Below are 72,089 nucleotides of genomic sequence, written 5' to 3'. Positions count from 1 at the left end.
TTTGGGTGAAAACTACACAGTATTGGTTAAAAACTACCCAGAGTTGGATATTTTTTAACCAATAATGTGTGGACAGTATGTTGGCCAACATTTTAAGAGTGTATGGGGATTTTTTATCATAACCAGCAGAAGCTGTTTAAAATGACACCCTACCCTAAAAAATCCCCTTATCTTCAGGTCATATGCTGTGACAAACACACGGTCCCCAATTTTCTTAATCCATTCGCTCGATCAGGCAGCAATTGCTCAGAGAAAATCAAATCTAAGATGATTGATCCAAGCGGCAATTTTTGATGCAATACATGCTTTGACCAAAAACATACACATGTATAATCCTCCGATTAAACTATTACTGCAAAATATCCTGTTATTTTTTTTATAACAACACCATTTTTGTTTTGAAATAAATTAATTTCATTTTCGGAAAACTAACCTTATTTCATTTTCGGATTAACAAACCTTATTTCGTTTTCGGACTAACGAACCTTTGGATTAACAAACCTTATCTCGTTTTCGGACTAACGAACCTTCGGATGAACGAACCTTTTTTTTTTGGACTAGCAAACCTTCGGAATTACGAGTCTTATTGCGTTTTCGGAAAAACGAACCTTCGGAATAATTAACCTTATTTTTTTTACGGATTAACGAACCTTCGGATTTACGAACCTTCGGAATGACGAACCTTCGGAATATTCGAACCTTCGGAATAACGAACCTTCGGAATTACGAATGTCCCCCAATGAAGATGCATATATGTGTGTATATACTATGTACAATGTATGCCTTACTTTCCTATTTATTACCACTCTCATGCTGCTAAAGCGTGATGCATTGAGCATGGGGTGTGAGTGTATGGTGAGAGCGAGAGGGTGTGTGTGTGTGTGTGTAGTGGCAGGGATGATTTTTTTTAAACTATATATACGTCTGAGGTCGACTTTAAACATACCACGTGCCCCTGTCTCATGGGTTGAAGGGTTCGAACCTGGGTTTGTAACCTGGCACATGTAACTGGGTTGCAGGTGCCCGCCACACCCATGCATGGATGATATGACATGGGGTCCACTGGCGCAATGAGGGGATAGAGTTGAAATACGGTGCACTATATTTAGAAACTTTACGGGCTGGCCAAATCGATAATCCTTACATTTTATCCATTCATTTTGCATTAACTTACAAGAGGGTGAAATAGTGAGATCGGTCAAATATGAAAGAAAATTCGATTTAAGTTATGATGTTGAAAAAATCTCCCATAACAATACAATGTTAAATATAAGAATCCATACTGGAAAATGGGTGACGCAGTGTGAGAACGAATAGTCACTACAAGACTCCATATAGAACGCGGGATGACTATGCCATGCTCTTTCAAAAAAGGAAACAGCAGTACCTAAATTCACACATGACCGCCAACCACTAAAAACCGTATAAGGACGTTAACACTGGCGTATTCGGTTTGGTGTAAAATGACATAGGAAATAATTAGCGGTGGTAACAAATGAAAGACAGATGCAAAAATGACAGTAGTAAAAAGTGTTGGTCTCAAACCCTCATGGGATAAAATGTCAGAGTTGATACACCACATATAGATGGCTACACTGTAAAAAAAAAAGTATCCGGTATTTACTTAATCATGTAATCATCCGACTTCAACTTTGACATTTTTATCCAATTATTAGACCTTATTCATTGTCACATACCTTGATCATTTGTATTCATACGCAATCGGTGCATCCTAACATAACAGTGGGAACATTTATCGACCCCCCCCCCAAAAAAAAAAAATGAATTTTCAGATGAGTGACTATTCAATGTTGCTCTTTCTTTGATTCAACAAAAAATTCAACAAAATATTTGCTCACCCTAATCTAAAACAAAGATGTATGACAAGTATTTAAAGAACTGTAACATTTACTTTCTCTTAATGAATATTCCTGTGTCGTGTTAATAAGGCGTTTATTGACAAACATAAGCTTTTTAAGTAATAAGTATCTTAAATAGTTATATTTTCCTAATTGGAGCTGGCTTTACTATAATATCGAAGGAAGTTAGCATTACTTGAATTTTCTTACATATACATTTTCAACCTTTAAAAAAAAGAGTAAATATATACCACCGCCTTTACCTGACACCGCACATTAAAAGACTTCGTATTTTTGTTATCAGGATTTTCAGCGTTTGGCTAAGTAAATTTTACTCTTTGAATTTAAACATATATGTTACTATTTTCATCCCGGAGTCCCCCTATAATACAAATTACATTCTCATTCATTTTTCTATATATTTTGTAATTTTTTTAGCAAAGTTCGATATCATAAATTTTTATATTTCTTAATATATAAAACAAAATCTCCGCTATGAAGTTAACGAATTATCAGGTTTTCATAATTCCATTGCCATTGCGAATTATAAACAATATGAAAATATACTGGAAAAGGTAAAAATATAAGTTTATCAAGAAGTGAAATGAAATAGGACATCGTTATATATCCAAACGAAATGTCTTGCACATAATGAGAATAGACCTACTTTTGTTTATTGCGTAATGACATACCACATAGCTATAACCTACATAGATATGATATTAGATTCCAGTAGATACTCGTGCAATATATGGTCATTATTCTTTTTCAAACAATACATTTTGATGCTTACAATGGCCCCATTATTTGGAAAAATTTGTCACAATATATCAAACAGTGCAAAACTATACTTTAAAAGACATTGATATAGCATCATTCATACTCATATTTGTGCTAGATTCCCAAGTTGTATCTGTGTTTGTTTGTTTTGTTTTAATTTAGATTAGTGTGTAATTTCAGGACCATCAATTCACAAGTTCTTAGTTACTTATTATTATTCCCCTATTCTTGTAAATGTTTTCACTTCACATATGTAATATTTTACTTTATATGAAATATTCCATATTTCTTGATTTGTATATTTTAATTAATGTGCGTTTTTTACGGTGAATAAAGTTTATCCTGTTTCATCTTTATCTAAATTTACGACACATAATATGACAAGTATGCGATATCATTCGGTTGTCATATACATACTCTCTAGAATATTAGATATTAAATTTTTGTTGGAGTAAATCTTTTGATGAACAGAATAATAATGATAATAATATAGAATGCTTTTGAAAAAAGATTATAATACATCACAAATTTCTTTGTTGCAGTCACTGAAGTGGCAATCAGTAGATCAGCGTATACAATATCAGTATTGTGTTCTTGTATATAAAATAATGAATGATTTAGTTCCAAATTATTTAAAACCTTTAGTATGTAAACGGCCCGTGAAATACAGGACACGGTATTCTTTACGATGCCCCCTTCAGCTTCCCAAAGCTAGAATTGAACATAAAAGAAAATATTTCGCATATGTCGGACCCAAATTATTTAATGCACTTCCTTCAAATTTACAAGTTTGTACCTCCTTGTTAGTTTTTAAAAAAATATGCAAAGCCTTTCATACGAATTGATAAAGAGCGAAATGATGTTCCATTGATTTACAATGCTATGTATGTTTAAATTGTCACTTCCCACTCTATATTTTGGTGTTAATTGTTTCTGATGTTAGATATTTTGTATTTTGTATTTTTGATGTTGTTTGTTGTTGTTGTTCATAGTTATCTTGACATGTATTTTAAACTGCAGGGCGCCTTTGTAAAGCAGTTTTAAGAACTGAACAGGCCTACCCTGCAGTATAAAATAAATAAAACAAAATAAATAAATAAATAAATAAATAAATATATTTACTCAGGGAATCCACTTCAGTTCTCAAAACTGTTCTCCCAGCGGGCCCTGTTATTATACCATCCAAGTTTTTCCCCAAACGTGTTTTCGTTGACGTGCCAATGAAAGACTTTAAATTTTCAAAATATGATAAATTTATCAATGTCGCTTATAGTAAGGTTCGCAATGCTCGCGGTCGAGTATCTTTTTTTTCTATCCCTTGTCCTTAAGACAGTTTTTGTGCAAACGATCACTCTAATTAAAGTCATTGCTGAAGTTTGCTAAAAATGAAGGATTAGTCGCCTCAAGCGGATATCTGTACAGCCTTATTTGAATATACTATATGACTTCACAATAAAGTTTGTTCTTATGATAATGGGTATTCAACGGTTTAAATAGACGGATATTCGTTGGAGGACCGAGGGAACACAGCCAAAGACACTCGCACAAGTCGGTTCAAGAATTATCTGAAGATAATGGTAGCACGGATTTTCAGTTGCTTTCAGATTTTGGCTCGAAAATATTTTCATAAATTCTAACCATAAATAGGCCGAAATGTTTAAGTGTATATACTCCATATTCATAATCTTAATAATGAATTACATCTACACAATCATTATTTTATAACGTATATGATACTGATATTTTTGACGATGAATTATTGGAGCAATGATAATCCAGGCGTGCAACCCCCATTCTTTTTAATTGTCAGGTCTAACCGTGAATCAATTATTTGGAGACGTTGGAGGGGAATAAATGTATATATTGAAATATACAGTGCATGCCAAGTCGAGTAATCAGCAGAGTATGATTTACTTACAGAATGAGAAGGGTTAACTTTCAACACTGTATCAGTCCCAATGGACGTCTCAATGTGTGCGCGTATAAGAAGAGATGAAATCTTAAACCGAAATTAATTCACATCATATTAGCTCATCGGCAATTGCTTTCTCTGCTAGGCCGTACATTTTCGTCATTTGACCGTGGACCCTCTCATCACTGTCGAGTTTGGGTCATTAAAAATGGCTGTCATCTGGAATAGGGGTGCATGCGATTTTAGGGGTAGTTTTCAAGAGATTAACAGAGATAATGATTTAATGCATCAGACGTTTCTTAGTGTAACTCGTCAGCAATTTAATGACAATGTTATCGCGTCACTGACTCCGTAAGCTAACACACAGGTGACAGATGATTGGCCTACACTCAAAGGTACGCTCGGGATTTGGTAGTCATGGTAGGTATTACGCTCCAACCAGGCGCCTGGACGATCCATAACCTCACACACACACGCACACAAAAGGGTCTGCCGGTGTCTTTAAACTCTGCACTGCTCAATCCATCAATTTAAGTAAATAATATGCTTTCCATAATATTTACAGATGACCGAGTTTTCCTAATATGGAAGCAGTCCTATGAGTTGTTATTCTGCTGGAAAATCATAAAGGATCTTTCGTGAATATATCCTGTACAAAATCAGTGTTCGTAAAAAAGAACATGAAGCGCTCACGGACATGACGGAGAAAAATTTTAAAAGAAATAATTTACGTACGTTTTTCTTTTATTTTCTCCAAAAATATTTATTTTTTAAAGATTTATCGCTAATTCTTAATAGGAATTTGATTTTCTCTGAAGGTAAGGAAAATCGAACACCCACAGAATATGCTCGTTAAATAAATATAAAGACATATACAGGAAAAGACATTAATTTACTCCCCCTATGAAATATTCCCTTGCACGACTGCCTGTGATCTCATAAAGCAGCGGCAAGCCAAAAATGAAGCACGAGTGACGATCGCCATCGACAGGTCACTGTTGATAGCCGTCTTTGCTCTTAAAATCATTTACCCATCATACATGACAGATACTTGTTTCTAAAGACAAAGAAGGAGGAGTATAAGAATGGGCTTCATCATGATGCGCATGTATCCGATAAACTAAAAAGTTTGGAAATGATGATCAACGATGTTTCGGAGAAAGTGTGACTAATTGCAGGTTGAAATTTTTAACAATAATTGTTGATAAAAAAAAAACCTTATAAATGGCAAATATTTAAATCTCTTCAAGTCGACCTGATGAAGACAAAAAATGGGAAGGCTTAATAGGACTATTTGTAATCTAAAATCCAATGTATATGGCCTGTTTCGGAGACAAAATATGAAATGACTGTAAAGTAGCTTTTTATGTTTCTTTATTTCAGCTTTCTTTCACCAGCGAAGATTCTACGTGGAAACAAAAAATATCAGAATTGAATGAGCAAATCAAGTTGATTTTCTAAAACAGTCTTACATATATGTAAGAAATGAGCAAGAAAAATGAATCAATAGTTCTGGAAAAGAATATATAAATACCTGTGAAGACACACGTTTTTCATCAATGTATAGATAAGAAATGCGTCCGACCAAAAAAAAAATATATAATCATCCAAAGTTCTGGTACGCTTAAAGCAAATACTTAGCAAACTGTGCTTAAACGTTATTAATGTTTGGTTGTTGTTTTTACACCTATTCACCAGTATATAGGTCATTCTCACCCATTCTCACTAAGACTGCACAAGGACCGCACATCCTGCACACACACACCCACATCCCACTCATTCACCCACACACCCCACTTTCACATGCACAACATTATATAAGCACCATCCCACATACAAATTCATTAACAATTGTTTCAATTTAACATTATAAATCAATCAAGAAAGATGTTGAGAGATTTTTTTTCTCTAATGTTTCAGCTTTCATCACTGATATTAATTAATAATTATTGGTTATTGCACGGATACACACCTTGACAAACCCACATTTACAACTCCGCTCGCTGTATTCACAAGAAAACACACTCCGCACACTCTCACAACTTTTAAAATTCAATCTGGCCATCAATGTCAGATATACGCATAGTTATAATGTTACTTTTATGTGTAAATTAACTGCCAGGCAATCGTTATATATATATATATATGTGTATATATATATATATATATATATATATATATATATATATATATATATATATATATATATATATCCAAGAGGGATTTCATTTCATACACACATATATATATATATTGTAAAGAAATGGATGAAGAGAACAATATTACAATATTCAAATAAAAGAGTTGCCAAAGCTGTTGTACATGTATAAATTCTCACATTTATATATATATATATATATATATATGTATATATAGGCCTGTATGTGGTCATGAGTCACTAGGTCAGTAGTATCTAGTTAAATAACCCATTTCAATTTGACCTTCGAACGATTCAGACGAAGATTGTAAACATATCTTAAATGGACCAAGTGGATTTATTCATCGGGGAAAAAGTAGAATGGTGCTGTCTTCCAAGAGGGATTCATTTATGTTTTAAAGTAAAAGAAATCGTTGAATCTGATAGAGCAGAAAATAGGAGTTTCCATTTTGAAATAAATCTTAATTCGTAAATCCCTTCGCATCGACAAAGCTGAACCTGATTCTAAGTGACCTTCGCTGAGGAAGGTGATACGAAACCAAACCAAACTAGTGACAATACAAAATGATGTACGTCAAGTGAGCTCAAACCACGTGATGGGATTGACATGTGAGTTTACACTTCCTTACTTATCAATCTTACAAATTCAAATCTTCACAATTTCTTCTTTATTATTACAAACAATTGTACAGAGATTATTTGAACTATCCTGCATAATATATTTTAGAAGGGGTGAAAATAATCGTGTTCGAGACATATAAGTTTGACTGTCTAAAATACGATATCGAAGACGTTTTTATTTTGTTATTTCAAACTTGAACAATCCAGTAGCTATAGATGCGTACTACACATACACACACAACCTTCTTTCTCTCTCAACACACACGCACACACACACACACATACCCTCACAACCACCCTCACACACGTACATAAAAACTAAATTTTCTACGTTATTTTAATGAAAATATTGCTTGTTGGTCAATACAAAAACATTTAATATATTTATGAAAATGTGACCTACCAAATATCTATATAGTTCAAGATTGGCCACTGAAATGGTTATCACTCCAATGTAAAAAAAAAAAAGTATCAGAGGGGGGGGGGGTATATTGATTTTTATTTTACCATTTACGAGTTGGAAACAACAAAGCAATGCTTATTTTGACAATCTTTTTGTTTTCTAAAAGTATAGCTGTATGATTGTTGATAAATAAGTATCATTGTATCAAGTGTTTGTGTAACGACAATAAGAAATGGCCAAAAATATAATGCAAATCATTACGAGAATTATAGCTACCAATGGTTCAAGGAGTAATGCATGTAGAATAACATGCATGAATAGTATCTGAAAAATGAAAACAAAGTTAATTATCGGGTGAATACTTTTACATATCATACATGCCACTGTGACTTGCACGTGCAGCTGGTTATCCTGAAATAATATAAATGAAGAAAAATCCCGAATATATAAATATTTTAATATCCGATTTATCCTAAATTCATTTGTTTTCAACCATCTAAGCAAGTAAGCATCAGGTTTGGATGTCCCATTAAGTAAAGTGTATAATAATGGCATCACATTAGAGGGATTTTACCCTCTGTTTTTTTTTCAAGGATGTGATGTTCACATCCAGATTATATCATTTGAATAAATGCAATGAATTCGTTATGAGCATTACAATAATTTTCTAGGTCCTTACTAACTAGAAAAATAAGAATCAAGTAAGTTCAAATTAAAATGTTGAAATGCCGAAGCTTGTATTCCAGGCCCACTATTATTTTGAATTGCGTCAGGGGTGACTGGGGGTTGTAGCCTGGTACAACATACTCCTAAACGTCTGTGTGTATTAGGTTTTTGATCTCTCGAATTTGGTTGTTACCTGCAGTATTGTTGATTATGTTATTTTGTAATGACCTAGAAAGTTGTGACTTATCAAGGCTAATGGTCATAACGAATCCATTACAATATTCAAATGATAATAATCCGAATGTATACATCACATCCTAGAAAAAAACGATTGAGGACAAACTAAACGGTAATTATAATACATACAACCAAAGCAATAACTCTTCAATCGATACAGCTGAGATTGCCAAAACACCCTCCAACCCCACTGTAAATACGTCAATATTACCCCGATATTTTGACTATACTTTCTATCAGAGCTTGTCTGCATTGTCGTGATAGCATCTTAATAGCTTTCGATAAAATGTCATGGGGCAAGGGATTGCTTTAAATTCAAATGGGCTACAAAAAGACGATAGCCGAATGCCAAACAAATCCAGGAATATATCTTGTCTTGGGGTTCATAGTCAATAAGTGTGAGCCTCATCGTAATCCTAACCTGGTTCAGTTTCGTCGCACCTTATCTTACCTCTTACGAAACTAGAAATTGATGGAAAAGAACGGAATCGAAGAATTATTTTGATGTTCAAGTTAAATTTCAGTTGTTGTTGTTATTATTCTAACTTTGCAAAAGTCATTAACATATGTTAAATAGCACACAGATCATCTCTGATTTTTGCTGGAATTTACTATTGCTATAATAATTTTCATTTGAAATAATTCTTTCTTCATTTATTATTTTCATTATCATTATCATCACCATTGTTATAATTATTATCGTTATTGTTATTCTTACTAATATTGTTGATGTTGGTATTATTTTTCTAATCATCATTACCATTATTAACATCATCGTTATTACAGTCATTACTATTTACCATAATCATTATCATAGGTGCAATTCTTATCAGAAATATTGCTATCATTATACAATTTTTCTACACATTTTTTCCTGTTTTCAGCATTTCTTTCACTATTGTTTTGCCTCTGAGAAACATGATTTTTCAGTTTTAGACTTGAAATGTTTTCTTCACTCCCTCCACTTGCTCTCTAAAAAGCATATAAAACATTTACAGAAATAAAAATGGGTAGGCCTACGTAAAACGAAATAACAAATACAAAATACTTGCAATTCCAGATATTTACCATAATTATAAAAAGCAATCACTTTCGAATACCAGCCAATTAAAGGATTAGTACATGATGGCGATCTAGCAGTATAGTAGTAGTAGTAGTAGTAGTAGTAGTAGTAGTAGTAGTAGTAGTAGTAGTAGTAGTAGTAGTAGTAGTAGTAGTAGAAGTAGTAGTATATTAGTAGTAGTAGTAGTAGTAGTAGTAGTAGTAGTAGTAGTAGTAGTAGTGTAGTATTAGTGTAGTAGTGTAATAGTAGTAGTAGTAGTAGTAGCAGTAGTAGTAGTAGTAGTAGTAGTAGTAGTAGTAGTCGTGGTAGTAGTGGTAGTAGTGGTAGTAGTGGTAGTAGTAGTAGTAGTAGTAGTAGTAGTAGTAGTAGTAGTAGTAGTAGTAGTAGTATAGTAGTAGTAGTAGTAGTAGTAGTAGTAGTAGTAGTAGTAGTAGTAGTAGTATAGTAGTAGTAGTTGTAGTAGTGGTAGTAGTGGGAGTAGTGGTAGTAGTAGTAGTAGTAGTAGTAGTAGTAGTAGTAGTAGTATAGTAGTAGTAGTAGTAGTTGTAGTAGTAGTAGTAGTAGTAGTAGTAGTAGTAGTAGTAGTAGTAGCAGTAGTAGCAGTAGTAGTAGAAATAGCAGTAGTAGCAGTAGTAGCAGTAGTGGTAGTAGTAGTAGTAGTAGTAGTAGTAGTAGTAGTAGTAGTAGTAGTTGTAGTAGTAGTAGTAGTAGTAGTAGTAGTAGTAGTAGAAGTAGTGGGATGAATAGAAGAACAAAGGGAACCAGAACAAGAAGATGAGGATGAAGAAGAAAAGGAAGAGGAGGAGAAAGAAGATGATGACGGAGAAATTTGATTTCATTTATTGATTTCCGTTTCACATAATATGGTAGACATAGCATAACAAAGTCAAATATCATACAACAGGGGCGGCGGAAAGAAATTGGAAGTGGGGGCAAAGGGAAAAGGGGCAACTTTTTTCGAAAAGGGCACTATCTTAATCATGGCCGTATGCATAAATTTTTCGCTGGGGGGGCAGGACACGTAAACTGGAGTAAAGCGACCGAATTTATCTTTGAGGCACCTTTGGCATTTTGTTAAGTAAAATTTATGGATTTTGTGCATAGTTTGGGTGAAATTGTTCATTATGCACAGGCAGAACGGCGCTTAAAAAAAACGGGCGCAAGCGAAAAGAGTGGGTTTTTTTTTTCAGGACAACTTATCTGATATGAAGAACAGGCACCTATGAGAAGGCAAAGGGGCACTCGTTAACACATAAAACGCATCCTTCTAAGGTGAAAGGGGCACAGAACACGTTCGTTGGGGGCACTTTTCTTAGGTAAGAGGGGCACTAATACGAGAAAGGGCACCTATAAGAAGTCAAAGGGGCACTTGCTAACGGCATAAAACGAATCCTTCTCAGGTGAAAGGGGCACGGGACATGTTTGTAACGTGCACTTTTCTTGGGTAAAAAGGGGCACTGATTCGAAAAGGGGCACTGAAAAAAGGCAAGGGAGCACTTGCTCAGACATAAAACGGGTCCTTCTCAAGTGAAAGTGGCACTCAACACGTCCGTGAAGAGGCATTTTTGGAGAAAAAATGACACTTATACGAGAAAGGGCACTTGGTAACACCTAAAACGGGCACTTTTTAAGTGCTACAAAAAGTGTGGGGCACTGTGCCAACAGCCCCCCCCCCCCCCGGATCGCCGCCACTGTTTTACAAAATATAATGTCATATATAACACAATTTCAAGCATAAAAATTACCTCAGTTTGTTTTGTATCTAAAAGTAAAACGGAGGGCTTGCTGAAGAAAGGCAAGCTTGTACGAGAGGCAAGCCCCTCATAGAAAAATGGGATGATGAAGATGATGATGATGATGGTGGTGGTGGTGGTGGTGGTTTTGACGACGACGATGATGATGATCATGAAGTGGAACGGGCCTTTCTATATGATAGCAATATATCTCATTTATCAACAATAACGACACCTCCGCACCCCACGATCTTGTCAGGGGTAAAGTAATTGGGGCATCATTTCACCAACACATCTTTAGACAGCCTACAGATAATGCGTTTTCAATTAACACATACTTCACATACGATGTTCTACGTTAAAGGTCAAGTCCACCCGAGGAAAATGCTGACTTGAATAATTAGAGAAAAATCAAACTAGCATAGTGCTGAAAATTTCATCAAAATCGGATGTAAAATAAGAAAGTTATGACATTTTTAAGTTTCGCTTATTTTTCGCAAAACAGTGATATGCACAACTAGATGAGTCAGTCGATGATGTCCATCACTCACTATTTCTTTTGTTTTTTATTGTTTGAATTATACAATATTTCATTTTTTATAGATTTGACAATTAGGACCAACTCGACTGAACCATATAGTATTAAACAATGATAATTCCACATGTTCACGGATGAATTAATCGTTGTATTACTTGACAATGAGGAAAAAATTAGAATATTTCATATTTCATATAATAAAATACAAAATAAATAGTGAGTGAGTGATGTCATCAGTTCCCTGATTGCATACCAGCCAGGATGTGCATATAACTGTTTTGTGAAATTAAGCGAAATTTTAAAATGTCATAACTTTCTTATTTTACGTCCGATTTTGATGAAATTTTCAGTGTTATGCTTGTTGGATTTTTTTCTTTTTATTCAAATCAACTTTTTGTTGGGGTGGACTTGTCCTTTAATGTGGATATGCCAAAGTTAAGTTTTCCCGTTTTTATTCAATAATATAACTATGCCAGACTATTATATAACCTTTGATGTAAAATCTATGCTGCAATACTTATTTTCCATCTTTGCGAACCTTTTTAGGTAGTATTTCCTTAAACTGGTAGAGGCCTGTGGGTCATGTCTGTTTCATGCCTAATTCATACCTAATACTGCATTTTTGTTTTTCATTGATTTTTTAGTTAATAAGCTACTGTGGTCAAGTTAATTCAATGTAAGTTTTTAAAAGAAAAAAAGTCATTTTTTTCTCTGGTAAAGTTCCTTTTCGCAAAGGGTGATAAACATGTGGATTTCCCTTTATTTTTTAGCTTATTTTACTCATCCATCACTCACATTTTCTTTCAAGTTAGTGCAGTGATTCCCCTTATCAATCATCAAAAAACTTGATTTTTGATAGCTTCTTGCCCTTCTGAACATGCCCAAGTTTATAAATTGATGAGCCTGGATATGATTAGGGAAATGTCACTGCTCAGATCCTGGATGTAAAACTTGGGGTTAACATGCCATAGACAATGCAGATAGGCATCAATGCTGCAAACTTGGAATGGGCTAAAAATAATGCACCACTGTTACGTAACAGAGTGTGTATTCAAAACCGCTGAAGCGCGACCAATGACATTTTCATAGAAGTTAGATCATGAAATGAGCTTTCTACTCATGAACATATTTTATTTGAGAATACTACCACATTTTAGAATTAATTCAGTCCTATGTCAGAGGGACATTTTTGGGGGGACGCGCTGTACCTTTCGCATACGCACTGATAAAAATAGGTTCAACTTTGCTGACCAGATATCACACTGGGAGCAGGTGCAACTTTGTACCTTTTTGGAAAGGTGCAACTTTGCTGCTTTCTGAAAGATGCAAAGTTACACATATAAGGTGCAGCATTACACCCCAAAGGATCTTATTTGCACCATCAAGAGAGGCACAAAGTTGTACCTTTCCAAAAAGATACAAAGTTTCCCAGTGTAATATCTATAGTCTGCAACTTTAAAGGTTGAACGTATCAAGACGGCCACGGATCCAACTTGCCTCGGTTTTTCCTATCAGGATGCATCCGTGCCTGACCGTCCACTTCATCTGTTTGGCTTAATTTTCAGATGGTTGCGGAATTCTTTTGCGATGCACAAAATCAGAGTCAGTGATTTCTAACTCTACCTTTAATTCCGCAATAATTAATTGGCACAAACAGGAAAGAAATGGTGGATCGTGGGTATGGGGTATTCCATTCAAGATTACGTTTGACACGTACGATCTCTACGTGGATTGTTCCCAAACCCTAACTCTATACGACATTATTTAGGAGCAATTTCTCAAGTCAAAATATGCGTGTAGTTTTATTATTATAAGTATACAAGACGCACACTCTTACATACACCCAAACAAAAAAAAGTATTTTTTCATTGCCGAGCAGGTTCAACTTTGCGAGCATTTTGATGAGGATGAGGTATGACAGGAACCTAGACTATACACGAGGTTCAAACTTGCACCCCAACCAGCCGCTGCGGGCATGCGCAGGAGCGGTGGCGAGTGAAAGGTGCAACTATGCTCGAATACTGTACTCGCTCTGCATTTTTTGCCGCAGTTGTACCTTTCTTGCACCCCTATTGGTCATCGGTCCTGGTCCTTAGTGTGTAAGTGCGCGCGTACATAGTTTACAAACTTTCACTCAGTGTACATTTCTCTTACATTTTTATGAACGCGCGCTCACGCACAAGCTTAAAGATATAATTGCATTTTACATTATCGTATATTGATACTATATTACGTACCGAGCTAGTACTCATACAGGAAATAAATGAAAAGGCATTTATTTTTTCACAAGCGCAGATGAAGTCAATTTGAAAATTTTTAACTGTAAATGTTAAATAGGTTAGAGCCAGTTTGTAAAGTAATTTAGAAAAAAAAAGTATTTTTTTCTCTCTCCAGGCCCCTAGAATTACATTGTCTTGTTGACCTGAAGTTTCACGAGGGGAAGCTTTTTATTTATTGATATATTCATATTCCACAAATCATCAAAGTACATTTCGTAATAAATCATTTTTACAATGAAAAGATGCATCAACTGCATAAAACATACAGGGTTAAAACGTACCAATGAAATGAAGAAAGGGGAGGAGCCTACTAAAAAGCAAAGCTTGTAAGATGTAGACCCCCTATCAACATTTTATACAAGGGTAATAAGATATAAGAAGAGTAAAAAATAATCAGCGAAAAATTGATGAGTTCTTTAAATCGGTTCAGATTAGCTGCCTCTTTTATTACTCTGTCCATAGAATTCCACAGTTTTGGTCCTGTGAAAAATACAGTTTTGCTGGAAAATACTGTTCTACTTTTAGGAAGTGATAGTCATTTGACTGTCTCGTATTACATGAATGCAAAGTATTGTTTCTCATAAATTTATTTTGTAGGACATTAGGCACTCTATTTCTATCTAGCTGATACATGAATTGGAATAGTTGTAAGCGGTACGGGTCATAGTACATTCTTTTCATTACTTAAAGGACAAGTCCACCCCAACAAAAGATTGATTTAAATAAAAATTAAAAAAAGATCCAACAAGAATAACACTGAAAATTTCATCAAAATCGGATGTAAAATAAGAAAGTTATGACATTTTAAAGTTTTGCTTAATTTCACACAACAGTTATATGCACATCCTGGTCGGTATGCAAATGAGGAGACTGATGACGTCATCCACTCACTTTTCGTTTGTATTTTATTATATGAAATATGATATATTCTAATTTTCTCCTCATTGACAAGTGAAACAAAGATTAATTCCTTCCTGAACATATGGAATCGGCATTTTTTAATACTATATGGTTCAGTCAAGTTGGTTCTCATTGTCAAATCTTTAAAAAGTTAAATATTGCATAATTCAAACAATAAAAAACAAAATAAATAGTGAGTGATGAACATCATCAACTGACTCATTTGCATGTCACTGAGTTGTGCATATAACTGTTTTGTGAAAAATAAGCGAAACTTTAAAATGCCATAACTTTATTATTTTACATCCGATTTTGATGAAATTTTCAGCGTTATGCTAGTTTGATTTTTCTCTATTTATTCAAACCAACATTTTTCTGGGGTGAACTTGACATTTAAGGATACGTTTCTGACGAAACAATTCATCCGTATGAGCTCTAAAGGACATATTGCATATAATTCTCAGTAGTTTTTTTCTGAAGTAGCAAGACTTTGCTGAGTCTCGTTTGAGAGGCATTTCCCCATGCCAGAATCCCATAATTAAGATGTGGTAGAATTATTGCACAATACAACATGGATAGCGTCTGTGCTGGAAGAACGTTTTTAAGCTTATTGATGACTCCAATATTTCTTGCCAAAGTTTTGCAAAGATTGTCGATATGAGCATTCCACGCAAGTTTGTTATCAATAGTAAGACCTAAACATATTGTTGTTTACACTTCCTTGATTTCAGTATTATCTTAAAGTATTTTATGCGGCAATGACTAAAAGGCATATATAATTAATTTTTTGCAGATTCAATGACAGTTTGTTGGCTTTAATCCAGTTTGTTACTTTTTTTAATTCGGAATTCATAGTGCTCACAAGTACATGCGGATCATGATGTTTGTAGAAAATATTGGAATCATCAGCAAAGAGAATAATTGAGAGAACATGAGATGAATTTTTCATATCATTAACATAAAGTACAAATAGCAAAGGGCCTAGAATACTACCTTGTGGAATTCCACAGGCAACTGGCCTTGTTGGAGATTCTGATTCATTTACGGTAACAAACTGAATTCTATCAGTAAGATAAGTCCTAAACTATTGTAAAGCTGTCCCTCTGATACCGTAATTTGATAGCTTACATATTCAGTTTCATGATCTATTGTATCAAACACTTTTGAGAAGTCGAGGAACAACCCTACGGTATGATCAGAATTCTCAAAAGAAGTAGGTATTTTATTCATTAATGTCAATATAGCATGAGTTGTATTATGTTTTCTCTAAAACCGAAATGATTATCACATATAATACTATATTTCTTAAGAAAAGCAACTGTCCTTTTATAAATTATCCTTTTTAAGAATTTTGAAAACGACGTTAACAAAGATATTGGGCGGTAATTACTAGTAATTAATTGATCTCCCTTTTTGAAATAGGTATAACTTTATTTTCATCTACGGTTTGACCCGGTTTGACTGTTTATCACGTCAAATGCCACGATTTTGTCCGCAGCCTATAAGGTCACTGAGGTCAATGGAGTAATTTTTTCTCATCTTCTTACTGTTCTTAAATTCATATATATAGGTTTTTACATGGGTTTCTTATGGTTCATCTCTAAAGGTAGGCTTCTATTAGAGCGAGTACAAAATTGGGAAGGGTCTGGAAGCAAAGTCCAGTATTCTTTCAACGCCAGAGATAGAAAATCTTGGTCTATAAGAATGAATGAATGTAGGTCTACACATTGGTCTGGGAGTGACCAGTCCAGAAAGTTTACGGGCCTCATGATTGCAGCCGCACAATGCAAACAAATGTTAGAATCAATGCAACTTGCCATATCTATGTACCATTGCTAACAATTACAAGTCTTCCTACAATACCACCTCTGAAGCAGTAACTAAATGACAGTTTGAATGGTTGCTATGTAGGCCCTAGTGTTTGAAGACTTGTGATTATTAGCAATGGCACATAGATACAAGTTGCATATACCATTGCGCATTGTTATGCGTATTTCTGCCTCCTGTGACATCACAAGAGGCAAAAATTATATAGTGGATTTTCATGGGTTGGGGCTTAGTATGATACAAATTAAATAAAAAAAAATATATATTGAAATTATATGATGCACATCTAAACTGAAGAGGTAATGATTTAGCGAAGTCGAGACTCGTACACATTAACTGAAGATAACATGAACTGTATATCAGGGGACCTTTTAAAGACGTTAAATGTTTCCTATAAAATCGATTATAGACCAGCTTGGCTTTAAACCAACGAAAAAATTCTACCATAAACAGAAACAGAAGCTATGATACAAAAATCTTACGAAAAACACATTATTTAATTCACATAAAAACGGCAAGAAATTAAATGGTTCATAATTATGGTTCTTATATGCTTACAATTCAAGCACAATTACATTGGTTCCCTTATTTGAACAAGTTATGGACATCTGTCTATTCAATCAAAGTAGGTTAGGTAATGCTACCAAAATGAACAAAAATAACAGCTTGTTATTAGTAACTATTAGTAACTAACAATAAAGAATATAAACAAAGATGATCCCCATGTCAACTGGAGACGATTAACTATATAAAGTATTGTTATTTTTAGCCATTGGATGCTCATCCGTTGTTATATCAGGAAAAAAGCATACTATATTTTCCCCTCTCCTTCGATTCATCTCTCTCTCTCTATCATTTTAATTCTTCTCTTACTTAATCACATTTTGCATTGATGTTGTTAAAAACAATTCTACGCGCCGTCTATTGTGCGTGCGTCAGGGATGGATGGATGATGTTGCTTTCATTGATAAAACGGTACTCCTAAATCCCTGATCGGTGTCTCTTATAATGTGGAGGCGTGATCTTAGCAAGACCACTCAGAAAGGTTTCTACCTCGTGCGGAAGATTCACGCTACGCGGCTAACAGACAAGGATGGGCGACACGTACGGCACACGTGGCTAAAACACAACGTGATTGCTCACGTCATCTTTTTTATCCATATTCCAAGTTTTTAAACATCATCAATTGGATTAAATCGGTAGCAAGGGTTCTAGAGGAAACAGAAAGAGGCGAGAGTTACAAAGTGAAAGGGTAAAAAGAAAAAGCGGTGAAAACCAGGAGAGAAGGTTGAACAGAGCGATTAAAAAACTTGAGTGGAAAACGCACTCTTTATGTTTTTGTTCTAAATATAGGAATCGGTGAGAATAAATGTTGCTTTCAAGCCTAGATATGGATATTTGTAAGATGACGGATCGGGACGATGGAGCTCATGTAGAGATCGTGAGTGAAGGGGCTGCTGGTCGAGAAAAGAATGAGAACATGGACGATGATGAAGATCGCGAGATGGATGCGGAAAGACCCAGTGCTCCAAGAGTAGAAAGACCACTCGCGTTCAGTATCGATCGGATACTTGGTCTCCCTGGTTATACATTCCAAAACAATAACCCACTTCATCGTAACTATTCATCTCTTCGTATCGGTACCACCACCGAGAATGTAGCCCGACGGTCGCCCGAGACCGTCCCGAGTGCTAACAGCGGTAGAGGCGGGAGCAGGGGCTCGGGATCATTGACCCTTTCGACGACGTCTGCTATACCTTCTTCTATGGTTCTAGAATCTGAGGGAATAAATAGCGTTAGTGGATCTCATTCTTCCGGGACCCTAATACGAGTCCCTGCTCATCGTCCAATCCCACTGACTCCCAGGTCATATTTTCCATGGATGGAGACCAGAAGATTCCCTCGAGACAGGTTATCAGGTAAGCAAGCTATTTATTGAATATCAATTATATGAGTTCATTCAAGATGGCGGATTTCATGTCGTAATAGCATTTATTAGAGAAAAAAATAACAATGCAATAGTTAGTAGTAAGTAGTTAAAATTGTATTTATTCGAACAAACAACACATGACAGCCCAAAGGCTGAAATTCATGAAGTTTTCATTGATAATAATTCAAAATTAATTACACAATGACATTTACATTATTTTTTAGAGTCGAACAATTGTTAAATAGACTCAATTCAGTGAAGTAAACATTAAGTCTCATTACAACTTATAACTAAAGGTTGGAAAGAGTAGCCTCAAGAAAGAGAGTAGGAAAGAAAGAAAGAGAGGAAGGAGGTAGAGAGGATAAGATAAAAAAAAAATTGTTTTTTGTTAAATGATGAACCATGGGATGGAGAGGTGGGAACGAGTTGGAATGAGTTAGAATGAGGGAATTAACAGATTGATTAAACAAGAAGAAATAGGCGAAGTGTGACCAAATAAGACAAAGAAAAGAATATTAGTTTTGCCAAAGAAAGCATATACAGTAAACTTAGTGGATCGGAGAAGAGATACACAAATATTCATTTGAAAATAATGCAAACATGGGAATATAAATTATTTAATTATTTTCTTCTGCTCTCTGCCCTTTTCTAGCCCTTCATATTTTCTTTAAATTGTTTACTGTCTTGCATATTATGTATACAGGCGTATCCCACCACAAGCCTTTGCTCCTAGAGTCTTACCCCTTCTTCTATAAACATAGCATGTATGTAGGAGGCCCCCATCTAACTACTTTAAGTTTTTTTTATATATAATGTTCTGTATATTCTTATGAGTGATTGTGTCAGATATCTCATAAAAATTTGAAAGGAATATATGATTTTCTTGGGAAAACCTCAGGCGGTCAAAAAAATGGTGCCCCATGTCTGCGCACCCATTCACTTTACACACGATTCTTACACATTCATTTTCTTCACGATAAATTGATTTTGTATGAATTTATGTTTACAAAAGCGTAGAAATTTGTGAAATGGAGGAAAATAAATGTTTAATTGAATTTAATTGGAAGTGAATAAATTGAGCATGAGAAGTTTAATCAACTGAATCAGTAAAGGAGGAAATCATTCAAAGACATGGAAAAGAATTGAATACAGCAGCATACAAAACAAAACAAAAACCGTAATATTGAAATTATATTTTGGTATATGAGTATTGGTAAACTAAAACCAAAGTACATTTTAACCTTATCGATTAGATAGACCAGGTTTTTTTTCTACCTGTCTTTCAATTGTGTATTTTACGTCCTGATTTTTCTTATATGAGTGATTTTACAATACTGGGGAGGGAAGGTGTGACGTCAGACTGAAAATATAAATTCCTTTATGAAAATTTCTTAACACACTGAGTAATCAATAAACATTCATACGATATCCATATTATCAGAGGAGACAGTTCAAGCAGTCCCCGATGATTATGAACATAATTAAAAAACTCTTACGTAATGAGTTTATATTGGCATTTTTATGAAATATGCTTGGTGTCCGCCATAATGTTATATGAGTTAAAGAATTAGCTTATTTTCTTCATGCAAAACTTCAACATCTCCAAGTTTTTAGTTTGTAGTTGCATATAATTATATCCTGTCAGTTAAACATGGCTGTGTTCATTTCTTCTCAGATTTCTCCTACCTCTGAAAATGCATGGAACATTTTGTTAAACAGTGTCTAAACGTAAACACCAAAATGAAACTGGCTGCCACATAGACATAGACATTTGTGCTATAGATTCTTGCATATGAGTATTTGATTGCAGATTCTAAAATTAACAGAACTATGACCCCTGCAAAATGCATGCGGAACATGTGTTGCGATGGACACCAAATATTTCCCCTAATTTCAAGTACCCAGAATTCATTTAGTAGATTTTGAAAGCAATGTCCCATTGTTTATCCATTATTCAGGGAGTTCTTCAAATTGAAGAAATTTTTACTCTTGGGTATTTCAATTGCTAGACCATATTCTAGCTGTGCTGCGGAACATTTGTTACCAAAAAACAAGGTGGACACCAAAAGTAACGCGTGTTCCACTTATGGAAAATCAGTCATTTTGAAACCTTTAGTTACAATGTATGTGCATTATTGTTTTGCAATTCCCTGCATTCCTGACATAATAGCAACATAATTACAACAAATGCGAACAAACTATGTATGAAACATGTGGATAATTTTCATCACATGTATATCCTGTTTGAGCATGTCACATTTTGGTGTCCTCATATTGACTATTTTCCCCATAAAAAGCCTTGTAAATTGAAAATTACTTTGTCTTTGGGCCTAATTTTATCTGTACGACCTCTTGAAAATTTTAACACATTTGACCTTAAAATGTTTGAAATATGACATGTTCAAAACTCTATGGCAATATCTCTTCACTATCATAAAAATACTCGTATGGAATAAGAAACCCCTCTCAATTTTGTTTTCTCTAGGCCGAGGATTGTGGGGCATCACTATCGTTCTTTCGGTTTTTTATTTGTACAATCGAATTATCCACAGAAGCTCACTTTCTCTCCAAAAGTAGAAGAGAGAAGGCCTAGTAGTAGAAGTAGTTTTAGATGTAGTATATGCCTAGTAGTAGTAGTAGTAGTAGTAGTAATAGTAGTAGTAATAGTTGTTGTTATTGTTTTTGTTTTTGTTGTTCTTGCAGTTGTACGAACTGGCAATGTTTGTGGTTGTGGTGATGATGGAGAAATACCACTCGCAGAAGTAATAGTTTTAGAAATAGAAATGAGAGGTATGATTTAATAATCATTTGTAAGAAATGAAATGAAATAATAACTTGTATCTGTAATTTATTTAATATGAATCATTTATCTTGATAGTAGTTTACCATCTGAAATGAAAGTGGAGCATTTTTGTGCTTCCTAGTTAGTTCCGTCAAAAATTGTGAAAATATATAAAACGAAAACCAAATAAAATGTTAATGTCTTGACAAGTCGGCCAAAATAAATGACTGAAATCGATCCTTTTCAGCTAAAAAGATATAAAGAAAATTACATGTTGAATAATGGCCGGTACTAATTAATATCTTCCGAATATGGCAAGATAAAGTCATTATTCAGAACGCTCGCTTCATAAAGTGCATACAAAGGGTTATATTCCACAATTTTTTTCATTTCGCACTCTACAAAAGCATCCAAGAAAATTTAATTCGAACAGAAACAGAAGAGCGTATTACTTCCTGTGTCATAGGTTGAAACGCTCTGGGAATTATGGGAATCATATGGGAAATGTTCGATGAAACCCAGAGTAGGAAGTCTCGAGGCGTTTCCACACCCTTATAATCTTCATCCTTTTGTCTCTATTTTAGTCTTCTACCTCAAAACCGTTTGTCAATGACTGTATAAGCAATGAATTTATCATTGAATTGTTGATTTACTCATGCCTATTTCGATGTTCAAGAGCATACAATTTATGGTATTACTTTTCATTTGTAATAAACGTTGATATTTTCCTTATCCATTATCTAGCAAGCTATGAAAATGAGTACGCATGTTCACTGTTAAAACATGCATCTTTTTACAAGAAAACAAATACCAAAACATTCTGAAAGTTTTCTGAAATCGAACAGAACATCAGTAAAAAAAAGTTAAACATTTGTATACTTTTAGACCTCATACTTATTATCTGTAATTCCACAGAGTGCTATGTTTACAGCTTTGTTTTATATCATTGTGAATCTTCAAGCCGCAAACCACCGGAATACTTGGGTTTTCAATAAATTTTCTTTCATTTATTTTAGTATAAAATGAAATCCCATCACTTCTTCTTAATCTGCTGCAGGCAGAGGGAGTATAATTTTTTAAGCGTACAATAATATTTAAGTTACATTTTTATGGTTATGAGTTGTTTATTGTGAAAATATTTTTTTTTTTAACGCGCAAAACATATTTCTTGTGATTGTATTTAGTTCTAGTTATCTAGAAATCCCATTCTATTAATTATGTTTAGAGGCATACAATAACCTTAATTGGGCTGACTATTATAGTTTGACACAGTTATTGACAGACACGTTTTTTCACATTTTGATTTCATGTCTTCTAAATAAATGAGATATTCGTTTATCTAAATCGGACATTATGTGCTCATGACCATTTACTTCTTTCCAAACATTTAAAAGCATTTATTTTCTTCTAGAATGATAAAAGTAAAGTGAAACATACACTCGGAATGAAGAAATTGTATTGCAAATTCACGTTTTAGATGAAATGAGAAGAAAATAATCTAGTTTGTTATTTAACCGACAGAAAAAAATGAGTACAGCTGGATTTCACGTTTATCACTTTCTCAAATGTATCCAGACTCCGAAATGTTACAGATGAATGTATATAGAAACCTTTGATATGCTTGTCTTGTATTGTCCTACCAGTATTTTGATAGACAGAAAACACATCAATCGAATGACAGAAAACACATCAATCGAATGACTCTTACTAGATGCAATGATGTATTCTTTCTTCTTCCTTTTCGCCATCTCATCCATTCCACCGATCCTCATCGGATTCCCATGGCAGTGGTACCGCGTCGGATCGGGCACCCTTACCAGAATCGAACGCCGTCTAAACGCAAAAAGCCGCGGACTTCATTCACTCGGCTCCAGATCTGCGAGCTGGAGAAAAGATTTCACCGGCAGAAGTACCTCGCCTCCGCCGAACGAGCCAGCCTGGCTCTATCCCTCAAAATGACAGATGCCCAGGTGAAAACATGGTTTCAAAACAGGCGCACTAAATGGAGGTAAGATAGAAAGAATTTCATCGTCAATTGTTTTTTTTTATTATTACTATCATTTAAAAGGATGGTAGAGAATACGAAAGATAGAGAAATATTATGTGGTTGGGTTTGCTAGATGACAAACCAGTCATCTTGCTGTTCACAGGTTTCTAGGAATCACTCAAACTTGATTTTATATCACAAGCCAATTGAGGACAATTTTCAAAGCAATGATACATTGAATTCATCACACACTTGAAATAACACTGGTTGTCGTTAGCTAGTACTGTCTTTCGATGAAGATAAGTAGAGATAAATTTCATTTTCACAACGAATCAACAACCGTGACAATTTTAGAATGATGTTTCTCTATGATCCTCACTAAGTATCACATAAATCAATTCTCATAAAACAGACGATCAAAATTACTGAAAGGCAAATATTCATATATACCGGATATCTTCTTTGCCATACATTTTATCAATACGTTGCAACATATATATTCTTTTTCCTTATGTAAGAAAAGATCATTATCCTGAAACAAAAACCTATATTACATTTTTTTATCAAGTGGTTAGACCAAACCCAGATACCGATTATGTGGTGAATAAAAGCGATGTTACAAGGCATGAAACTTGTATTATTTACATCGTGCAATAATCTATAAAAAAAAAACATCGATCAAACTGCCATTTTATTGTTCTCTTTCTAAACGGACAGATTGTATTGCAATATAATCAGCGGTACGGCATTTACTTTTATTTGCGTGGTACAGTGTGACAATACTGATTAATATGCCTTCAAAAATCCATCATTATTATAAAATAAGGGAGTGTCTAGATAAACGTTACGGTCGATAATAATTATGTAGAAGAGAATTTACCAGGTCTATCAGAATCACCTCGTTTGAAAATGATTATTGCGTTAATTGTGGGAAATAAAACATAAAACTCTTTAATTTGTTTCTTTCACTGAATAGTCAAGAGGATAATATTTTGATGTCGATGCTTTTACAACTAGTTTTGTACTGAAATCAGGTCTTCCAACCCCTACCAAAATAAAAGAAAAATAGGGAAAAGCAATCGGTTAACTCTAAATATCTCGAATTGTTTATGAAAGTTAAGTAAAATAAATATTAATGAAGGTGTAGTTATCCATTTCCATCTCCCTTAATTACTGTTTCTGTTCATTAATACGAGGCAAAACCTAAGGTACATTAAATATTGTTGTATTATAATCTTAGTTATATTGTAGACGCATGCATAATCTAGATCTGTTATAGCCCTATAAAACAGGAAAGGGGTCTTGATGGGAGTTAACATCATTTTTAGAAAATATAAAAACCGAGAAGATTCGTTTTATGACTTAATCCAAGCAAGGGCAATGTACCCAGTGTATTTTAATTTTATAAATAATGGATGAATTTCATTTTACTTTATCATAGCGTTATTCATGTTTCATGTCTGGGCAAAAGATCTTTATCAAAAACATTATACAGCGCGTCCCAAAAAATGTTCCTCCGGCATACGGCTCAATTAATTCCAAAATATATTATTCTTCTCAATTAAATGCAGAGAACTAGATAGCTCGTTTCATTTGCTAACTTATGAAAATTCCATACGTCTCCCTTCAGCGGTTTTGAATACACATTCGGTTATGTAAAAGTGGTGCATTTCAAGCCAATGCATTCTGAGTTTGCAGCACTGCTGCATCTAGCATGATAAACCCCATTTTAACATCCAGGATCTGAATCGGGACATTTCCCTGATCTGATCAAGCTCATTAAATCACAAAAGAAATGTACAGCATGAAGTTTGTTGATGATTGCTGCTGAAGCGAGACCAATGAAATGTTACAACATGAAATGGGCTTTCTATTTCTTCACATTAAATAGAGAATACACTTAATTTCAGAGATAATTCAGCCGTATGTCATAGAGACATTTTTTTGGAACGCCCTGTAGACTGCCCATAAAGTATCACTGCAGTTCACATCAGGTCGTGTTGGACTTTCTTATATTTTTATGTACTATCATTAACTGTGATATTTTCACTATGTTTTGTTACTTTGATTTCATTCTGTTGCATTTTGTTGAACGAAAATGAATAAAATCTAAAACAAAATGTAAGTTATACATATCTTTTTCACTATTCACTGTGAATGTTCATTCTTTTAAATAACTTCTAATTTTTGAGGGGCAACAACATTTGCATTCCACAAAACAAGAGAAACATATTAGTGAAAGTCGAATACTTTTTTCACATTTTCATTCCTGTAAGATTTATTATTTGCGATATGGTATACGTTTATACAACCCTACACTCTAAACAATTTTGGGTAAAAATGCTCCACGAGGATAATTATGTGTCCAACCAACATAGGGCATTTCTTTGGGGCATTTTTATTTATCCATGCAGTGTGATGAAAATGTTGCCCATTCTAAAGTAGTTGCTGCTTATTTTTTACCTTACCTGACAATATGCTTCCCGCATGGTAGCTGGTTTTAAAATTTACCCAATATTTTTCAGTGTATATAATGCAATTCTAGAGAATCTCAATGACATTACCAGTGCAATGACAGACATAGTATTTCATACACAGTATCTATGAGTAAAATGTGCAAGAAAAATGCTCAAATCGAAGTCGAATGCCAAGGAATTTTACTTCCCTTATTGGTACAAACAATTTCTCAAGCAATAAGACAAAAATTTCAGGATAAAAAGCATGTACAACCATTTGACTAAATTCATAAGATGACTTAAGAAGGTCTCTTGTCAATTTTATTATGAAAGATAAAACAAGTTTGAGCCGTAAATCTGATCAGCCCTTAAATTCGAATTTATTTTTATAAAGGATCAATCATTGGATATTGGTTATAAAGGTCAATAAACATATTTTGTAAATTTATATAATAGTACAATACAATTCACATAAAAAACATTTTCCAAAGCTTTATACCTGCAAGCTTTGAACTCTTTTCACCGGATTTACGTCTCTGATATACAAAATTAAGTTTTCTAACTTAATTTGTTTAGTCTCTGATATACAAAATTAAGTTTTCTAACTTAATTTGTTTAATCAATTTTTCCACACAAAACCTTAAATGCACTTTTTTCAAAGGCTTCCATCTTAATTTTTTTTCAAAATTATGTATCAATATCTACCTATGCCTAGATGCGTGCGTGGTGGTGGGTGTGTGTGTTTTTCAGTTTCTCACATTCAAGGAGGAGAATGTATGATATTCACTCTCTCATTTTATTACTGATCGAGGTTGCTTTTTATGCAAACTGCATTGTTTATGATGATCCTATTACGAGAGCAGAAGATTACGATCCATTCATATAGACACTCTATGAAATTATTATGTTCAGGTAATAATAATAATATATTCTGATTTTATATAGCGCTTAATACATCGGAAAGGAAAATTTTGAAAATTTGCTTCTTTTCACAAAATTTAAAAACAGAGTACACGTAATCATACAGTTTCACTTTATAAAATGCAAAAGTCCCCCATAACAAGTTCGATTGATTCGTTCCCTCGCTTTCGGGTATTCTAAAAAAGGCATCTTGCTCTCCCCCCCCCCCCCCCGCGGAAAAAAAATTATGCGTACGGCCATGTCCATACAAGAGGACCATTCTAACAAGAGCTTTCTAACTCAATTGTTAGGCAATTGCTAGGCAACCATGGATATTTATCTGCAGTATTGACTAGAATGATATTAATTTTCACGGTATCATATAAGAATTTTCATAATTCTTTTTTGTTGAATTGAATCAATGATGGCAAATCTCGCATTGGTTCTTCAACGATGCCGGATGACATGTAATATGCTTTAACGGGGACCGCGGAACGAACATTGAAGTGGAAGGGGCTGAGCATGCATAAAATTATATTTTGATGGCCATTTTCATTTTTTGTGCTGAAAAAGCCCCAGCCAGATGTTGCTGCCGGAAAATCGAATCCGACCCCTGCTGAAAAAAGACACAGGTGTTTTAAGCTAGGGACCTGGATTCGATTCCCGACATGTATATATATATATATACATAGAGAGAGAGGGGGGGGGGTAGAGTGAACAAAAAAAATCTGTCAGCTTGCAACGCGAATTTTTCACCGTTACGTTGTATCATAAAACGCATAATTTCTTAGATTATTGCGGTATTTTCACAGTAGGAGTTAGATGTAATCAATTGTATTTTTTCACGGTTTCCCAGTATAAATACGGTCAGTGTGTCAAGCGCACGGAAAGATCTTCGTCGCTCGCTCTGCCCCGTTCGTTATTTCTAAATCAGGATGGTTTAAAAAAAACAGTGAAGTGCGAGACTAGAGTCACAGTCAGTTGGAATACACTTTTTCCATCCAGCTGATCGATTGTTTATCTTTTGTCGTATGATCCTGACAATAAGAGCTCCTGTCTGAGAATTATGTATCCACTTAAGAAGTAAAAACCAAGCTGGTCACATGTACCTTTCTTCAAATATTCTTTTCATAAAAAGAAAATCTTTGAAAACGAATGATATTCTTTTAGTTTGTTTGTTTGTTTTGGGGAGAAAGTGTAAAAAAGGGGGTTTACATTCGTTATTTCGAATGTCCGTAATTCCGAAGATTCCTCATTCCGAAGGAGGATGATACATGTGTATGTTGTGGTCAAAGCATGTATTGCATCAAGAATTGGTGCTTGAATCAAACATCTTAGATTTGATTTTCTCTGAGCAATTGCTGCCTGATCGAGTGAATGGATTAAGAATGTTGGGGACTGTGTGTTGGTCACATCTGAATAACCTCCAGATAAGGGGATTATATTTAGGGGAAGTGGTGTCCTTTTTAACAGCTTCTGCTGGTTATGATGAAATAAAATCCCAGTGGGGAAAATGCCCTTTTTTCAAAAGGGAAAATGCGTCTTTTTTCAATTGAAATGTGCCCTTTTTTCGAAATTCAATACTCTTTTTTGAAGTACAACATAATACATTTCAGGTTAGAAAATAATGATTCTTTTTTGCTCGCGCTTCACGTTCGCCTCATTATCATTATTATGAAGTAAGGTACTCATCCTTTTTCTTGTAATGAAAATGCGTAGAATGTCCAGTTTTCAGTTTGGAATATCATAAATTTTCAGCTCGCGCTTCGCGCTCGCGTTAATTCTTTAGTTAGATACACATCTTTTTCATGATTACGAGAACTGCTCGGAATGTTAAGTTTTCATTTCTTATTGAAATGTCTAAAAGTTTGAGCTTGCGATTAGCGCTCGCAACACTTTAACAGTATGGCATAATTAGCCCCATAATTGACCAAAAAGCGAGTTTTAGAACTTCAGATTTGCAATTTTTTTCCAAACCGCATAAAAGCCTAGATATACAGGCCTAATAATAATCATATATCACTTCAAAAAAGCTTTGCTCAACTTAATAACTACAAAACACATAACGACATCACACAGATAATAATCTCATGGAGAAAATGTCACCAAAGGGCCCATTTTGACATTATAAGTGCCAAATTTTGGCCCCAAAAGGAAAATACGTTCCGCCGCGTCCCTGCCTTCCCAACTTCATAACAATTAAAGATGAAACGGTGTTTCTACCCCCCCCCCCCCTTCGACGCTTGTCGTTCCGGTTTTCCCGGCTTCGCAACAGATTATTTCATTTTTCGGATTAACGAACATAATGAACATTCGGAATAACGAACCTTATTTCGTTTTCGGACTAACGAACCTTCGGAATACCGAATGCTATTTTTTTTTCGGATAACGAAACTTCGGAATAACGATATTTCAAATGTTCTGATTAACGAACCCTTTTTCGTTTTCGGATTAACGAACATCGAGTTATAGGCAATGTACGTGTTTTGGAATTACGAACCCTCGGAATAACAAACCTTCGGAATTACGATGTGTAACCAAAAAAAGGAATTTTCGAATGAAATAAATGATTTTTTTAATTTCTATATTTGAAGAATAATACTTTGAATTTTGTTTTATCTACCCATCGAAGACGAATAGATTCCTGCGCACTGTCAAAGATAAATTATAAACACCCGCGCACGTGCACAAACGTATACACACTATCTAAAAAACCGCGGTATGTTTGAATGGTACTTTTACAATACCCTTAAAATTGTGATTATCGAAAGAGGAATCACATCCTACTACTGAAATAAAAAAAAAAATTATTGAATTAATTCCTTTTCAAGGGACCTGCCATAAAATCCCTCCTTATTCAAACTAGCATAATATATTGATTAATTTATTTGTATTGTCTAATCTGTAGGCCTACGTTTCATCCGTATTTTTTCGTCTGACAAATTGTCAGTTCTGATGATTTGCTTGATTTTGATTGGTTGAGAATCACAGATCCTAACTATGGGATAAAACTTGCCTTTTCTGATTAATTACCTATAGGGCTGGGAAGGGCAGTTACGCCCCGCTCTCCAAACCCGCCAATCAGGAGGGACAAATCCAAAAGTTAAATCGAGGGAGAAAACAATATACAGATTAAAAGCAAGAAAGGGAAAGGGAATGTATCAAAGGCTTTGAATTAAAAATGATTAAACGACTTAATCCGTCACCAAACTAAGCAAGAGTGTCGCTATAGGGCGAGCACATAATACGCCCGCCTGTAACGCGGAAAATGGAGTTATTGGCCAAGCAAGAAAAGTGAAGGTTGGCGACTTGACCTTTTAACCTAAAAATCAATAAGGCTTCATGGGATCCATTCTAGTATCATACAAACCAAATTATATTAGCCTATGTTAAGTTAAACTGAAGTTATCGCATTTACAAGGACAAGTTAACAGACGGACGGACAGACAGACAGACGGACGGTCGGACACCGAGCGTATAGGACGAGCGTATAAAAAGTGTGTCTTTGATTCAGCTTCCCTCTTTATTGCACACACCAACACACACACACACCAACACACACACACCCAACACCACGCACGCATCTAGGCATAGGTAGATATTGATATATAATTTTGAGAAAAAAAAAAGATGGAAGCCTTTGAAAAGAGTGCATACTCTAAACTCTGGCTTTACTTTAACTCTAGTCTAAAGTACTGTGTTTTAACTATATAGCTAACTGTGACACAATTCATATTTACCAGTAAACAAGTTAAGGTTCAATTTAACAAATCATAGGGAAGCAACGTAGAGCGCCTGTTTCGGATAGATCTCAAAGCGAGGGGTTCGAGTCCCGCTCATGCCGAAACTCGTCTAAAGCTAGGCTGACACGTGCACGATTCCGTGGCAAGCATTGGCACGACTCGAGTCGTGCCAGTGCGCAAACTAGTCGTAAACTGGCATGAAGTGTGCGTAAACCCGTCGTGACTGCGTGCCATGTCGGTACAAGAATTTTGAAATTTTAAAATTTTGGTGACGACAAAATTTAGCGACCGGGTCGTGAACTATGCGCAAACTGTTCGTGAACTCGTCGGGACGATGGGGGAGGATGCTTGCCAGTGCGTGGCAGTGCGCGCCATGTCACGACTGTCACGAACTGCCACGAGTGGTTCACAAGCAGCTCACGTCGAGATCACGAGTAGGTCACGACATGCTCACGAATTGGTGCGCATCGCAGCGTGCCCGTGCCTTCCCACTGACACGGGCACGTGTACTTCATGCATTGATGCTCGATCAGTTCACGACTAATTTACGCACCTTACGAATAGTTTGCGCATGGCACGAGCATCACGACGAGTTAATGAGCAGTTCAGGACTACTGCGCGACAGTTGCGCTCGTTTCGGTCAAGGGGTATTTATAGGGCTTCCTGGACACTGCTCGCAATTCCAGAAACGAACTAATAAAGGACAACGAATAAAAAACAACAATACCCCCCCCCCCCCCAGAAAAAAGAAAAAAAAAGAAAAAGGAAACAAAAAATAAACCAAAAAGGAAAAAAAAAAAAAAAGAAACGAAAAAGAGAAAAAGAATCCAAAAAAGGGGAATAAGAAAACGCAAGAAAGTCCCCTCATCCACCCTCTCCCCCCCCAAAAAAAAAAGTGGGCGAGACACAAAATCGCTTTTGCCTTGTTTGGTCTCATTTCAGTCCGTCCACTATGCACTATGCGCGTGGTCTACTTTCCATTTCGTCCACTCACCATTTCGTTTAATAACCAGTCGGTCCAATAGCAGATTAATCTACATACTATCTGGTCTAATTGGACTAAAGTGTTAATTGGGCGAAACGAATGGAAATAAATTGGATATTAGACCAACTGGTTATGAGACGAAATGGTCGTAGACGAACTGGTGATTAGACTAAGTGATTATTGGACCAAATGGTTGTTAAACGAAATGTTGATGGATGGCATTGCATTATACTTAATGAGGGTAGACCATCTGATCAGTGGACTAAATGGTAATTGACAAATTGGAAAGTTACCTCATTCCCCATGTCGTGGCCCACGGTACGCCACTTGGTCACGTTACTTTCCCAATGGTGTGTTCTCAAACTAAAGTTTGAACCCCAAACCTACCTTTTGCTGTATACGAAGGATATAAAAGAGATGTGGTTAATAGAATCAAAGTATCTCGAAACGAAAGGAAGAAAAGTCTTGGCTATCGAGGAAGCTGAAAACGAATGTTGCAATATGAAATCAATGATAAAGCGTGCAGAAGTAACACGTGTGTATTAGCTATCACTATATAACCAGATTATAATCACCGCAAATCAATTAAAAATAAAATAAAATCTATCCAATCGAATATTAAAGAACTAATGGAAGATTTGATTTTGTTCAATCTGTATTTAATATGATAGAGCTGTGCTATTGGTTTTGCCACTTTGATGTTTGAATAAGATAATTAAAACTAATTTCTGAAAATTCAGTACAATGTGCTCTTAATTATTTCCTACGCCTTCTTTAACTTGGCAAAACTATCTCCGTTTAATAATTCACAAACACTTTATAATGAATTTACCCCATGCAAACAAGCCGGAAATCGATATTATTACTTTATTATGTTACTGTAACGCTCGCTCTGGTCTTTGAAAGCAGACGTTTGTTACCATTAACAAACATTTAAGTGCTACTTCTCCTGATGAATTCATTGCCATGTTTTTTTTTTTTTTTTTTGGGGGGGGGGGGTATCATACGTAACTTTCATTCTTTGGTGGTCATGAATAATTTCAGATTATCCGAAAGTTTGGAATTACAAAGAAAAATAAAAAAGGGGTCGAAGAAATGCGAGCCGTTTTATCGATTATTTTGATTTGTTAAATAAAACATACAAATATTTAAAAAGGAGAGCCGTTTTATCTCAATTAATGACCACAGTAAACAGTTCACTCCCTTTTTTTCAAAACTAGCCTTTGATAATATTATGTTTTCAGAAAAATAATTTCGGAGTGTTTCTACGCAACAACAATTCTTATGTGAAATGAGATTGATCCACTCAGTCATGCGTGAAAGAGCACAAAGAGGGACTTGGTATTTTGGTCATTCGGGGGTATGAGGCGTGTTTCTGGAAAGAAAAGTGCATGTGATGTTTGTGATTAAACGCTTTTGATTATTATTTACTGTTCAGTAAGCTCAATTTCAAATTAAATATATTTCTTAATTTCGAATTGTATAAGTACAACCTATTAGGTTTGTTGAAAATTGAAAATCGAAACTCATGAGGCGATATGTCTTTGACATAATAATTTGTACAGGAAAAAACAGTTTGTAAAAGTATCGTGGTTAAGTGAGCAAAGTTCCTAAACAAAAAATAAAATTAAAAATAATCTTCGGAATTTTGAAGAGGACAATTATGATTGTGTTTAGTGCATGATTTGCCATTGTACAAGGGCCCTTAAGAATTAAGTTAAGATTAATGTTTGAAGCTTAGAGAACAATCATTACATTTTGTTTCATATACTAAAATGCTAATTACAAAATGTTCTATGATTCAGTTAATATTAAAGGGGAATCCAGCCTTTGACATAAAATGTTGTGTTGGGAAGGAGAAAAATAAATTAAACAGAATGGCGAAAGTTTGAAAGAAATCAGACAAGGGATAAGAAAGTTATAGCTGCTTTTAAATTGAGATCACTAATAGTATGTAGATTTCAAATTGGCAACTGGGTAAGTAAATTATGGCAAGGGGCAAGGACAACTTTCCCATAGGCCATGTACTTTATTATCAGGGATTCGTGGTTTTCTCCTAAGTACCCATTCCCCTGGGGCAGTAATCTAAATATAATCCAGGTATATTGTTTTATGTCCTCATGATGAAAGAAAAATATAACTTGAAATAAAACTTTTTTGGGAAAATGACATTTTAGCCATAATATGTATTGGAGTACATGGAAGAGTAGTCCTTGCCTTACATCACTATTACATCCCATATGCGGCCAATTTGAAGTCTCCATGGGTATAGTGATTACCAATATTTACAACTTTTAAAAAATCATAACTTTCTTGTTGTTTGTCCAATATTGTTCAAACTTTCACCTATCAACTTGTCTGATTTTTCTTTTTCTTATAAAAACAAGTTTTTATTTGGGTTGGATTCCCCTTTAATCAAAATCACTGTTGATATTTTTATCTTTCATAAAATAAAAATTGAATTACTAAAATATTTCTATGATGATATTAATTATTCATCAAAATTATTGTGGATTTTTTTTTATTCACTTTCTTCACTCGAACCAACATTCCTTAATAATTGATATGTTCACCGTATCAAAAATCCTAACTCGGTCTACAGTATCGCTTAATTTGGCCAAAGCAACGTTTCACCTATTTGTGTACTTATATTATGAGGGGAAACTATACGCATACATACACTGGAAGAGTATTTATGGTGTGTAAATCAAAGAGACCACATACTTGCATACAGAGATGTGTGCCTTGAATTGCAACGCGGTTAGTTCAAGGAGATATCTCTTTGGTTAGTTTAAAACCGTGATAATTGCATTCATTCGAAATGTGCACTTGCTTTCCAGATCCGATCTGTTACCTTGATCAGTCCTGATCGAGGCCTGTTTTCAGTGATATTTTAGATCAAAGTCCAGCTCGGCGAGGTAATCAAGGTCCGTCTCCCACAACGTCACTATACTTTGATCGACATGCATCTGGTTACTTCATGTTTTTTAGATCCTCAAAACATTGAAGTTTAGAGAGATTTCTCGATCACTCAGACTGAAGGACAAAGTTCGATCCCGATAACCGAGAATCCGAGATAAACCGACTATATCAAGGTTACATATCGGCATTCATCAAGAAGCGTGATACATGTACTTTGCATTCTCTTGTTAAATTGTGAACAATCATGGGTAGTCTAAACCAAATGGCCTTGTTAATTGATGTGGATAATGGTGTCATAATCAGCATATACATTTTATAGGCCCAAGTGAGTTACCTCTTAATGGTATTACTGGTGTGATAGTAAGAAGAATTGTAGCAGTTCTAGCAGTAATCGTCTCCCCGCTTTAAGATGGTTTAACACAATTTATCTTTAACGGATGCAACCACATGACTATAAGGACGCCAAACAACTTAATAACATCTACGTATAGTGATTGAGCAGGAACCTAATTTCATTTAATTAGTTAAAGATTCTGTAAATCTGCAGTACCTGGAGTATTAGAGGAGTGCGTTGCATGATACATATATTAAGCGATTTTCAATTATTATTAATTTTAAGCGATTGAAATCTGATTGGTCCAAGGTAAAATTGTCAATGAAAATCATTGACTATAAGTTTGATTACATGCTTCCCTGGATAAAGTATGTACATTATCCAGGAGACAGTCAATCTTTCATCCTGTGTGGTATAGACAGGTGATATCACCTTCTAACGTCTCATCTGAAGGTTCAAGGGTCATAGATCACATTGACCCCATCAGACTACACTCTTTGGTGTTCGGAAGATCCCAGTCCTCTTTAAAGAAACGTCACATACGTCATTTTCAAATGCGGATGATGATGAGCTGCTCTTGAATGGAGTCATCTTAGGGTAACGGGTACTTTGTCAAATAGACATATAGGTGATAAGAACGAAACACTGGCCACCCAGTCGTAGAATCGACTTCAAAAACTACTTAAAGCCTGTAGTTAGTTTCGATATATCTAAAGATTATTAATCTTCCCATTGAATTCATTGTCAGATAAAATGAAAGGACGCAATCTCAAATCTAATGTTCATGATCGAATATTACAACTAATATTACAATTTCAAAAAGGGTGATTATAATCCGACATGTTTTGTCACTTTAGGTTTAAAACCATTTTGTCGAACATTAAATGGGACACAGACTTCGGAATACACCCTTCGTGTGGGCCAACGTCGTATTATATACGAGTAGTAGTAGTAGTAGTAATAGTAATGGCTGAAGTAATATTAAAAGTTCAAATGATTTGCAGCAAAGAACCGAAATATTTACGAAGAAAATAACGAATGGAACGGAATCACTAAATCAAATTACATTAGTCCAATAAAATTAATAAGTCATAAAAGTCGAATTACGTATAACCAAGTAAATAAATCAGATATTATTAATAATTATGATAGAATACATTTTCAATAACTAAATTCATATGAAAAATATATATGAAAACATCTTTATGAGCAATTTCAAGTAGGAATTACACAGTTACATGTTAAATAATCGGTTATAAGATGTGGGCCTACTTCTAAAAAGATGTGGTTGATTTGCGTTCATAAATTTGATATCCGGGTAAAGATAACAATTATTAAGGATTACAGAACTCTTGTTATGATTGGACTTTTAGAAAGACAGTCCAGGGGCCCGTTGCAGAAAGAGTTGCAATCAATCGCAACTCTAAAAATCATGCGCAACTTGATTTTCAACCAATCAACAGCGCGCATTTGGGACTTGCGATTGATTTTTTGACTTGCGTTTAAACGCAACTCTTTCTGCAACGGGCCCCAGTTTACTCACTCAATCAAATATTTTCTAACCCAAGCCATACAGGCTTTGAATAAAGTTCGAGTACTTTGCATCTATTTACCCTCACCCTTACCCTTAACCCAGCGCCCCCGTCCCCATCTTCCATGTAAAAGGTAACACACATCTACGGTTTAGATAATCACCCTTTGTCTGTCTTTTGCCAAGTTATGTATTATCATCCTTTCCACACTTTCCCTACTCTTAATTTTTTTCTCCATGTCATCCATCCCCATCGTATCTTTCAATTATACACAGTCACACACACTTTTTTTCAACACACACACACACAATAACCCACACCCACATATGCACCCGCGCTCGCGCACACGCAACATCTCTGTTCTATCGATGTCCTTACATTACATCTTTTTCAACCATAAACAATACTAACCAGAATGACATACTTGCCAGCTTTGCCTTCATTTGTGGAGAAATATCGCTAGAAAACCATGCCAAATGTCTTTTTATTCGGAATGACCAATACGCATGTCTGCTGTTCTTGAAATATGGTATCTGATTATACAAAGAGACTTTTCAAAGAAGAGCGAATGATTTCCTGAGTAGGCTTAACGGCTCTTACCAAAAATAGATGAGCACTGTTATAAATGCAGATATCAATCTTTATTCATTCATTCAATTAATTCATTTTTATTATAAAAAAGAGATCTATCTGCATTGTTACCTTCTATAAATCACATAATGCTTTGTGAAAAATGATAGTACCCAAATAGAGAGACATTGTTCGTTATTATTTTAGAGTTGAAACATTTTACTGGACTGCAGACGGCTTATGATTATTCTTGTCGCAGTTGTGTTTAATTGACATTTAAAAGTGGAAGTTATCCATGATTTCATAACTAATCCTAAGATATTGCTCTGTAAGCAATCTAAATATAATCCGCGTAGGAATGCATGAATCGAAAGCTTTTGAATAATCAAAGAGCACAAAAAAAGTGTTCAAAGAATGTGGTCAGGCAAACATTCCTGATGCAAGTTCAACACCTATACCTAATTGTAATTATAATTACAACAGTATTTATTGTTATGTTCAAACTCTATTTCGTATATTTGTATATCTTTATCATTTCAGGATGTGGTTTTCTTAGAATACCGCAGTTTTATATGGTATTTTATAACAGAAAGAGCGATCGAATGAAAAAAAAATAGTTTCTCTCGCGCATTTATATATGTACTATATATGAGATGAAGGTAGAATCCATGGAGATGTGAAGAAATAACAAATGTGGAGTATAGTATCATACTTTAGATCGGGTAGCCAATGGCAAATACATTGGTAGTTGTAACCAATTTTTTGTATTGATCATTTCAATTGGCTAGTGGTTGACCAATGAAATTGGTACTCATTGACCAAAATGATGTTGCTTTTAATAATTCCTTTTGAGAATCATGAGAGTGAAGAAACAATATTAGGATTACTTTTGTGTCCTTCTTTTCTGTTTCAAATTCTACAGGCGACAAACAGCAGAAGAACGTGAAGCCGAGAGACAGGCTGCAGCTCGTTTTATGTTCTCCCTTCAACATGAAATGATGATGAAGAACATGCAAGATCCACCACCACAAGACCCATTGTGCGCACATAACGCGTCTCTGAATGCCCTTCAGAATTTACAACCTTGGTTGTCCAAAGTCCACGGAGGAAAAGTCGCGTGTAGTTCGTCAAGCACCTCTGAGACTTCTGCTTCAGCCCAGGGAGCGCCCTCAACCTGCTCAGCATCAGCTAGTGCAGGAGCCCCGATGCTCTCTTCATCAACTAGCTCATCTGGCTCTGTGAATAGCATACCTGCTCGGTATTCTCAAGAAAGCTCATCCGATGATGAAAGGCCGTCAAGACTAACTGATAAATCCCTCCCTCGAGAATCCTTAAAAGCATCCAATAAAAGCCGCTCCTGCGATGTAGACCTCTGTACCTCTCCTCGAGATGTCCCATCCAGCAGTCATGTGGATGAGAGTGCTGAAACTCTCTCCGATGATGGATCAGGGATCGAAGATTGCTGCCATGAAAGTCCGCTGATGCATGGCAGGGACTGAACAACGTCCGGTCTCAACAACTTGTTGTAAGGCTTATCTCCGTGTCTAAAAACACTGTATTGTTCCAATGACCCCCCCAAAAACCCATCAGAGTCACTTGGTGATCTTTTCCATCTAGCCAATATCTAATTGGAGCAGATTCTCCGTCCCATACTGATAAAAAATGTATGGTTTCTACGAAGTTGTCTGATCTATTCCATCTTTGTTCATTGGCATGATGCCAGATTTTTATATTCAACTTTCTTATTTATCTTCTCTATTTTGTTTCCTACCATCTGATCTTTATTTTTATTTTGATCCCAATTCAATTACATCTCATTTTCTGAAGTGTGTTCTTTTAAATGATAGTATGATTGGATAATTCAATATGATTGTGGGAAGTGCAATTTGACGTCTGAAATATTTCATGGTGGTTCAATTCCATTGGCTTTTATTCTATGATAATTGATAAACCGACAAGTCGATTAGATGACAGGGAGCAGTAATATCAAAGGGGCGTTTAAAAAATGTTGCAGAGTGATTTGAAAAAGAAAAAAATATATAAATTCGCAATAGCGATCGATGAATAACCCCTTACTACCTTAGTCAGATGTCGCTAAGCAATGAGTTTGCGCGTTTGATATCATGTGTGCGTTGACACTTAAGCCTGGCTTTATGTCGCACTTAATATGCTTAACTATTTGTGGAACACTCTAGGTTGGTTGCTTAGCTAAACCAATGTAAGACACCTTAGGCACCAATTCCGGTGGATTCTTGCACTATATGGTACTCATATTATCGTGCGATATGTCAGTTTTTTTCAAGTGATTAGTTGAAACCATTGCACTCTACAAACACTGAGTAAAATTTTACCGAATATTGGGTAGAAAGGGAACATGCATGTTTGCGGAGTATTTTTTTACCCCATATTGGGCAAAATGCATGTTTTAAGGGTAAATTTCAACGCAACATTGCGTAAAATTTACGAAATATTTGGTTTCTTTTTACCCAACCAACATCCATGTTCCCATTTTACCCAATATTGGGTAAACTTTTTTTTTAAGTGTGACCGCCTGTGTACAATTTTTTTGTTTCCTTTTTACAGAAGTGCCATATATTATGTTGAATATATATCATTTGGCTTATAAAGATGATAATAATGTAAGTCTATCAACTTTAAGTTTGGTTTATATCATAGTGGGACAACATTTATGATGAAATATATATGATGGTTCCCTTCTCCCTTTTTGTCTCGCCTTAACGCAGTTCGGCAGAGACCTAGTAATCACTTTTCCTGTTAGTCCGTTGGTCTGTTAGTCTGTTGTTCCGTTGGTCTGTTCGAAAATGTTCAAGTTTGTGTTCAACTTGTTCCAGTTTCGTTATTTTTGCATCAGTTATGTTCATACTTGGTACAAATGATTCTTGGGTAATATCAAGTGTGATCCATGAGAATGATGGGGTCAAATATCACCTAGGGGTCAAATGTCAAATGATATGAGGTCATGTTTATCCTTTTTTGTGCAAGTTGTTCTCGTTTTTTTTATTTCTCCATCAGTTTTGTTTACACTAGTACAAATGAAGATCATATTGCATATTTCATTAATCACGAAATCAGGCAAGATTCGTGGTTCGGGAACCACCTTGTTTGATTTAGAACCTTTTTACAGGTCATGTCCGTTTTCTTATTTTGTTTCCCTTTATATTTTGGCTTGTGTGGCTTTCTTTGGTTATAGTCTCATTTATATCATTTCCCTCTCAAACTTTTTTTGCTTTCTCTTTCATTCTATGATTTATCATGTTTATAAACTTATTCATATTTTCTATTTGTATTCTTGTTATTACTCTTTTCCTTTTCCTTCTCTTTTTTCGCTGTCTTTCATACTTAATATTTTCTCTGTTTATCTCTCGTTATAAAATCAGTTTCTTACACTTTTGACATTCTTTTTGATGTAACGTTTTTCTTTCTCTTGATTTCAATATCGTTTCTCCTACGCCCCCCCCCCCTTCAAAAATAATCTGAAAATACTTCATCCCATGGAAAACGTATAGTGCATTATTCAATTTGTTGTTTACTCAAAATCACACTCCTATTCTACATAGAATTTACGGTATGGGTTGAAAACATATTGACAGAGGCACACTTTTATTAAATACTTATGCATGGACTAAAATACATAACTTCAATATCAATAAATTACATTCATTGCTGTCGAAATACAAATTTTGAGTAGAAATTTTCAAATATTTACATGTGCATTTACAAAGCACCGAAACAAAGATTATTCTCATTATAATTAATAACATCTCTTATAACGTTCATATTTCATTACTTTTTTGTTCTTTTATAAATTCATTCAATTAATGAAATTAAGCTGAAATACACAATTACCATGATTACAGTGTATATTCAAAGACATATTTTCAAATACATTACCTCTTTCTGTTGAGCACTAGATCTCTATTCTAAATAAAGCATACTTTTGGTGCAGGCTGTCAATCCAAAATTAAGGCTACCTGTAAACTCTAGTGTCATTTATATCTGAACATGGGCACCAATCAACTATATATTTTCTTCTTCTCTATTCATGAAATGTAAATCTGCCAAACTTTTCTATCAATTTGATTCATATATTGTTTCCAATCCCACTGTTCTCATACATATCGATTCTAAAATGATATTTCTATATGAATTGTTATCGTTTTTTATATAAAGTTTATGTATAATTATGTTTTTATTCTTTGAATGTTGTCTTACAAGTCCAGGTCAAGGAGGAAAGCCTGTGGGCTATAGTAATTTATTTAAATTTTCCTTTCCCAGGCAACTTGGACTTGTATTGTTAAGAAAAATGATCCTCAAGCCAATAATGAAAACAAACCCTAAATGAATGTAACTGAGTATTTTGGGTTTTTTCAAAGTGATATTTGAAAGATCTTTTTTTTTATTTCTATTGTGCGTTGGATGTTGCATGGACTCACCACAAACAGGGCCGTTACAGAGAGCTTGTGAGTAGATTCTAGATCTAAGTTAAGCCTCAAACTTTAAGCCTAACTCCACTTGGCAACGGATCAATGTATCTTAATCAATTTAAAAATGAAATCTAATTCACTAGAAATATATATTCTATCATCTCTTTGACTTAAGAATGACTTACAATCTAGACTTACAATCTGGTTACATCGATTTCGATCTAACTTAGATCTAGACCTATTCTTGCAACCCAACATCAAAATACATTCATACGTAGGTATTGGCTAGGCAAGGTCTCTTCAAATAATGGTCATGATAATTGACTAAATACCCTAACGCCAAACTACCACACACTCTTACTTGGTGTTTCTTGATCAATCATGATCATAGAAAAATCAACAATAATTATACGTACCAGTTTATAGGACTAGCGCCAAACGCAGTTCTGACTCTTTTGTGTGTGTGTGTGTGGGGGGGGGGGGTGTGCAACAAAATATGGGGCGTGCGGGAACTCTTAAGGACATTCCACAATTAAAATAAATTCCATGTCATTTTCACCAATAATTGTGAATTAGCATTTAAGCCTGGCTAAAAGTAAAATGTCCCAATGTTAATTTCACTTGTTTTATTTTATATATTATTGATTTTATTCAGTCCCACCTATTACAATAGAAGCCCACTTTTCTTTGTAAAGAGCGACGGTTCAATTTGTAATTTGTTATGTAATCATTATAAGGGCAAGTGTATATCTTTGAACCAATTGTTGCATAATTATGAAGACTGATTAATTATTTCAATGTAAACCGACAAGTATATTCGTGAAGCTTATTTAATGTCGTTTTTAGCGGCATTATCATTTGTTTGTTTATATGTACATGTTCATGTTTATGTTCACGTTTATGTTCACATCTATGTCGTGTATTTTATTGTCACCCTGTATCGTGTTCGGTAAGAACCGATAACCTGGGTTTTATGTTCATTTACTTCATTACCTTTGTTTATATGATCAAGAGGTGATTTGAAAAATAAAAACTCATGCAGTAATTATCATAAAGTAGTAGACTATTCATATTGCTATAGACATTGATACCAGTGCAATTTATAATAAAATAAAATAAAATAGATTAGAGTAACTTTGCAGAAATAAAAAGAGTATTATTGCAAACTTTGTCCAAAGTAGCATGAATGCGATTATTTTATGTTTTATGCATTTTTTCTCGTTTTTAAGAGAGTATTATTTCACACTTGCTTAATTCAAAATGTGTGTGAAAGATTTGTGATACTATCAGCTAAATACATGTGACAAATTAACAATCTTAGAATGTTTTCGGAATCTTAATTTTATCTATTTGTTTTTCATTTTACATGAATACTTTTTTTTGTCAACGTACTGAAAGAGATCCTTCATTATCACTCGCTTTACATTGTCTTTTTATTATTTTCCTCTTTTTCTTTATGATAATTTTGGAGACTTTCACAATCCTTAGATATATGCTCTTTTAAATTGTATTTTGTGGTTTTTCATTTTCTAGATGCAAAATATTTTATGCCATAAGCCTGAAACAAGAGATATTTGATACTTGTGTTTTGTCATTTTATTTCTGTAATTGGTACATTAGTTGTTTTTAATGAATAATTTGAAACAATGGTAAGATTAGACAAACGGTGCCTTGATAAATCTTTAGGTCAAAACCCTCGAAAATTCTTTGTGTGCTAGAATAGAATGAACAATTTTGGATGGAATTCTATTTTTTTTAAAGAAGACTGGGATATTATATCTTCTTGTTGGCAAGCGTCATACGTGTATTTTGGAATTATTTATGACGTCGTTAATGAAATAATAAAGAACACTTACTGTGGTTCGCACTACATGGTTCTTAAAGACAAGTAGCCCCCCCCCCCCCACACACACACACACACCTCCCCATTTCTTTTTATTCATTTTTTTTTTTTTTTTTTTTTTTTTTTTTTGCTTGCTTGCCAATATTTCAGATCAATATGATAGTAACCTTTTACCACATTTTGGTTTTTTTTTAATGTTTGGAGGGGGGCAAGGGTTATCAATATTATTTGCCAATTGCTTATACGGTGGTGACCAATAACCTCTTATTGTTAATTTTCCATTTTTGCCTGCCAATCATTTTACACCATTGCCCCCCCCCCCCTCAGGTAAATCCTGTCAATCCTCCCTCCCCCCTCCGCACACTGGAATTTTTCTCCCACATTGACGTCTGGATCTGCCACATTCTGCTTTAGTTTCACCTTGTTTCATCTGTTTTATAGTGTAAGTATTGTGTAAACGTTGTCCACATCGCGGTGTATTATGATGAAACGCAATGGCCTTGGAGTCTGACATAAAAAAAGGAGGTCATTTGTTCGATAACCCTGAGACAACGTTTGACGTATTTCTCCTATCGAGGAACGTCAATGGTGTTGATAATTATGGTACTCAAGAAGATCAAGATGGAATATTAATAGTATGCATTGTTATGGATGAATGATGAGGTTATTAAAATGTGCCAGTTAAAAGTATTTCTTCAGCATTGTAATCATTGTGAATATTTCACTGTGATTACTCTCTATTGTGTTTTCAATTTTACTGTTTTTAGTAGTAGTAGTAGTAGTAGTAGTACTTAAAGTGGAATTATCATTATCATTGTATTACTAGTAGTTGTAGAAGTAGTAGTAGCAGTAGCAGTAGTAGTAGTAGTAGTATTGTAATAAAAGTAAAGTATTCTCCTCCTCGACATTAATGTGGTACAAGGCTGGCGCCACTGGGGGGACAGGGCAATCGCCCCCATAATTTTCCAAGTAGTGGAAAAGGTATGGATATTCATCCATACACATGACACTTTCCCAAATTTGAATTGATTATGGAATTTCCTTTGATGATACACATACAACGGAACTCAATAAGATTTTTGTTAACATGATTATTTCTTATATGAAAATAAATGTTAAATTTTGAGTTCTCAAAACGACACATTATAATATACTCATCTTTAAAGCCATGATAGATCAATTATTCAGCACTTAATTGAATTCAATTTGATGAAAACATCTCGTCGCTTAGCCGAAATGGAATAGGGTAACAAGCAGACCTTTGAGGGTGGCGAATTCAAAACATGTGGCTTGGTACCAGCAGTGGGAGTAATATATATTTTAATAAATATACTTATGGCGATCACAAATATAATCATTATAATTATCAGTGGTAATTTCTTATAATATTACCATCTTCATCAGTCTTATATGAACACTTGATTTGAAAAAAATGTACAAAAGGCGTTGGATATTTTTAATATATATATATATATTTAAAATGTGATTTTTGTACTTAATCTTTATAAATTCTCTGTAAAAAATATTCAACTTTATGGATTATCCTACTTGTTTGATATTGGCCAATTTGGGTTGAATGTTAACTAATCAGTGATTGTTGAATATTGGTAGATATGACCTGCTATTTATTACCTTTATGTTACTTATTAATAGTGATCTATTTGGGAGGTGCAATCACGTTCTGTATATAAAGTGAGTATATGTATTTTAAAATATCAAAATTACATTTTGTTTTCGTTGAAAATAATGAAAATGGATATTATTGCCTTTTGTCGATTGTATATTATCAATAAAAATATTACTGAGCACATATTGTAGATATCTTGCTGTGGAGCAGTTATGTTGATTTGAGCCCTTTACAAGAAATTAACAGTTCGATTGTGATGGTTACGTAATATAAAATATGAAATCTTCATCGGAGTCCACACTTTCAGATTTAAATTTTGAAGTCAATTGTTTTGTTTTTTAAGTCTTGAGTGCGTTTCTCATTCGAAAAAAGACAAACACTTTTAGGCATTGATGAGTATCCATCGTCTGCAAAATTGAAAGTTTCTTTTTAAGCATCTTTAAAGCATCGGTTTTCTCCGACCTATGGACCCTCGCTCTAAAGTGTGCATATTGGCATTAAGTAATTCAGTTTAAGCGTTTTTCATTCTCATATTTCAAATGACAAAATAAAGAATACAATATAGAAATATTACAATGGCGAGCATAAAAGTTTTACATAAAAATTGAAGTAAATTGGCCATAAATCTTAGATACATTATACAAAATGAATAGCTTGATTACACATGATATAGGAACATGAGGAATGAAACACTAAAAAAGAAGCAACGCTTTTAGAAAATTTAGTACCCCTGAGATTAAATACAATTTTCAAGTCATATAGTTATAATAAGATTGGATATCTATCATTATTGACCATTATACATTGCCTTAAAGAAAGAAAATATTAATTTAAAAAGGAGGGCTATGAAAAGAAATAATTTTTTTGAAAAAGAGAAGAAAAGAAAATGGATACATACATACATTTGAATAGATGTCAAGATGAGAAAAGTTAATTTTTCAATATTGAATAGCAGTTGAATATCAAAAAGAAATTAGATGTACGATTCTAGAACTGATCGTTTCCAACGTTTTTTAAAGGGAAAACTCGTTGGAATTAATTTGACAGTAGGGTAAATGTCATTCTTGCACCTAGGGCTTATGTCTTAGTACATTGTACCTGCTGGGGAGATTTCCCATTAATACAGGACCTGTAAAAGAGTCAATCCTATCACTAAATATAATGTAATTTGTTTTGTTATCATTTAAGGATAATTTTTTTGCTCTTATCTATCTTATCTCTTGTTCATGAACTAATTCAGAATATATAACAGCTGTATTGAGCACCACGAAAAATATTTTTTTTATGAGGAAAAGAATGAGGAAACTAGATCCAAGTTTGTGAAATAGAATCGATGTATTCACAAAGCAAATGTTTTGCTCTTTCCAGAGAGAAATATAAATCGTTCGACCTTCAGTTTAATCTCTATGGCCCGTATTCTGAACTCGGGTTTGAATTAAACCCTGGTTTAACTATGGAGAGCCAATTGGAGCACAAATCCCCAACAGTACACATTCAATTTACTAACTGATATGACATCCAAATTGTTCGTAATGGTCTGGGAATGATAACTGAAGTATTTTCTTCATTATGAAAGCAAAAGGAAACAAATAGTAAACATAAGAAATGTACAATATAAACAGAAAAAAAACTTTTGACTCCCCATAATTTTAGCACAGAGTTAGACCTTGGTCTAAGTTAAACCTGACTTCAGAATACGGGCCTATGCGTCCACCTGAATTCACGTATATACACAATTACGGTTCGTCTATAAGAGCCACCAAGTCCACTTTACTTTGCTACTAAGAAATGCTAAGAAAAACAATAAAACATACAATGATATCCACAGTGCGTCCCCCCCAAAAAAAAAAAACTTTTCAAATGGCTGCCAAATAAAAATAATGTATCACTATGGGGAAAATCACCTGTATATATGGTAGCAAGTAACGTTAACTTTCAAATGACGCCAACAAGTTGGAAAACTATTCATGCTTGAGCGAGCACTATCCATTTAAACAAAGGTTATGAAAATTAGGCTGGGCAGGAATTGCCTTCCAATTTATTTTTTGAGAGGCAAATCCTTTGAACTTTCAAAGTAAATGGTGTTGTGATAAATCAGTGATCAATCGTGACCCGTTTTTGTTGTTTAAGCGAATTTCATAATTTTATTCAATTGAAGTTTAATGCATGAATGAACACAAATTGCACTTTTTTGTCAGCATTTGAACTTTATCATTGTGGATATCAGCAATGTGTTCATGGGAGTCCTGTTAAGAGACTGATTGCTATTACATGTATACGCATGAAGTCCAGAGCAGAATGTTGATTTAATGATAAATTCTGAAAATTGGGGCATCAATTTTTACGTATCAATTATTTAATCAACGATTTATCAAAAATAAATCAACTCAATCAATGTGCAATGTGATCAATCAAACATTCAGCTGGTAATCATTAAATGAAAAAAAATGACCATCGGTCACTTGGCAGTTAGGTTTTAAATAGGCTACCATCCAGGAAGTGAAACAGAGAGAGAGGGAGCCGGGGAAATGGAGGTGGAGGGGGTACATATGACTTGTAATTTGTAAAAAGGACACAAAAAAGAAGAATGCCGTTTTAAACCAAGTCTTACCATAATTCGTAATCTTGCTTGTAACAGGTAGGGTGGCTAAACGTTCTGTTGAACTTTATCCCATCAACCTACTTAACCTACGTAAGTCCTATCTTACCCCCTATTCTCCTGACTCTCATGAACACATTGATGAGATCCACATTTTAAAGTCAAAATGCTGCAGCAGAAACTGCTATTCATGATCATTCATGCATTAAATTTCAATTCAATAACTCATCAGGCGCGTAGCTAGGGGGGCGGTGGCGGCGGTCGCCCCCCCCCCCCAAAAAAAAAAAAACGTCCCCAAAAAGAAAAAAAAAGAGGAGAAAAGGAAAAGCGAAGGGAATGAAGGTAGCTTTGTGGGTTCTTCTTTTTATTCTTTTATTTTTTCTCAAAAGAATTAGTACCTCAGTGAAACTACTTCACTCTCGTTCTAAATGTATATATATATATTTTGCTTCCGCGCTTCGCGCGGTTAAATGACAATATTGCAGTTCTCCTTTGTTTCCCTCACCCTTTCTCTAACTCTGTTTTTCCACCTCGGCTATAGGACTAGCGTGTTTCTTGCCAGGGCATTGAATTAGAGTAAGGTTAGGCCGAAGTATGAAGCTATCTATTTTTCAAATTGATCACGCAACATTTCCACACTTCTGGTCGGGTCGGCCCCGGACGGGTAAATCTTTATATCAGTTTCTACCGTCACCCCCATATAGGCAACTTCACCCGCTTTTAGCTCATTACTAAACAACCATAATTAGGGGGGTTCCTCCTTTAAAAAGAGGTATAAATTCGTGTCGTATCAAATAAAAAAGTACAATATTTCTATCAAATTCTATGAAACTTCATGTCATTTCCCTATACATTCATCCCCTGTCTTGTTTTGCGTCCTCAGTTTGAAATTTTGAATGACACTTCAGTTTCTTAATCATTCAAAATAAGCGCTTCAGGATGAGTCAAACAAATTATCATCATCATATATAATTTCAGTAAATTAATCACAGAATCTTCAACAGTGTTGGGTGCTATTTTCCTTGTAATGAAGTTCAGTTATCTTAGAAAACCAAGTGAATTAGAGCCGATTAGATATCTGCATTTAATGAAAGGCCTGCCCTTTGAGATTTCAGAGTTTCATTGCTATGCGCTGGGACGAATATCATCCTCAAGGCATATACCCTTCTTCTCCTCTATTTTGCGAGTTAAAGACATGGACTGTCGCTAAATTGTTTGTAATCAAATCAGATCTTTTCAAGGGAAGCATTCAATATAACTTAGAGAATACCCTTTCCAGTGACCCTTTCCTTTTCCAAAAAGTAATAAAACTCTTAAGCTTCGCGCGTAGTATTTTACTTTTATTTCCTAAATTTTATCCCTTTTCTGAACGTTCACAATCACTTTTGAAAACAAGGTTCAAAATCACAATAAAATTTGAGCTGTTATAGGTACTAGAGACGAGAGAGACGGCTCCTTTTCATTTTAATTTGATGAAAGATCGAAAGCTTCGCGCTTCGCGCGGGAGGGGGAAAATCCCCCTCCCACCCCCTAGGGAGCGCGATTCGCGTGCATTTACCGCCCCCTCAAAAATGAAATCCTGGCTACGCGGTTGTAACTCATTAAATTTTCTCAAACAACACACTGATCACAATCGATCATTAATTCATCACAAAACCCTCAACTTTGCAAGTCTCCCTAAAAAAAACGAAAGAAATGTGAAAGCTAATTCCTGCCCAGCCTCATTTTCATACCCCTAGTTTAAGTGGGCAGTGTTCATTCAAGCATAGATTTCCAACTGTGTCATTTGAAAGTTGATTTTTTGGCTATCCCTCCAAAGTGATAAATTTTTTATTTGGCAGCAATTTAATTTAATATAGCAATTTGTATAGTTTTTTGGAGGGACGCAATATATATAAACAAGGTTTTAATTGCAGCATAAAACGAAATAAAATCATTCTCATTTAAAATCATTAGAAATCAACACACGTAATACCTCGTACAGATAACCATATGTACGTGTATGTTCCATACATGCTTGACAGACAGAGATAAGTGAATGGTTTAATAGTTAATTCAATGATAACCCGTAGGAAAAACGTGTACTAAACAAAAGCATGAGGCGAATCAAAAGCACTTTAAGACGTGAACTTTGAAGTAAAGACATCGTCATCGCTTGGGACAATGTACAGCTTCATTCCTCTAACCCGATGTGCTCTATGTTTATTCAGTAGCTGTCTCAAAAAGTGAGTGCTAAATTACACGAGATGTAAAAGCACGTGCTTAAATTTGGGCATTTTACCTAATTATTAGGTTATACTGTCAATTTAGAAGACGTTAAGCCCCTTTAGATCTTTAGGAAAGTTCGACGAAACTAGATTAGGTTGTGGCCGCATAGACGTAACACAGTCAGATGTGAAGCAAAATATTGACATCAACGAGATGGATTGCGTGTTCCTCACGATGATGATGAAGAAAAACGATAAATTACCATATCCATCGTCTCACCGTAGTATAAGCAACCACTTTGAGCTAAATAGCAATTAGGGATTTGTCGCTACGACACGCGAAAAGAAGTAAATCCTTATTATTACGCCCACGTATCTAAAAAAAGGTAGAATAGAAGAGAGAGATTGAAAGAGATGGAGAAATAGAGGGATGATTCGGAGACGGGCAGAGACATATATAAGGTGAGCAAGAGATTCAGAGAGGGGGAGAGACAGATAGAGGGGGGAGGAGAGAGTGTGTGTAAAAGAGAGAGAGAGTGTGAAAGGAGAGAGAGAGGGGGAAAGTGGGTATGACTTTTGTTTTACTCTACAGATGAGTGGAATGATGAAATTTGCAAAATATATTTAAATCATTTTCATAAAGGTGTAGGATCAGGACAGTGGGCGATTGTATTTTGCAAGCTTATTACGGCTTTAATGGGAAATATTCCTAGAGAGGGGTGCATCAAAATGGGGTCTCGTCGAATTGCTTTTGACCCCGATTGCAAGAAACCAAGATTATGGCCTATTTCCGATGAACTTGTGCGAGGGAGGTGGAAAACAACGTTTGGTAAGAAGAGCTAATCACGATTTGAATGACTGGCGGTAACAAGGCTGGGTTCTTATGAATAGTATTATCTTTAGTTATGACGTTAATATCTGCTTCTAGGTACTTACGATTTAAGTGATTCTTTCCCCCAAATGGCAAGGGTGAAAATAAACAAATAATACAGATGATTTTGTCATACTTTTATAAACGAAATATAAAAATAGAGGTAAATATGTAGAGATGAATGGATATATTTTGTAAGACAAATGGAAAACCGAGGACAAGGGAAGAAGAACTAACAGATGAATTAGAAAGGAAAATAGAATTGTACTTAGATATGAAGTTCTATGTTTCATTTGGAGGTAGCTATTCCAGTTATCATCATTTACTGATGCTCTTCTTTTTTTTCTTTTTTTTTATTTATTCTTCAAAAATTAAAAGAGCGTAATAAAATAAATGTTGGGTAATTTGAGTAGTGTTCATCGATCGTAGGAAAAAAATTATTTGCGATGTTTAAAATCGAGATTAGTATTCATAAATTAGTGTAAATCTTTTTAAAAACGATTTGTTTTTTACAACACACGTCGAGGAACACTGTGAGGCGGAAAGGGTAATTATATTAGAAGTTTTACTTCTAATTACTACTAATTGAAGGAAAGTGTGCCATGAACACATGATTATTATATATGGCCTAAAAAAATATGTTCTCCCAAATAATTTGATACCATATTTGTGTAGGTAAGTGTTAACGCTTGGATGACCAGGAGGTATTCTTTGAAGCGATGTCAATTTTGGTTTGCGCCAAATTACGGCATGACTTAATGAATGAATCCAGATGTCAACGATGTCATAATCCTACAAGGGTTGCATTGAAATCCATTTCAAACACCTTTTCAGTAATGTACATTATAATTGTTTAATAAACACATTTTGGTACAATTATCAGGTTAATTACATTGAAAATGGACCAGCAAATATGTTTGCTAACTTAATGTAGGATTTTGACATCATTGGCATATGGATTCATTCATTGCAGCCTTGCCTTACTTTGGTGCAAGTCCAAATTTACATCACTGCAATAAATACCTATTGATAATCCAAGCGTGAAGACTTACAACATAAATATGATATCAAATTATCTTAGAGAAGACACTCTTTCCAGACATATATAATGATTATGCGTTTATGACATATGAGGTGTCATTCTTTTTTTTTACTCACTCGGTACAAAATAATACATTCCTTGGATGAGATAGCGATATTATGGTTAACATTGTATAAGGTTATGCAAATTATTCCGGTAATCCGTGATTGGTCTTGTATTAGGAATAATGGACGTTTATAGTAATAGCTGTTAAGTTTAATTTCTTGTTTAGAACAAGTATCACCTTCCATTTTCTCGTAGCGTCACACTTGTTAATTCCAAATTTTCTAGAAAACTCATTCTTTTTTAGCTGCTCGCAACTTTGAAATAAGGGTTAATATTTTGTAAGGACTTGTTAAGAAATAGTTTGCTGTTCATTGAAGAGAGGAATGTTACGGTAATAAAAACTCCTAATCAAACATGATTTAGAAAATCTGTATATTTATTTCGAAAATGATTGATTATTCTAACATCAGACAATATTCATACCCATGAATATTAATAACCGAGTTTCTGGTCTCATCAGTTATGGCGTTAGGAAGACTACGATATTAAAGAAATTTGGTGTGGTGAAGTAGATTGAATCCCTTAGAATTTTAAGTTAAATGTGGCAAACCGATCTTTCAATGAATGTGAAAGAGCATTAAAAAATACATTTCCTTTATCAAACGGTCAAATACATGGCCCAGGACATGCAGGATGGGACAGAGACTCTGTGGGCATGTTGTTATACAAATATACAGGGAAATTCTAAATTGTTACTCTAATTTTGAGGAAAAAAATATCCCTCTTCCTCAATTTACCGCTAAAACCAATTACGTGCCATCAGCTACCCCCAGAAAATTTGAATTTTCTTAACTATTCATGATTCCTTTTTCATATAAGCCCGTTTGGATAACATTCATGGTATTTGGATAGAAATGAAATGTACAAGCAGAACTATTATTCAAAATATTCTAGAAGAATGCAAATTATAGAAATCATACAAGACAAAATAGTGGAGCTGCTGCTCTCGTGTGCCGTCAAAATGTAATGTTTTATTTTATCATAAATCTGTAAACTTTCGTTTATATGCATTTCCTTTTTTTATTTCAATTTTATATGGCAATCAACTTAAATTTCCACTTTAAGAATGTGCTCACATATCCTTCAAAATAATGTTTAATACTTCCTAAATATTGACTGTGTTTTCGTTTTAGATTTGCATAATGATATGCGATACCATTGTATTCGTGTGTTTTTTAATAAAATTGGGTTGCGTTACGATTTACCGTAAACATATCAAAGAGAATTGTTAAGTATGATTAAAAATTTTAAGTGTACTATTTACTCTGTATGATATTCATCAGAGTATGGATCTTCATTGGAATAATGCGGGTCAATGATAAACCTACAATATTCCTGTTCAATATGCAGAGGGTATTTGGGGTTTTATCTAACATGGATGGGTATGCGAATGGTAGATAGTGATTTATAAAAAAAGAAAAATACACTGGAAGAAAGGTTGATAAGCTTGGCCTGAATTTAACGAAAACAGAGAGTTTATATTCTCACCAATGAAAATTTTATTATTTAAAAGAAAAAAAAACACTTCACCTTGGTGGACGAGAAATGATAAGCTTGAGATAATAAAAACCTTGTAGGTCTTGTTGTAGAAAATGGGATTTACATAATACCCAACGGAAATAGTAAGTCCTCAGTATACTTTTCAAAGTGGATAGAAATATCCCAAAGTACTTCCATTCTCTGACATGTTGTAGGGCTTTATTCTTTTCTTCCTTTTTTATATCTTTTCCTCTTTTCCTTTCTATTCTACAAATTCTATGAGTAGTTCACAGTGTGTACAATTAGAGGGAAAGGGAAAAACTGGAGAAAAAGGGAAGACAAAGAAATGGAATATATATATATATATATATATATATATATATAAATATTGGAAGAGAAGGAAAGTTCCACGTGTCATTATTCAACAATCTTTTGATGGAAGTACCTGGACACATGATTTATGATTTAGTTACTCAAATATATTAAGGACGTTCCACAGTTAAAGTGAAATCCATGTCATTTTCACCAAACTTTTCACATAGATACTTATGAACCTGAATATTCGAAATATGCAAAAAATAACATAGGTCCATGTGCTTGATTTTTTGCTATAGAGCTTCAAAGTTCACCCAACTGGATGTTCTTAAGAATTGCACATTCAAAATAATTTTTAGACCTCGCAAGATCACTAGTATACAATGAGTTTAAACCTCTATTACTCAGTCAAAATACATGAAAAGGACATCAAATTTCGCAAGAGAGTTAATAATTATATCGTTAGAATGGAGAATCTCTTTATAGTGCTATTTTTTGCAATTTTAAGTCTAACAGCACTGTCAGTTCTTAAAAATGGCGTAGAAGATAACAAAAACCCAATCTCAAAAATGTGAAATTTCAATAACAAACTACAAAAGTACAATAAATGCAGCACTTTACTCAAAATCCATGTCATTTTCACCAAAATTTGCAAAGTTGTAGAGGAAGGTATACCTAAGAGGAGCAAACATTAAAAAATAGGGGTTCATGTGCTTGTTTTCAAACTATCAGCATTTTTATTTGAGCAAATGTGTTTTTAAAAACACCAAAAATGCGCCAAATGCTTTTAATGTATCTATGTGAAGAAAAAGTAAAAACCATTTATTCAAACTCGGGGTCATATTCGTGATTCTTGGCAGCACTGCAGATTAAAGTATTTTGAAATTGTAGAGATATTTTTTAAAATGGTCCATAGAATAATTCCATTTTTTAGCTTCATAAAACAACGCATCGGATCTGCAGTTAGAGTGCAGATGATGAGAAAAAATCAGCTCATATCCACAGCTGATTTATCACCTGTTCATCCATTGTGACGTCAGCGCGCAGAGTGTAAAATATGCGCAGATCATAATGCGCACAAACATAACTGTGGAACGTCCTTAAGACAGGATAAAAGAATCATGACAGGGGCTATTTTACATTGCAGTCCTGTTTGGAATATGTCATGAAAATAAACGACAGAAAAATTTTCATTTAGTAGAAGATTTCAAAAGTTCATATTACTTATTTTATGAAAATGAAGTTTGTTTCCCTGAAAAAATTAAAGTGCATGTATCGAATATTCTCGAAACGATAAACTGACTCTGAATAAATCATGCCATCATCTATTCTAATTTTCACTTCGTGTATTGAAATAAAGATCAAATATTTCTGATATCTAATTGAGCCAAGAAAAAAGAGTTTGAGGCACTGGACTTACAGCATATCAAATCAAAAGTGAACATGTATTTTTTCTGTTCTGTGTCACACCGATTAATTCTTTTTTTAAAGATTATTTATTTTACCTCACAGTAATTTTGTGTATGAGAAATGTATTGATATCTTGAAGGTCAACGGGCTTAATCTTTTACCAAAACCCGCCACATTAATAGTAACAAAATGCGAGTTAGTTCCGTCCAAAATTGTTCAAAACTTGATATTCATCCCACGTCAAAAAAGGAAGATTAATCTGGTCTCTTCAGTGTTAATGTTAGATATCAGCATTCATACTCCAGCAATAATTTGAGACGACTATTCCCTAAAATTTGATCTATGCGTTTTCAATAGTTTTCTTACTTCTCCCTAACCGTCCAGTGTCACCACAGACTATAACATGTGTCTGTTCGTCTGCACTTTGGCACACTCAACTCTCTATAATTTACATAATTGTAATTTCAAATATTTTTTGCACAAAAAAATAGATTAAAATACATCGTCTTGGAGCGGCTGCTGTTAATGATATCATTTACAGAATAAGAAGTCACCATAGGTAATCAAGCGGTCAACCGAAGAGTATGAAATCATGATTTATTTCTCCATTCATGCTCTTCTTGTCATCATTATCATACATAATGACCATTCTCTTTGTGTAATCACCCTTTCCCCCTCTCTCTCTCTCTATAGATCTATCTGTCTATCTCCCTCCTACACTCATGAATAATCTATCCATCCATTTTCGTTTCTTGACCTGCACATAAGTTGTTGGCGTAGGTATTATATTAAATATATTGAATTTGTTCCAAAGTCATTAAAGTTTACAGAATTATGTAACACAGGTCATACATGTAAGCCTTATCTGCGGACATTTTAAGTGGGGGGTAACAGCAGTAAAATTACTTATCTAGATCATCACTTTACATGAAAATACACATGTAAATACTATCTATACAAGGTACATCACTTTACATAAAAATACACATGTAAATATTATCTATACAAGGTACATATTTCATATCGTTTTAAGAACAACGAAATCTCACCTTTTAACACATGCACACATTTTTACCAATAATGCATATTTAAATAATTTGATTTGAGATCAAAAGAGCCACGAAGAAGTAGTATACATTGCTCGCTGTCATGAAGTGCCGTATCGGGAATCGACCCTTTGAATTTCACGTTTGTAGTCAGGCGACTTAGACCAATCGGCCACGGCAACTCCGCTCCCAAAAATTATTAATAGTACGTAATTAACAATGTTAATCATTGAAAATGTGTTTTGTAAGGGATTTCAATGCAATGCAATCCTTGTAGGATTAAGTCATCATTGACGTCTGGATTCATTAATTGCAGTCATGCCTTACTTTGGCGCAACTGGAAATTAACATCTCATTAAAAAACTTATCTGCTGATTGTCAAAGCGTGAAAAACATACCACATATATATGTTATCAAATTATTTGTGAGAAGATGTACTCTTTCAGGTCATATATAATAATTATGTGTTCATGACATATTTTGACCTTAAATTGAGGATTTGTGAGCTGTCAAGTTGGCCTTTTTTTTTTACTAAAACGGTATTAAGACAGTGAACAACGAAACAGTCTCTGAAACTTTTGTGCCCGATGTGAAACAAGTATTGTAGTCGAAACATAGAAATGAGCCCTATTTAGCATTCTGAAATAAGGAAATTCGTTATTAAACTTGAAATACTCAATACAGTAATTGATACAAAGTGCAATATGACAAACAACGTAAAAGAATACAATCGATTGTAAATGGAATGTATCGCTTATTTCACAGTTCCCATGAGTGTAAGGAACATTACAAAAAGTGATGCCTGACAGTGGCGTAACAGGCGGGGGAGCAGGGGGGGCAAGCTGCCCCCCCCCCCTGGCGGAGCACACCGGGAAAATAAAAAAAAAACGGGAAAAAGAAAAAAAAGGGGGAGGGAAGGGAAAGGGAAGGGAAAGAAAAAAGGGGAAAGGAAAAGGAAAAGGGAAAAGAAAACTAAGAAAAAACATAAAAAAGGGAAAACGGAAAGATAACGGGAAAAGGAAGGAAAAAAGAACAAGTGAGAAAGAACAATTCGCCCCGATATATAAAAATAAACGAACATGATTAGTAAGACAGGGAAATAAATTAAAGATGACAAAAAGGCAAACAAAAGCGGGAAATAAAGGCAGAATGGAATTAGCCAAAATCTAAATGGGAAAATAAAGAATCGGGACAAGATAACGTACACTACCGGGCTGCCGAGGATTGAGATAACGTGCGGGAAGAAAAATGGATGGTATATAGCATAATGTCGTATGAAAGTCTATCATAAACTTGCTAAATCTCCAAAGGCTCTGTCCAAGAGTCAAGACCCCGTGCAGTAAACTTGCCCATTGGGGCAAGTTTACTGCACGGGGTAAAATAAACTTGCCCATTGGGGCAAAAGTATGAAAAAAAAAAAGACCCCGTGCAGTGGGGGCTCTTCATCTGCAACCTTTAATGGGTTCTATAACGGGCCCCTATATGGACCCTTCCTGCATTAAGCTTTACGTTGAAGCACTGGCGTTCGGGGGTTGGTTCCACAGCCAAGGGGAAATAAAAGAAAATAAAGGAGGCAGTGAAATGAGATGAATGAAAAAAAATATATGACATGATATTTGCTATAATGATGTAAAAATCTATCACATAATTAGAATTTCATTTTAACAGGCCATTTTTTTTCTGGCTCGCTTCGCTCGCAGGCGACTTTTTACAAATTTTCCCACATTTGCTATAGTGTGCCCCTCACAATATTTGGATGATTACGATACACAACTGTATTGAATTTATGTGTTGTGTTAAAGCTATATAAATATACACGCAATTTGATTAAAATAAGTGGCCATCTGTAAGGTTCAAAATGGCTTTGAAACCAAGAGGTTCCGGGGCTATGCCCTGGACCCCACCCATAAAGCACTGTTATATGGATGAGTTTGGACCATGGCCCCCAAAAGTTCTACAACCAAACAAAAAAAAATGAGGAAAGAAAGGAAAGTGTATTATATTTTTCTGAATATCACGTTAAAATCTATCTTCATGTTAGATTCTCATGAAAAGGTGATTTTTTTTATCTCGCTCGCTTCGCTCGCTCGGGACCTATATTAAGCTATTTCTTGCCAGATGCGCCATACTCGGCCCCCTCGAGCATATAGAGCTTCGCCCTGATGCTCACAATCATAACAAAAATCCTGTTCACCGTGGCGTACAAAAAAGAGAGAAAAAAGGAAAGAGAGGAGGGTGAAATATGATATCATCTTTTTAACATTATGTCAAAATCTATCACAAATTTGGATTTTTGCAATAAAAATGTCAAATTTTTTTGCACGCTCGCTTCGCTCGCTCGCTTATATATATATATATATATATATATATATATATTTGCCCGATACGCCATATCGCCCCCTCAAAATGTTTGCCTTATGACGCCATTGCCTGTTCCATGATATGACCGGGAAATTTTTGGCTCTTGCCCCCCCTGGCCACCGACCCCTGTTACGCCGCTGATGCCTGAGAGCATTTCAACACGAAATTCGCAATGCGAAGCTCGAGTTCCTCAGCATTTTGAATCGAATTTCGCGGCATGCTGGTACCCCTGCATTTATTACATTGGTCGGAAGTTTAAAAACAGATAGACCACCCAACGAAGGAAGATATTCTTGCTGAAGGATTCTAATCCTCTTGAACATAGCGAGCCCCAAAACCATAACGTGGAAATTGATGTATATGTGTGGAGTGTGTGTGTGAGGGTGCGCGCATGCGCGCGTGTGTGTGTGCATTTGTAATGGTGGGTGGGGAGGGAGTGTACACAAGGTTTAGCATTTAATTATGAACATGCCATTCATCTATTTAAAGTTTACCCTGTATTGCTGACTATCGCTTAGCTATTATTAAAGGCAAATAAATAATTTCATTCAAATGAAGCGGTATTTCCATCTTAACATATTAAGTTACCGCGTTGCATACAATTTTGAAATGCAATTTCTGAATAACAAGTGATAACAAAACCTATCTCCTTGTGATGATATTCATGTTCAAAGGAATCTTTTTTCCCAAGAGGATAGAATTGCTTTTCTGAACGATTAAGTGGGATAGAATACACGTGATGCGCAACATGGTCAAGAGATGTAATAACATCTTCACAAACACTACATATTCATCTTACACAAGGCATATTGTTGACGTCATTATACTTATAAATATAATAATAATACATAAATACAAGGCTATTATATAATGGAATGACTAAGACGTCATATTTCAACGATTTTGTGTTTGAAATTATGAACAATCAGACATACTTCTGCGATATTTTTGCTCTACTTAAATTTTAATTGATACTTCAAAAGATAATTGATTAGGATCATCGTTCAAGAAACTTTGACGAAATATACCGTTCAAATATGGTTACGTCATTAGCTGTTAAATAACTGACCTACTTTTTGTTCACAGGGTCAGAAGGCATGTACGATCAGAGGGTTTTTTCTCGTTCTCTTTACATATTTATAATTATAGCTGAAGAGGTTTTTTCCCCCAAGAAATGTTGAGTGAAGAATCGTAAATTATTATTACCTATTGACAAAATGGATACTTAAATCAAGAGAGAGAAACATATCATTAGTGATTTATTTCAGTTTCAATTTCTTATAGAAGCTATATGAAAAATAATTGTCCTTACATCACTTCGAATTAAATTAACTCTGTGAAAAACTTACATGTGAAAATGTGCTTATGTCGTATCCCTGGTTATCATGGTTATGTGAATGAAATCTTTCTCAAACGTACTCAAGCATTCCGTCTCGTTCAAATATGCAAATATACTGTCTTAAATTTGTCCAAATTGTACAAGCTCATTACATTATAATGATTCCAATATGACGTCATGGCTAAATGTTTTGTGATGTCATAATATTTTGGAGACGCTACGAATCATGTTAAATGAAGCCATACCCTAACAGTATTCCACGCAACTTTGTGCGAATCATTTGTGCTTTATTTTTTTGTTTACAGATATTGTAAAGGTTTGATTAAATGAATTAATATTTATTTCTTTTTAATCTTATCTTACAAATCTTAAATTTGAGTTTGATTGTGATATGTATATAATAATAATTGATTAGACTTACGCATAAAAATCTACAAGCAAATATAATTGGACCCATTTCATGATTGAGGAAGATTTTATATAAAAAAGAATACATTTTCCTTCATCAGTATCATTATTAAAAAAATCAATATCAGATGAATTCGCAAAATATATCACCTTTAAAGAACATAATTGTATTTAGTGACTAACGTCCACATCAGTTTTAAGGCATATACGTTCGTAAAGGGTATAACAATGAATTGGAAGAGTGACAAACATTTTCGGGGGATTGATCGAAACGTAATAGAGGCTTTCAATGAATTTGAAAGTTTTCAGTTTCTCTGCTAAAAATAAAAGCATCTTGTTCCTACAAAAAATATTTCTAACGAATAATATTCTGCTTGTGATCGTGGTGACGCCATGTATGAATAAGTCATAAACAATAAGTCATAAACAATCAGTGCTCTACCCATGAACAGTTGCATGATAAAAAAGGGTTTTTAATTGAGTCACACATGGATTATTCTAAACAGCTGAGAGTGAGCGGAGCGAGCAACCAAAAATCTTTTCAATACAAAAATGTAATTTTGTGATATATGTTGACACAATATTCAGATAAGAATATCACATTTCGCCCTTTTTACTTTCTTATTCTTTTTCCTCCTTTTTTCATGGTCTTCAAGCTTCCCCCATCTGTATCACTGATTCCTTAGGATATTCGAAATAAAATACTAGAAAAATTGACGTATGCAGAATCATTTTCCTAGGGTGGCCTGAATACGTAAAATGTTCAAAAACATAATCATGTTCGCTAGAGAGCAAAGCAACCGAAACTATCAAAAAATGAAAAAGAAATGCAAATATGCAATAGAAAAATTTGGTCTGCAAAATTCTTGGGGTAACAAAATATTTGGTGGAACATTTATTTGATTCTGTATTTTAAAACTGGCATTCCATAACAACTGGAAGTGTCTCTCAGTTCAATGTGCTATAAACAAAATTAAACAACGTATATCTTGCGATTCCAGTTGTCTTTCGTTGATTTGTCTGTTAAAGCGTGCCTTATTTTTTTCTTATTCTTTCCTTTGTGTTTATTTAGGGATTCTACAATGTTATTTCTATGACTTTATAAATGTGAAATGGGGAATTAATCAAATTGTCATAAATCAAACCTTATACCAATTCATTCTTCTAATGATAAATATTGTATGAGCTCTCACAATAAAATTATATTCTTTCAAGATGAATTATCTGTACAAAAAATACAAGGAAGCGTCATTTCTGCATCTGCATATACTACTTTTACTCATAAAGTCTTTTAAAAAGATACTTATTTAAAAAATTCATTTTAAATTTACAGGACTAAATCGGTTGACCATATGTTCATTCTCTCCATTACACTATACTATTTTCTCATCACTAATGTGAAGGCCAGGATTGGTGCCCGTGCAAAATTTCAAGCTTCACTCCATTCCTTACGCTGATCAAGACTTTTCACAGCTCTAGATTCAGAAACATGATAATTTTGTTACGTAACGATAATGAAGACGCATTCAATCTTGCTAATAGTGACATTATGGTAATGAAACAGCCACTTTGATAGCGCAGATTAATTATCTTTGCGCGCTGTTGTACGACATTCGTTCTTTGAGGATTTGTCTAATTTACTCAAGAGGCATTTATCATAATTAAGTTTATCACTTCAAAGGGAATATTACCCATCTGCATGGTAATATGGGCAAAAAATTAAGAAAAAACATGCCGATCAAGCGATGTGATAGCGAGAGAGGGTGCGAATGTAATTACTTAAAGGGGAAAATAAAGTTAAGAGCACCCCCTCACACATGCACACACACACCCACACCATTACCCACACACACACACCCTCACCCCCAGTCCCTCACACACACACACCACACACACACTTCTCAGTTTTCCCTACATAGACTTCCTTACTCTCCCACTCACAAACATAAATAACTCGCTCACCCATATCAAGATCACCAAATAAATACTCATTGATTTTTTAAAAGCCTGTTTATCCTTTCTAAACATTGGACAATGAAGTTCTATATGTTGGAGCAAAGAAAGGACCTTGTAGCAATCACGCCTCCGAAAAGTTATCACGACCAAAAAAAAAATACGTTTTTAAAAGATTTTCTGCATTCATCGGTAGCTAAAAAAAATAATATACAATAATATTCTTAGATAAAAATATAAAATAAGAGATCAAATTACAAATGTATTAGATCATAATGAAAATAGAATAAACTATATACGTCATTGGTAAATATACACAGTACAAAAATTGAAATGCAGGAACAAGCGATCGTAAGTAAAATTATTGACGACTAATAGTCGAAGATGGGGGGCTACATTAAATCATGATTAATAAATACATGAGTCTGTATTTTATAGCAATGTAACAATGTAAAAACATAAATGGACGTGGGCAGGTGTGTACGAATAACTGCATAAAAGACACCTCTTTAAAAGATAAAAGAGTTCCATCCTATTACAAAGTTGCCAACTCTTCCGCTTTTGAAGGTAGTCTACCGCTTTTCAAGCATTTTTAGCACCTACCACTTTTTTTACTCTCTTTTTAATAGAATCTACCGCTTTTTCAAATATCTGATAGCCAAAATATTTTTCCACCCATTTTTACCACACCCATTTTTACCCAAAAAATACACGATTCAATGACTAGGATAATGCTTACAAAACTCTTTAAGATCTCATTTTGATCGCGATATATACGTGTATGTCACTTCGCTCCGCGTTCCACCAATTTGTATAATACCATAACGGGGGTGTGGTGGGAGACGTGGCGGGTGCGTTTTAAACTTCTCATTCATATTTTGTGTATGTGCAAACTTTGAAAACTACTATAAAATAATAATTTTAAAAAAAAACACCATTTATATAATGATACAATACTATGTTCATTGACAATAAATGGCATTTGACCTTGATCATGCGACCTAAGACTTGTCAGTGATACTTGATTACCCCTATATTCACATTTTATAAACTATATCTGTAAACTTGAAAGTTATGACAGCAATCTAATGATTACCTCCAAAATGGCAAAAGTTCATTGACCTTAAATGACCTTTGACTTTGTTCATGTGACCTGAAACTCACATGAGATGTTCAGTGATACTTGATTACTCTTATGTCCAAGTTTCATGAACTCGATCATACACTTTCAGAGTTATGATGGTTATTCAACAAATACCCCCAACATGGCCAAAGTCCATTGACCTTTGACCTTGCTCATGTGACCTGAAACTCTCACAGGATGTTCAGTGATACTTGATTACTCTTATTCTTATATATAAGAAGAATTGTAAGAGCAATTACATTCATTTATTTAGTTATTTTCTCTTTAAGGATATTCATAGCATAGAATGATTAAGTACAATCCAGAATGTCTCACTAAAGCTTTGTTAGGCATGTTCTCTAATAGGCTGAATAATCTCTGTTATTCGTGGAATGTAGACAATAGACTAGTAGCAGTGTTGACATGGTTAATTTCACTGAGGTCATTCAAGAGTTAGACTGCTCTAGAAATTGGCAGAATGTTCTTTTTGTAGACAATACTAGAAGCTTCCATAATAGTGAATAATTTATATATAAGCTGGCAGTTTCTTCAAGGACATCTTCACATCACATCATATCAGATCAGAACTAAAATTTTCACGCCAGACTTTATGTCAGAGCAGACTTTATTTCCACCTGGAATATTTATCTTCTGTGGAATTATTTGCCCACCATCAATAAACTGTTTGCAGTTATTTTGAGAGAGGAATTCTCAGTTCTCATCGAGATCATCAACCTGTTTTAATGAACACTTTTCAACCCATGGATTGCTGAAATTGACTGTTAATCATCATCAACATCGTCTTCACGGACACTTCAACACGTTCAGTGACTCTTCTTATTCATCGTGCTTCAACATTGGTTTCATCATCGCCATCATTGTGAACTTTAAATTACGGAATCTTCGCCAACCAACTTGGATTTTTATTTGGATATAGTATCATCACTTTGGATTGCACATCTGTCACTTCAAGAGATGTACATGTAAGATCAATATCTATTTATGTTTTGTTAGTTTATGATTGTTATATTTCCTGTAATAAAAAAGAAGGAAATCAAATTTAAATCTAAATTTTTTCATTGTTATTTGTTGCAGTATCGTAACATTATGTCCAAGTTTCATGAATCAGATCCATAAACTTTCAAAGTTATGATGGTAACTCAACATATACCCCCAGCATGGCCAACGTTCATTGACCTTTGACCTTGGTCATGTGACCTGATATTTGCACAGGATGTTTAGTGATACTTGATAACTCTTATGTCCAAGTTTTATGAACTAGACCAATAAACTTTCAAAGTTATGATGGTAATTCAACAAATACCCCCTACTTGGCTAAAGTTCATTGACCTTAAATGACCTTGATCATGTGACCTGAAACTCACCCAGGATGTTCAGTGATACTTGATTACTCTTTTGTCCAAGTTTCATGAATCAGATCGATAAACTTTCAAAGTTATGATGGTAATTCAACAGATACCCCCAACATGTCCAAAGTTCATTGACCCTAAATAACTGTTGATCTTGGTCATGTGACTTGAAACTCAGATAGAATATTCAGTAATACTTGATTAATCTTATGTCCAAGTTTCATGAACTAGGTCTACATACTTTTTAAGTTATGATGTCATTTCAAAAACTTAACCTTCGGGTAAGATTTGGAGTCGAAGCCGCCGCCGCCGTCGCCGTCAGAAAAGCGGCGCTTATAGTCTCACTCTGCTATGCAGGTGAGACAATAAACGACTGTTAAACTGATCACTCTTATTTGATCTAGCAAAATAAACATTATATCATTTTGCTACAGATGCCTGCCAAAAGTATACACCATTCATTGGTTGGGGTATATGATCATGATTAAAATATCTCATTATATTCAGATCTGAAAGTGCTTTAGAATGTTTCAAATTAATCAAAAAATCTCTTAAATGTCTCTAGCCCTGGCAGGGGGGCAAGCCTTCCCCCCACGCTCGGTCGCTCCGTGCCCTCGCCGACTCTACCGCTTTTGCATTCTTCCAGGTTGACAAGCATGCTATTATTAGATAAGTCGTTAAAAACTGATTGACGTGATATATTATAATTTTATTAGCTATAATTCGTTTTGCTAATGAAAGTCTAAAGAATGTGTAATATATACGAATGAATGTGTATTGAGATTGAAATATTTCAAAAAGGGTATTTGTATCATTTTGTAGTAAATTTATATGTACATATAGAGAAGAGATTTATAAGTGAATATCGTGAATTTAGTGAGTTGAAATTATCATATAGAATCATAAAATAATGAGATTGAAAACACACACAGAATAATCTCTCTCTTGAAGAAATTTATATTTCTCAATACTATAGCACTATGAGATATATGTGACAATAAAATGAGTTCTAGATCATCATACTTATGATATTTAATTCCCTTTCCAGCGACTACAGTTTATTTGATTTTAATTTGTTTCTCTTTATAATCATTATATATATATATATATATATATATATATATATATACATATATATATATATATAGGCGTAAAAGAATCCAGGCATGGACGCTAGACGTAGCTTTCAAAGCTATCTCATTTAATGGCTAGCTTTCGGTCAGTAGGGCCTTCATCGGGCCTATATGTTTTGAAACAAACAAAACAAAACCATACAAATAAAATCGTAATAGCAGCAAAGGGTAAAAAAAAGTACAGAACGGAAGGGTAGCAGAAAAATAACAAAAGAGGGGGTAGTGAATTAAACGAGATGGTTGAGTACAAAAGAACTGTGAAGAAAGACAAGGTATTTACCGGCAAATGAGATTAACTGGGGTTTCTGGGCATCTGTAAGGGTGGCTATAGTCTTGTGTAGTATACTGTAATTAAAATAAGGGATAATGATTCATGTGAAATGACAACCAGTTTCAGTATTATATTGTTATATATATAACTATAGAAATATATATATATATATATATATATATATATATATATATATATATATATATATATATATATATAAACTCAAGATGAAATAAAAATTCCGTAAAGAAAGAAATTATACGAATTTTCGCCCATGGGCAGATAGGGCTTTGATAATGATCAAGATTTGAAAATGCGTCATGATAAAAACAGTAAAGCACGTACTCTCTCAGGTGCATTGGATGTGGACGCACCAGACAATGCCGTTTGGTCCATTATCATTTCGTCCATTATCATTTCGTCCAATAGTCATTTCGTCCGATAGCCAGTTAGTCGAAGAGCAATTTCGTACAGTAGCCACTTCCTCGAAGAGCTATTTCGTCCAATAGCCAGTTCGTACAAATTTATTGCAAGTTGGTCAAATTGCCATTTTGGTACGATGCCCACTTGGTCCTAATTGACAGTCCATTCCCACTTGGTCCAACACCCATTTGGTCCATTCCCACTTGGTCTAATAACCGTTACGGGGGCAGGTGCAGACCCAGGGGTAAATAGGTTGCCCCACCCCCCCCCCCCCCCCGGTAAAAAAAAAGGTGGAAGAAAAAAAACATCACATATAGGATGAACGAAAATTATTTGACGTAAATAGCGATTTATTGGCCTGATTTGGATAACCGTCTCTGCAACGCATTCAGGTTATGCCCCGTTTTCTCAAATTCAATCACTTTTGGCGTTGTAATTTATATTAGGGGCGTATTTTATGACTCTGATATTAAAACAAAAAAACAATGAAATTGCGCAGAGTAATCAATGTCCATTAAACTTTTAATATTTCGAGGAGCTGAAGCTTTTGGTCTCGTTTGCTGTCTCGCCTGCAAAGCTGCAGCCAAGACTATAAGCGCCGCTTTTCCGCTTTTTCTAGACCATGTTGGGGGAATCAATATCGGAATCTTAACCTAAGGTTATTTTTGTTAATATACGTGTCCAGTTTGGCTACAAGGGGAGTGAAGTACTTGCTGATCATTTCTGTTGGGCATCCAATGTTCGACACGATGGGGCTACCACGGTTCCCCTCCTTGTGCATTTTTTTGTATTTTATTTGATGAATAGATATAAATACATACATGTACATACATATATATATATATTATGTATGTGTGTATGTATGTATATATGTATATATATATATATATATATATATATATATATATATATATATATATATATATATATATATATATATATTCATCAAATTAATGGCCATGAAATTTTCACTTATCATTCTTTCTTAAAACCATATTTGTACATTATTTGTAAGCAATTCAAGGAACACAATTTGGTATTTCCCACCATCCGTTTCAATAAACAAAATGGCATAAACTCTCAATTTATAAGTCATTGACAGATAATCAATTTTCGTTTATCCTATACTCTTCCTTTCATTTTCCTCCTGTCGTTTTATCACCATGATGCATAATCGTTTTTCTAATATCCTGATACGATACATTTTGTGGGCTCATTTTTTATAAAAAGAACAAAAGTTCCCATTTGCCAACTATAATTATTATATACATAATGTACACGTGCATAATGTAAAATAAAGCACTTAAAAAACACTGCTGAAACTAGAATTATAATTTATCATATTGTACAATTATATGGTTTTGGGTATGTTATTGTTGTTATTCTTTTATTTCGTATTTGTTTTTGCCATGATTTTACTGCAAAAGGGAGGGGAAATAAACGATTGAATAGAACTATGACCAATGAATAATCACTAATTATTATTGGTGCCCAGTGGTAGAAAAAAGGAAAACCTGTAACCTTTGAAAAACAATTATAACGTCCTTACTTACCGGCATTATGTTTTATATATTTCAAGATATAATCATACGCACGCATAGTCAAAAACACATTTCACCGATTATATACGAACCACATCCGTGCACGAGTATCGAAGATGTATGCCCGGATCTTAACTATATAGCCTTCGAATGCGGGGTCGATATCCTTGGGCATGGCATTATAACTCCATGCTTCCCTTCAATCGCTTAATATCTATGTTAAAGTAAAATATGGTTCGTTTTAATTAAGTAGGCCTATAATCATGAGAGTATAAGGAAAGTGTCAACTAAATGCCCCAATTTAACATCTCCATTGTGTGCTATGGATACACGAGCGAAATACGTCACGTGTATAGCGAGCAACACACACACTGGTAAATGCATGGAGCGTCAAAACAAAATAATCTGCCAGACCGTTACGACTAGAGTTTTATCTTTAAAAAATAGACTGACTGGCATGATCATCCAGAGTTCAGTCAGACCCCCCAAAAATGAAAAAGCTCGTGATTGGTGAGATATGTATCCTCTTTTTAAGTCACTGTCTTTAGCAGTTAACTTTTCATGTCAGTATATTGAAAATTTCAACTCGCGCTTCGCGCTCGCATATGATGAAAAGTGAAATGAAAATGATGAAAATCCATATTTCATTGTTTGAAATAGACATGGAATCAAATACTCCGAAAATTTGCTTTGTCGAATTGATCATGGGCCCGGCAGCCGCTGTGCCGGGGTTTGAACCCCCGACCACCCGGTTGTGAGACGGACGCTCTACCAAGTGAGCCAACACACCGGTCATATAATGGTCCAAATGCTATGAGAAACCTTATTTACATGAAAGAATAGAGCTAGGATTTAGGCTTACTTCAGTCTTTTAGTTTGAGTACCGCCTAAAAATCGAATAAAAATCAGCTTCAAGCAGTCAGTCAGGTAAGATTTGGATGAAATATTCTTGCAAAACAACATGAATGAATTTGATACCGTCACGTGAAGTGCACTTCACGTGACAGACACGTCCCCCCTCCTGCCCCCTCCTAAAAAATAGTAATGATGACTGAGCAGGGATTAACACAATCAAAAGAGCTTATGCCACCCTGCATTAAGATAGTACAATAGAAATAGAATGATGAAGAGGGTTGGCGAAAATAGATTTTCACTATTTTGTGACATCTTAAACAACCGGCTCCGCAATAAATGTCATGATACTCGACACCTTTTGAAGTTTAGATGATATATATTTTTGTGTATTTTATATGATATCATGGATTCAAATATCTGCATTCAGCAGATACACACATCACTATTTCATCAAACAATTTCAAATGCAATGATCTTGTTTTTACATCCGATTCGGGTAAATATATTCATTGTTTCCTGACATTCGCTTGTTCAATTTCAGCTCCTTTATTTTTTAGGTGAGACCAACTACTTGACTTTTAACTTTGGAATCCCAACACCAGAGCGATGATACCCAAACAACTCCGTTCGATTGACTATAAAGTTAAATTTCTTTAAGATTAAATAAAAGTCATTTAAATATTTTCATTCATTTTCATGAGAAACAAAGTTTCATTCCCCAGAAGATGTGAAATTGCCATTGTTTTAACATTTTTTCGGTACAGTCAAGTTGGTCATTGTCAAATCTGTAAAAATAAAAAAATTGTATAATTCAAAAAATAAAAAGCAAAAAAATAGTGAATTAGATAATTATCTCATTCATTTGCATAACACTGAGTAGTGAATATAAATGTTTTGTGGAAAATAAGGGAAATTTTGAAATATCATAACTTTCTTGTCTTATATCCGATTTTGATGAAAAGTTCAGCGTTATACTTGTTCGATTCTCCTCTATTGATTCAAATAAATAATTTTTCTGGGGTGGACTTGACCTTTAACAAGGGCCGTGCTACAGGGAGTAGGGGCGACCCCCTATTATTTTCTATTTTGTGAGAGTAAACAGGAAGAAACAAAGAATAAAATTAGAAAGATAAAGGAAAATGGAACATCAAAAGAGAGGGAAAGGTTGTACAGTATAACTCCATATTACCGCATTATCATTCAATTAAAAAAAAGGTTGCCTTGACCCGGAACTATAAGGGTTTCCCAATCACTTCTACTGTAATCACATCTAAAGTTCATTTGCACTTCTTACTCATGTTTGATTGTTGTTTTTATTTTTGTTAAAGCAAAACACCATTTTACCAAAATGTATACTAGAATCATTTGAAAACATGTATACTTCGACACAAATCCCTACCAATAACACATAATAAATGAACAAAAAAGACAGACACTGACATAATAGACAATTATTATATATTACCTTATCAGATATAGTATATAAATGAGAGTAGGACTACCATGATATAAATTTCCCCGAAAGTTTTTAATGTTTTTTACATGCTCATTAGCAGACACATTGTTTTGTACATGCCAATTTATGGAATTTCCACTTTCACGGCAATTGTTTGGGGGGACATGTAATCTCAAAAGATCTAAGCTTTGAAAAAAAAAACACGCTATTATTTTTGGGGGTTTTATTTCGTACACTTTCAATTTTCTACTCTATTCATTAAGCCCAATATAATAATGCCGGGTTGAATTTCTCTTTAAGAACTGAGAGATTAATACGGTGATTAGACAAAAACCTAAAAACACAATCAAACCTTACCTTGTAACTAGAAAATGATCAGGAATATTGACAACGTGACTATTTTCTTCTTCATTTTGAGTGTTTATTCTCTTTTTTAAAAAGTTTTAAGAGCTTTTGCAGAATAATATTCCTTTTTTATTACTGTATTTTTCACATGCTGAAAGTTCTTCTATATATTAAGTTGCAAGAATAAGATTATAGAGTAAAAGTATAATCAGAATTACAGCAGTAAATGTTTCATTATGACACGATATATAGATATGTCGATGAAACTTATAATAAGTTCACGTTGAGGAAAGTACACGTGATATCACGTGACTCCTGGCTTTCAATCAAAATCATTTGTTCTTGTATGGTTTATGACCACGCCATTTCATAACCCACATGCCACAGTACGTCGTGCTATTCATGGAAACGTTGTCAACCAACTTAGATGTCTTTATTATTCATATATTCTTTTGAATTGTGCTCTCATTAGATCCACTGGAAAATAGCCATGCGTCTATTAGCTTAGAGCGCTCATACACTGACATTGTCAATGAAAAATCACAGATTTAGTATTATAGTAAAGTGTGTTTACACGAGCATTGCATAAATGTGTTCACGTTGCGGAAAGCACACGTGAATTCGTTATTTTAATTGCTGAAAATTCATTTTGTTTTCTTGTTTCATGTATACTTGAAAAGGTTTGAGGGAAAATGGAACTAATTATAAAGGAAATGAAAGAAATTTAAAAAATGATGGTTTCATCAAATTTGAAACAAATTCAAGCAGGAGGTTCGCTAGATCTTAATTGACTGGGGTTAATATCTTAATTTGAAAATGATATCGTCGGTGCAAAAAGCAGCAGATCGAAAGAAGCCCAGGAGGGATGTGGAAAACTTTTTGCACCATAATTCTGTGACAAGCATAGGAAATGACATTACCCTCCATGCATGTGTAAACGCTAGTCACTCATAAAAAGTTAACAAAGTTGATAGCATTTCACTGAAATGTGAAGGGAAAACTCTGATGAAACTAAAACCTTAAAGTGGGTTTCTTGCATGTACGTCAAATTCAAACAATTTGAAAAAGTAGGTTTTGTACCCTTCGCCTTCGAAGAACCATAAATCCGTGACAATAATTGTAACGCAAGGGGTCAAATTAATGTTGACGAGTTATACTCGGTTATGGAGAACAGAAATCACAAGATTAAATTGTGTATACATGATATTGCTGACCTTTGAACTTCGGTTACCTTTTTTAAGAAACATCCAGTTTAGCGAGTTTTAATTCGCACAGCCACGCAGAACACTTTTAATAACATACAAAATGTTTTGTTAAATGCTCTTCATTACAAAAAACAACGTGTAAGAAGATTCTTTCCACCAAATGTCTGTTTTATGATAACTAGTAATTGTAATTGAAAATA

At 34.4% G+C, this 72,089-nt stretch overlaps 1 protein-coding gene across 1 annotated transcript; it reads left to right on the top strand.

Annotated features, from left to right (window-relative positions):
• The first annotated feature begins 18,011 nt into the window (after positions 1-18,011).
• LOC129273199 (T-cell leukemia homeobox protein 3-like) lies at positions 18,012-38,616 on the top strand. The gene is made up of 4 exons (XM_064107837.1): positions 18,012-18,895; positions 21,610-21,696; positions 23,477-23,696; positions 38,040-38,616. The coding sequence occupies exons 1-4, from the start codon at positions 18,346-18,348 to the stop codon at positions 38,614-38,616; spliced, it is 1,434 nt and encodes a 477-aa protein (XP_063963907.1). The 5' UTR covers positions 18,012-18,345.
• Positions 38,617-72,089: the final 33,473 nt, after the last annotated feature.

The sequence above is a fragment of the Lytechinus pictus genome, chromosome 12 (genome assembly GCF_037042905.1).
Source record: "Lytechinus pictus isolate F3 Inbred chromosome 12, Lp3.0, whole genome shotgun sequence".
In the NCBI taxonomy this organism is placed as follows: Eukaryota; Metazoa; Echinodermata; class Echinoidea; order Temnopleuroida; family Toxopneustidae; genus Lytechinus; species Lytechinus pictus.
Note: the sequence above shows the minus strand (reverse complement) of the source record. Positions and strands in the feature narration are given on the sequence as shown.

Coding starts and splice junctions, on each gene's coding strand:
- LOC129273199 (XM_064107837.1), top strand. CDS start 18,346: ATGTTGCTTTCAAGCCTAGATATGGATATTTGTAAGATGACGGATCGG. Junction 21,697..23,476: donor TTTAGAAATAGAAATGAGAG/GTATGATTTAAT, acceptor TTCCCATGGCAG/TGGTACCGCGTCGGATCGGG. Junction 23,697..38,039: donor AACAGGCGCACTAAATGGAG/GTAAGATAGAAA, acceptor CAAATTCTACAG/GCGACAAACAGCAGAAGAAC.